This window comes from Cucumis melo, chromosome 6 (genome assembly GCF_025177605.1).
Source record: "Cucumis melo cultivar AY chromosome 6, USDA_Cmelo_AY_1.0, whole genome shotgun sequence".
Classification (NCBI taxonomy): Eukaryota; Viridiplantae; Streptophyta; class Magnoliopsida; order Cucurbitales; family Cucurbitaceae; genus Cucumis; species Cucumis melo.
This window is the reverse complement of record NC_066862.1, coordinates 35,521,112-35,593,200: the sequence shown is the minus strand read 5'-3', so window position 1 is coordinate 35,593,200 and position 72,089 is coordinate 35,521,112. Positions and strand designations below refer to the sequence as shown.

The 72,089-nt window shown below is 36.4% G+C and overlaps 1 protein-coding gene across 1 annotated transcript; it reads left to right on the top strand.

The window, feature by feature from the left end:
• Positions 1–31,619: 31,619 nt before the first annotated feature.
• Positions 31,620–35,466, top strand: LOC127150038 ((+)-gamma-cadinene synthase-like). The gene is made up of 7 exons (XM_051086732.1): positions 31,620–31,878; positions 31,995–32,286; positions 32,759–33,140; positions 33,473–33,691; positions 34,335–34,473; positions 34,583–34,834; positions 34,975–35,466. Exons 1-7 carry the CDS (start codon positions 31,741–31,743, stop codon positions 35,266–35,268), a joined length of 1,716 nt encoding a protein of 571 aa, XP_050942689.1. The 5' UTR covers positions 31,620–31,740; the 3' UTR covers positions 35,269–35,466.
• Positions 35,467–72,089: the final 36,623 nt, after the last annotated feature.

The following is a 72,089-nucleotide window of genomic DNA, read 5'->3' as shown; positions in this document are numbered from 1 at the left end:
ATAGTTTACCAAAGAATTTTTAAAAAAGTCGTTTAGATTTGGCTACCCTGTACAAAAAAATCGTGTAAAAAAAATGATCCTGTAGCCAAATCTAAACGATTGTGTACTAAAAGAATCTTGAAAAAAATCATTTAGTCAAATCTAAACGATCGTGTTGTACAAATCTTAAAAAAAATCTTTTAGATTTAACTATCCAAATATAAACGATCGTCTACTGGATCTAGACGATCGTGTAACCAAATTAAATGATCGTGTAACCAAATTAAACAATCGTGTAAAAAGGATCTTGAAAAAATAATGGTTTAGATTTGGCTATCCAAAAATAAACGATAAAATCTAAACGACCATGTACCGAATAATATCTAAATATAAAGAATCATGTACCAAATATATTACACACGTTGACGGTGCATTTTTGGTATTTTCCATTATGGGCCTATGGTACTTTTTTGTTTTCGGAATTGTTCTATACAATGTAAATATTTTGCCGCTTTGTTATATTTATAAAAAAACCCCTAAAATTAGCTCAATTAATTAAACAATTAATTAATAAATTAGCGTGCATACTATACATCATAACCATTATGGCATACTTTATATGAATGAACATGTTAATCTATGGTGGCATTTTAAATCTATATTGCATACATTATGCACATACAGTTTAATTTAATTAAAACGTACATCACAAGCATAATTAAATAAAAACACCCTAAAATGGATTGATTTCGGCTGCTAAATTAAGCTAAAAACTAAATTATTACAATAATAATTTGGTGGAGTACATAAAACACTCTCGAACAACTCAAACCGATTGAAAAATCATCAAAACATCACTGAATCGACACAAAATTCATCCCGTCCTAAGAATCTTGTGAATCGGTCTAAAATAAAACTAATTGGGCTTGAACTGATCAGCTCATCGAGAAATTATTTCAGGCGCACACAAGTCATGGGTGGTGCATAGAGCTTGGTCGAGACAGGACACGTGGCACACGCAAGTAGAGATGAGAGTCGGTTAGGAACCAAGTTGGACCTCGGGTGTGGAACGCGTGGGTCATTTGGAGAGTGGGCTCACCAGAAAGGTCTGACGTGGATGATGGTTCAGACTGGACACGAAGAGCCTTCCAGGTCACCACTTGGGCATGAAGGCGAGTTAGGTCGGATCTAACCTAGTTTGGTAGGGCCTTCCAGGTTTGTCTTTTTTTTTTTAATCAAATTTTATCTTTTCTCTCTCTCAGTTGATACAATTACAACCTAATAATTACTTTAATAACTCTATTAAAAATGACAGAGCCTTAACAAAATAATTAGGCCACAAATTTAAGGCCAAATACAATAATTAAAAAGGAAAAAACTTAATTTAGGCCAAAACCATAAATCCATTTTAGTTCAACCACACAATTTATCAAATAAATTGAAATATCCATCATATGCAATTGAGTAAAATAATACATGTTCTGATACCACATATTGGAAATCCATACAGGTGAAGCATGGGTTGAAAAATTACTCTAATTGCATCTAACTAGTTAGAGATTAACATGCATAAAAAACCCTAATTAAAATTCAATTAGAGTTAATGAAAAACTTACCCTTGAAGGCTTTCGATTCCTCGATAATCTGCTCGCAAACTCGAACTAGAACCACCACTAGTGTTGACTCGCTATTCTTTGAACTTAGAACTGGATTGTGGGACCCGTTAAATGAAGGAAAATGAGGAAGAGATGGAAAATGGAAGGTGGGATTTTAGAGGAGAATTTTTTGAAATAAAATTTTGTGATTCAAAATTATCAAAAAAATGGCCAAAGTTTTTTGTTTAATTTAAAAAGGGGCCTATTTATAAACAAATTACATGCGAAATGCATGCAATTTGTTTATAAAATCTCAACACCTAATATTCCACTAATAATTAATAGAACTTAGTGGGCTTGGAGTTTACAACTCAAGTATCCACCTATCCAACCAAGTGTTAGTGGAATTATCAAACAAAATATTGGATTTTCCCACTAACTTAGTTCAAGGGAAATATGGTTATTTGACCATTTAAATCAAAGTCAAACTTTGATTTTTTCAAGTCAAAAGTCAACATTTTGACATTTTACCATTTTATCCGTCGTGACTAATTTCGACCTCCCGAGCATGAATCCACATTCATTTTTTCTGAAAATCAAATCACATTTAAATATACAGCTGGTCAAAGTTTGACTTTTCAAAAGTTAAAAGTCAACATTTTGATTTTTTACAATTTAGACCATTTCCATCAATTTCGAGCTCCGAATATGAATTCGTACTCATATTTTTAATATCTAAATCACATTTAAACATAAAACTCTATATCTGATGACTATATCATATATGTTGGTTTCTCTTTTTACCTAATTCGAACAATTCGAATTATTCTGACATATTGTTTTAAGTTAATTCCATATGAGCTAACAGGGGAACTTAATAGACCTATAGATCATGAGCTCCAACGAATCGAGATTAACTTACTAAACCCTTTTAGATCGAGCTAATCAACATTCGTTAACTTACCAATCATTACACTAAAGTTTCATAGTTGCACTCTTCTCATTATAGATATATTTCTATCCATCTGATATAACCATTATCAGTAAGTTAAGCCTTCACATGTTCTTCGTAAGCTCAGCTGGGTCAAAATACCGTTTTACCCTCGAGACTACATCTTTTTCCTTAAGTCCCACTAATCTATTATCGAATAATTGGTTATAGGTCCAACCTATAAACCGAATACCTTTTACGACAATGAGAGGATGGGGCCACTTGCTCAAGATTTGGATTCAGTCCATAAAAGAACAACCTATCTACTAATCCTAAAATAGGTCGAAGTAAATTCTGTCTTGCACTCTATGTTTTTAGCTGTCTGCTCGGTCTTACTCTGAAATGGGTGGCTTATTAGGCCAGCATGATGAGTTGCCCTCACCTATGTAGATCTAAGGATAATTTCGTTTGAACAAAAGTTTATAGTTAGCTCAGGATTAAGATTAAGTTACCTAGGTCATCAATAATCGAAATAATCAATTTTATACAGTCAACGATATTATAACTTAAAAGTGACTATTTTATGGTTTTATTCTTATATAAACTATTTACATAGGATGCCCTCAGTCCCATGTCTCTACATGAATGATTTAGGATCACATCGTTTGTACTAACTATAAAGTGGGCGGCATCCATAGCGTTCCCAGAATAAGTCATCCAAAATAAGGCATCCGACCTTATTCATACACTATAGACCGTTTGGGATATAAACTCAAACTTGATCAATGTTTATATCTCTACATAAACTTAAAGTCTACATTAGATAGCCTCGGAACCTTAGTTTATTGGATTTAAGATTATAGTATTTTATTTTCACTAATAAGTCCTTAATTACTAATTTATTGGATATAATGTAATTTAAATTATAAACTATGAGTTTTAGGACATAAATTCCAACACGAAGATCTATGCATTATCAGGCTATTAAGTAATCAAAGATCATTGAAGCGATATAACTTAGTTAACGTGCTTGTGATTAAGGCGAGCACCTCTTGGTGTCTTTAAATGCCACACTTGCTCACCTCTCGGTATCCAAATGACCAAGTTGCGTTAAGCAAGTTATATTTAGAATACTTCATTTACAAGGCTTATAGAGCTTCAAATTTAAGGGTGACCACCTTTCGGAGCCTAAAACCCACTATTGTTCTTCATTCAGGATACAAATGATGGAAGTTATCTCGCCAAGGTGAAGTTATTCTTCAAACTCCTCCTTGTGCGCATTAGCTATATCTTTGCTACTTGCCCTCTCGCGTAACTGGCGATATACACTGGCCAAGTGAAGAAAATAACTCAGCCAACGCAATAAGAAATATAACCTAACCTTCTTATCAAAAACTTATCATAAATTTTAAACTACTAATAACACAAAGATGGATGAACAGTAAAGAGATGGTAGACTGAAACTGGTATAAGTTTGCAATGTATTAAAGAATATAGGCCTTCGTCCACTGTACAATATGAACAAATACACCACAAGAAATAAAAAGAATGGAAAGAATAGAAATGACATTACAAAATGCGATCAAGTTTTATTTGTTATTCAAAAGTCTACTCTCATTGCATATTTCTCACTATGAAAACATTACTAAGTTCAAAACGGGGCAAGCTTAATACTCAAAACATTTGTTCATTACCCATAAAAATCTTGTTTTTAATTTTGAAAAAATGGCTAAAGTTCCTAAAGAGTTTTGAATCTTTTTATTTGGCTAAAGAATGCTTTTTATTTATTTACTAGAATGTTTAGCATTGAGTGGAAATTATAGGCACTCTAAGAGTCGATTCCTCTCCTTAACTATACGCCTCTTATTACTTAACTCTATATTATCTTTTTTTTTTTTTTTTACTTTTGATGCTTTACTTCTTATCTTTGGTGAGAGGAGGCAACATAGGAGTTGTTATTTTTAATTGAGTAAAAGAATGACAAAAATGTTAAAACTTTACACTTTTTGGCTTTGCTTTAACTTTGTTAAAATGCCTTGATAGGATTTTCAAGAAGTTTCAAAATATTTAGCTTGGGCCTTGCACACTCCCAAATTTAGAGGTTAGCAATGTCCTCATTGCTAAAAATGAATGATATGATTATTTGCAGAAAAATCTTTCAAAAAAGGTTTGAGGTAAAGCTTGCTCGCCTAATAAATTTTAGAATTGTTTCCTAAGAAAGTTTTCTTAACAAGTTAAACGCCTAAATAACAAATGAAACTTTATGCCAAATAGTTTATTCCACTAAAGTTATCATCGAGACATATGAAAAAATTAAAATTTCATAAATACAAGGAAATATAATTTACATAGGAAAATTGAATCAAATAAAAAAAATTAGAAAAACGCTGCTCATAGTACATCTTTTTGTACATTGCAAATATGATAAATATGACAAGTAATTAGATATATCAGAGGGCTATCATAGGGCTATCATAGGGCTATCCACTTTTAAATTTGCTACTTTTGCAATTTAGAAAATGTGGTGGCATGGACCCTATTATCATAAAGTTTTTTGCTAAGTGAAAATAAATTGGAGACAAACTCCAGCTTGCGAGATAACTTCCATCATTTGTAACTCAAAAAGAGGATAAATGAATCCTTCTAGATATATCTCGCCTAACTAGGTTGACTCATTTGTACCCCGAAAGGAGGACAAGTGTGGCACTTAAAGACTCTGGGAGTAGCTCGTCGCCGCTCCACGAAACAGCCAGCTGCGTTCCTCGGGCGTCGTCCGCGAATCGCCGCCGCCATCGCTCGCCGGGGGAAAATCGATCACCGTGGCTGCCGTTTTCATTCAACCCGACCCGGTTCCAAGCTGACCCGACCCAAAACCCGTTTCCAGTCCGAGCCACACACAAATCCGGGTGAGCCGAGCTGAGTAAGCCGAGCCGAGTGAGCCGAGTGAGCCGAGCCACGATCCGAGCCGCGAGCCGAGCCGCGAGCCGAGTCGCGAGCCGAGTGAGCCGAGCCGAGTGAGCCAAGCCGCGAGCCGAGTTGAGCCGAGCCACAAGCCGAGCTGTGAGCCGAGGCCAAGCCGAGCCGAGCCGAGCCGAACGCCTTCAAGCCGAGCCGAGCTCCTTGTTTCACCAAGCCACCTAAGCCTTCCTTCCTCCGCTCCGGATCACGGTGAGTCTTCGGTAAGGATTGTTTTCGATGAATTCCCTAATGTTGCTACATCCGATTAGAGTTTGAATATTGGAATAAGATATGGCCCTACTTTTCTCCTTTGAAGGTAGTACAGAGTTGACGCTTGAGTTCTCGGGTCTCGCGGTAGGCTTGTTTGAAGGTAGTTTTCCTTTCCTTGGGTAAGTCAACGGATGTCGCTTCTGACCTTTTTCAAAACGACTTCTAGTAGAGTCATCAACTAAAACCTTTGTGTTTTCGTTTAGGTTGATCCGTTGAGCGTGGATTCGATCGAGGGGCATAACCGAGTATCAGGTAAGGGTTTTCCTACTACGGGACCCCGAATCCAGGCTGAAAATGTAGTAATCCACAGGGGATTACACGTAAGTGACTGTACTGAATAACTATATGCGTGTTGACTGTTAAGCACTGTTATTATATTTTGTCTGATGTAAAGATACTGTGACTGCTAATTGTAGATTGAGATTTTATGTTGATGGACCTTGAAGTTACGGTTCAGTATGTAGTAAAGCATTGGTCTGGATGTTGATCATGGAGTTTGGACGGGGAAGGACAGTGAGTCCGGTTTTGGTTGGTTAGTTGATTGGGTCTAGGGTTTTCCTAATGGTGTGCGAATTGGTGATGCGTATAGCAACTGAGGGCGTAGTTGTTTAAACCTATACTATCTGACTGACAAAGCCTATGGCGGAACTGTAATATGAATGCCGTTGGGGTATGACTGATGTAGACGGTTTAGTATGGACTGAGGGGTAACGGTTAGCTTCATCTATGGGGTAGTGTGCCTTACGGATAGGTGCATCCTTCGGGAGCACTAGACTGATAGGTGCATCCTTCGGGAGCACTAGACTGATGTGTGCATCCTTCGGGAGCACTAGACTGATACGTGCATCCTTCGGGAGCACTAGACTGATATGTGTATCCTTCGGGAGCACTAGACTGAGGTGTGCATCCTTTGGGATCACTAGACTGATATGTGCATCCTTCGGGAGCACTAGACTGATGTGTGTGTTCTACGGAACCACTAGACTGTTATGTAGGGCACCCCCGAATAGGAAGTTAACTGTTGTCCCCTAACGGGCCCAGTAGTGGGTCCCTTACTGGGTATGTTTATACTCACCCTTTCTCTTCTTTAACTTTTCAGGTAAGGGCACAGCGAGGGGCAGACCGACGAGAGGCAGGAAGGACGCGTGAAGGCCATATGGACGCGTCTGGTTTTCTTATTGCTTCCGCTATGTATTTTGTCAGAATATTTTGACTTGTGATTTTGAACTGGTGACTTGAGTTTTTTTATTTGTGACTTTTTGATTGATTTAAAATAGGGCCCGAAACTGTCTTTTTTTAAGGTTCCTAATGCTTTAATGAATCGTAACTGGTCCGTTTTAAATTTTATGTTGAATGGTCGAGTTTTGGTATTTGGTAGTGACCTCAGCTTAGTCCGGAAAGTTGGGTCGTTACAGTTGGTATCAGAGCCTAAGTTTTAGGTTCTGTAGACTGGCTTATAATGTGAGTCTGTGTTTTGTGTCCTTATGGCTGAAACGATCCTTGCCACTCGTCAGGTACGCTCTCATGAAAGTATATGTATAACTCTACATGCATTACCTTACCTAAGTTAAACTGCAAATTCAATTACCTTTTATGACTAAAGAGATCGTTGGTGGTTGTTAGGGAAATGCCGCCAAGGAGAGGTGCACGTAGGGGTGGCCGAGGAGGCCGAGGAAGGGGAGCAGGACGCGTTCAACCTGAGGTGCAGCCTGTAGCCCAAGCCCCTGACCCGGCTGCGCCAGTTACTCATGCGGACCTAGCCGCCATGGAGCAGAGGTTTAGAGATTTGATTATGCAGATGCGGGAGCAGCAGAAGCCTGCCTCGCCAACTCCGGCGCCAGCTCCAGCACCAGCTCCAGCTCCAGCTCCAGCTCCAGTACCAGTTGCGCCCCAGTTTGTGCCGGATCAGTTGTCAGCAGAGGCTAAGCACCTGAGGGATTTCAGGAAGTATAATCCCACGACGTTCGATGGGTCTTTGGAGGACCCCACCAGGGCTCAGATGTGGTTATCGTCCTTGGAGACCATATTCCGTTACATGAAATGCCCTGAGGATCAGAAAGTTCAGTGTGCTGTTTTTATGTTGACTGACAGAGGTACTGCATGGTGGGAGACTACAGAGAGAATGCTAGGTGGTGATGTGAGTCAGATCACGTGGCAGCAGTTTAAGGAGAGTTTCTATGTGAAATTCTTCTCTGCTAGTTTGAGAGACGCCAAGCGGCAGAAGTTCCTGAACTTAGAGCAGGGTGACATGACAGTGGAGCAGTATGATGCGGAGTTTGACATGTTATCCCGCTTTGCTCCCGAGATGATAGCGACCGAGGCGGCCAGAGCTTATAAGTTTGTTAGAGGCCTCCGACTGGACATTCAGGGTTTGGTCCGAGCTTTCCGACCCGCTACTCATGCCGATGCACTGCGCCTGGCAGTGGATCTCAGTTTACAGGAGAGGGCTAACTCGTCTAAGACCGCTGGTAGAGGTTCGACATCGGGACAGAAGAGGAAGGCTGAGCAGCAGCCTGTTCCAGTGCCACAGCGGAATTTCAGATCAGGTGGTGAGTTTCGCCGCTTCCAGCAGAAACCTTTTGAGGCAGGGGAGGCTGCCAGAGGGAAGCCGTTGTGTACCACTTGTGGGAAGCACCATCTGGGCCGTTGCTTATTCGGGACCAGGACTTGCTTTAAGTGCAGGCAAGAGGGTCATACAGCTGATAGATGCCAGTTGAGACTCACGGGGATCGCGCAGAATCAGGGAGCAGGTGCTCCACATCAGGGTAGAGTCTTTGCTACTAACAAGACTGAGGCTGAGAAGGCAGGCACGGTAGTGACAGGTATGCTCCCAGTGTTGGGGCATTACGCCTTAGTTTTGTTTGATTCGGGTTCGTCACATTCTTTTATCTCCTCCGCATTTGTGTTGCATGCCCGCTTAGAGGTAGAGCCCTTACACCATGTTCTATCAGTATCTACTCCTTCCGGGGAATGTATGTTGTCGAAGGAAAAGGTGAAAGCATGCCAGATTGAGATAGCAGGCCATGTGATTGAAGTAACGCTGATAGTCCTGGATATGCTGGACTTTGATGTAATCCTGGGTATGGATTGGTTGGCCGCTAACCACGCCAGCATAGATTGTTCCCGTAAGGAGGTAACGTTTAACCCTCCTTCGAGGGCCAGTTTTAAATTTAAGGGAGAAGGGTCAAGGTCGTTGCCTCAGGTAATCTCAGCCATCAGGGCCAGTAAACTGCTCAGTCAGGGTACTTGGGGTATCTTAGCGAGCGTGGTGGATACTAGAGAGGCCGATGTATCCCTGTCATCAGAACCAGTAGTGAGGGACTATCCGGATGTCTTTCCTGAGGAACTTCCAGGGTTACCTCCGCACAGAGAGGTTGAATTTGCCATAGAGTTGGAACCGGGCACGGTTCCTATATCCAGAGCCCCTTACAGAATGGCCCCCGCAGAACTGAAAGAACTGAAGGTACAGTTACAGGAATTGCTTGATAAGGGATTCATTCGACCGAGCGTGTCACCTTGGGGTGCGCCAGTTTTATTCGTTAAGAAGAAGGATGGATCGATGCGTCTATGCATTGACTATAGGGAGTTGAACAAGGTAACCGTAAAGAACAGATATCCCTTGCCCAGGATTGACGATCTATTCGACCAGTTACAGGGAGCCACAGTATTCTCTAAGATTGATCTTCGGTCGGGATACCATCAGCTGAGAATTAAGGATGAGGATGTACCAAAGACAGCATTTCGTTCCAGATATGGACACTACGAGTTTATTGTGATGTCTTTTGGTTTGACGAATGCTCCGGCAGTGTTTATGGACTTGATGAACAGAGTGTTTAGGGAGTTCCTAGATACTTTTGTGATTGTGTTTATCGACGATATCTTGATATACTCCAAGACGGAGGCCGAACACGAGGAGCATTTACGTATGGTTTTGCAAACACTTCGGGATAATAAGTTGTACGCAAAGTTCTCGAAATGCGAGTTTTGGCTGAAGCAGGTGTCCTTTCTGGGCCACGTGGTTTCTAAGGCTAGAGTCTCTGTGGATCCAGCTAAGAGAGGCAGTCACCGGTTGGGCCCGACCTTCCACAGTCAGTGAGGTTCGTAGCTTTCTGGGTTTAGCAGGCTATTATCGACGGTTTGTGGAGAACTTTTCTCGTATAGCTACTCCTCTTACTCAGTTGACCAGAAAGGGAACTCCTTTTGTTTGGAGCAAGGCATGTGAGGACAGTTTCCAGAACCTTAAACAGAAGCTAGTTACCGCACCGGTTCTTACTGTACCTGATGGTTCTGGCAGTTTTGTGATTTATAGTGATGCTTCCAAGAAAGGTTTGGGTTGTGTTTTGATGCAGCAGGGTAAGGTGGTCGCTTATGCGTCTCGTCAGTTGAAGAGTCATGAGCAGAACTACCCTACACATGATCTAGAGTTGGCAGCAGTGGTCTTTGCTTTGAAAATATGGAGGCATTACTTATATGGTGAAAAGATACAGATATTCACGGATCATAAGAGCTTGAAATACTTCGTTACTCAGAAAGAATTGAATATGAGACAGCGAAGGTGGCTTGAGTTAGTGAAGGATTACGATTGTGAGATACTGTATCATCCAGGCAAGGAAAATGTGGTAGCTGATGCTCTTAGTAGAAAGGTATCACATTCGGCAGCACTTATTACCCGACAGGCCCCATTGCATCGGGATCTCGAGCGAGCTGAGATTGCAGTGTCAGTGGGGGCAGTCACTATGCAGTTAGCCCAGTTGACGGTACAGCCGACTTTGAGGCAAAGGATCATTGATGCTCAGAGTAACGATCCTTATCTGGTTGAGAAACGTGGCCTAACAGAGGCAGGGCAAGCGGCTGAGTTCTCGTTATCCTCTGATGGTGGACTGTTGTTTGAGAGACGCCTCTGTGTTCCGTCAGATAGTGCGGTTAAGACAGAATTATTATCTGAGGCTCACAGTTCCCCATTTTCTATGCACCCAGGTAGTACGAAGATGTATCAGGACCTGAAGCGGGTTTATTGGTGGCGTAACATGAAGAGGGAAGTAGCAGAATTTGTTAGTAAATGCTTGGTGTGTCAGCAGGTTAAGGCACCAAGGCAGAAACCAGCGGGTTTATTACAACCATTGAGCATACCGGAATGGAAGTGGGAAAACGTGTCCATGGATTTCATTACAGGGCTGCCGAGAACTCTGAGGGGTTTTACAGTGATTTGGGTTGTGGTGGACAGACTTACTAAATCAGCGCACGTCGTTCCGGGTAAATCCACCTATACTGCTAGTAAGTGGGCACAGTTGTACATGTCTGAGATAGTGAGATTGCACGGAGTGCCAGTGTCCATTGTTTATGATAGAGATGCCCGTTTCACTTCCAAATTCTGGAAGGGTTTGCAGACTGCTATGGGCACGAGGTTAGACTTTAGTACAGCTTTCCATCCGCAGACTGACGGTCAGACTGAGCGTCTGAACCAAGTTTTAGAGGATATGTTGCGAGCGTGTGCATTGGAATTTCCAGGTAGCTGGGACTCCCACTTACATTTGATGGAATTTGCTTATAATAACAGTTATCAGGCTACTATTGGCATGACACCGTTTGAGGCCCTGTACGGCAGATGTTGTAGATCCCCGGTTTGCTGGGGTGAGGTGGGTGAGCAGAGATTGATGGGCCCTGAGTTAGTTCAGTCTACTAACGAAGCGATTCAGAAGATTAGATCACGCATGCATACCGCTCAGAGTAGACAGAAGAGTTATGCAGATGTGAGGCGGAAGGATCTTGAGTTTGAGATAGGGGACAAGGTGTTCTTAAAGGTAGCACCTATGAGAGGAGTCTTACGATTTGAAAGGAGGGGAAAGTTGAGTCCCCGTTTTGTTGGGCCGTTTGAGATTCTGGAGCGGATTGGCCCTGTAGCTTATCGCTTGGCGTTGCCACCATCACTCTCGACAGTTCATGATGTTTTCCATGTCTCCATGTTGAGGAAGTACGTGCCAGATCCATCCCATGTAGTGGATTACGAGCCACTGGAAATTGATGAAAACTTGAGCTATACCGAACAACCCGTTGAGGTACTGGCTAGAGAGGTGAAAACGTTGAGGAATAAAGAGATTCCTTTGGTTAAAGTCTTATGGCGGAATCACCGAGTGGAAGAGGCTACATGGGAGCGAGAAGATGACATGAGATCCCGTTATCCCGAGCTGTTCGAGGAATAAAACTTTCGAGGACGAAAGTTCCCTAAGGAGGGAAGAATGTAACGCCCCGAAGTTCGAAGTAAAAATTTTAGCATTTTAAATGAATTGTTCGGAAATTTGAGTTTTGGTAAAACGATAAAATAATAATATAATATTGATTAGATTATTATTATCGGGAATTATTATTACAATTTTTAATGTTAATATTTTCTTTTTATTTATTTAAAATAAATATTAATATTCTTATTTAATATTATTATAATTAATTAATATTAATATTCTATTATAAATTTATATTAATTTTATTCAATATATATATATATATATATATCATTATTTATTTTTATTATATTTAATATTATTATTATTATTATTATTATTATTTATTTTTATTACATATATATTTATTAATATTATTTATATATATATATATATATTTAAAAAAAAAAAAAGGAAAGAAACCCTAACTACGCGCGCCGCCCCCCCCCCCCCCCCCCCATGAAATCTCTTCTCCTTCTTCTTCTTCTCCCTTCCTCGCCCGACAGCCGCCAGCCGTCTCTCCCTTCGTTTTCTCCTTCTCCTTCGTTCTCTTCTTCGTCTCCGCCACCATCACCCATCCTCTCCGTCTCCGTCCTCTGTCCCTATCTCCATCTCCGTCGGCGTGTGTAGCTTCACCGGTCGTCGTCCGCCGCGGCTCCCCACCCATTTCTGATTCCTTCTCGGCCTCACACAACAGCAGATCTGCCGCCGCTCGTCGCCGCTCCACGAAACAGCCAGCTGCGTTCCTCGGGCGTCGTCCGCGAATCGCCGCCGCCATCGCTCGCCGGGGGAAAATCGATCACCGTGGCTGCCGTTTTCATCCAACCCGACCCGGTTCCAAGCTGACCCGACCCAAAACCCGTTTCCAGTCCGAGCCACACACAAATCCGGGTGAGCCGAGCTGAGTAAGCCGAGCCGAGTGAGCCGAGTGAGCCGAGCCACGATCCGAGCCGCGAGCCGAGTGAGCCGAGCCGCGAGCCGAGTTGTGAGCCGAGCCACAAGCCGAGTCGAGCCGAGGCCAAGCCGAGCCGAGCCGAGGCCAAGCCGAGCCGAGCCGAGCCGAATGCCTTCAAGCCGAGCCGAGCTCCTTGTTTCACCAAGCCACCTAAGCCTTCCTTCCTCCGCTCCGGGTCACGGTGAGTCTTCGGTAAGGATTGTTTTCGATGAATTCCCTAATGTTGCTACATCCGATTAGAGTTTGAATATTGGAATAAGATATGGCCCTACTTTTCTCCTTTGAAGGTAGTACAGAGTTGACGCTTGAGTTCTCGGGTCTCGCGGTAGGCTTGTTTGAAGGTAGTTTTCCTTTCCTTGGGTAAGTCAACGGATGTCACTTCTGACCTTTTTCAAAACGACTTCTAGTAGAGTCATCAACTAAAACCTTTGTGTTTTCGTTTAGGTTGATCCGTTGAGCGTGGATTCGATCGAGGGGCATAACCGAGTATCAGGTAAGGGTTTTCCTACTACGGGACCCCGAATCCAGGCTGAAAATGTAGTAATCCACAGGGGATTACACGTTAGTGGCTGTACTGAATAACTATATGCGTGTTGACTGTTAAGCACTGTTATTATATTTTGTCTGATGTAAAGATACTGTGACTGCTAATTGTAGATTGAGATTTTATGTTGATGGACCTTGAAGTTACGGTTCAGTATGTAGTAAAGCATTGGTCTGGATGTTGATCATGGAGTTTGGACGGGGAAGGACAGTGAGTCCGGTTTTGGTTGGTTAGTTGATTGGGTCTAGGGTTTTCCCTAATGGTGTGCGAATTGGTGATGCGTATAGCAACTGAAGGCGTAGTTGTTTAAACCTATACTATCTGACTGACAAAGCCTATGGCGGAACTGTAATATGAATGTCGTTGGGGTATGACTGATGTAGACGGTTTAGTATGGACTGAGGGGTAGCGGTTAGCTTCATCTATGGGGTAGTGTGCCTTACGGATAGGTGCATCCTTCGGGAGCACTAGACTGATAGGTGCATCCTTCGGGAGCACTAGACTGATGTGTGCATCCTTCGGGAGCACTAGACTGATACGTGCATCCTTCGGGAGCACTAGACTGATATGTGTATCCTTCGGGAGCACTAGACTGATATGTGCATCCTTCGGGAGCACTAGACTGAGGTGTGCATCCTTCGGGAGCACTAGACTGATATGTGCGTTCTACGGAACCACTAGACTGTTATGTAGGGCACCCCCGAATAGGAAGTTAACTGTTGTCCCCTAACGGGCCCAGTAGTGGGTCCCTTATTGGGTATGTTTATACTCACCCTTTCTCTTCTTTAACTTTTCAGGTAAGGGCACAGCGAGGGGCAGACCGACGAGAGCCAGGAAGGACGCGTGAAGGCCATATGGACGCGTCTGGTTTTCTTATCGCTTCCGCTATGTATTTTGTCAGAATATTTTGACTTGTGATTTTGAACTGGTGACTTGAGTTTTTTTATTTGTGACTTTTTGATTGATTTAAAATAGGGCCCGAAACTGTCTTTTTGTAAGGTTCCTAATGCTTTAATGAATCGTAACTGGTCCGTTTTAAATTTTATGTTGAATGGTCGAGTTTTGGTATTTGGTAGTGACCTCAGCTTAGTCCGGAAAGTTGGGTCGTTACAAGTCAGTCCCTTGGGTCTAGCAAGGTCTGACAACCTAACTTGCCACCAAACTACGGTAAAAAATAAGAGTAAATCTTTTTTTTGTAAGTTAAATTGGTGAGTTCCTTATCCTTTTGCTTGGTTATTGGCTTGCAACTAGTATATTACATTTTTCAATTAGTAAAAAAAAATTAATTTTTCCTTACTTAGATGATTTTTTTTTTTTAATTTTCAAACTTGTGCTAATCTATGAAGTATCATGCTATGTAAGTTTCATTATCATCTAATTTTAACATTTATGAATAGTGATAGACTAAATTAAAAACTACACGAGGATAAGATACAAAACCATGACTTCTCAATTTAGGCCATTAAAGATTTTCTTATGCGTTGTATGTGAATGATGTGTTTTCTTGTGCTATGGTTCCCAGGAAAAAACAAGGATTATTTGGATCAATGTATTGTCTACTCGATTTTTTGGGTTGAATTTGATAGAAGAGGAACTACAAGAGATCTTTGATAACAACACTTCCCAATCCTCATGGTAAGAAAGTTTTGAAACATTGTTTATATATTATTTGGATTTTTGGAGTCATCTTCTGATGTAAATTTTTAGAGTGTTTGTTATTTGTTACATTGTTTGTTGTGTTTCTCATAACATTGGTTGCAACTTTTATTCTTGGAATAACTTTGATAATGATGTTAATTTAATTTATTAGAAGCCTCTGTGGAGGGTAATCAAGATATGGGGGTAGGGATTTAGTAAGCGTGCTTTATGTTTTGCAACCATATCTTAACTATTTTGTTTTAGGAATCATGTTGACATGTACTTAGGAATGTTGCTTTGATTATCCTACAGTGGTAGTCATTGAAAAGCTATTTTGTGTAATCCACTTAGATATATGTTTTAGGTATCGTGTTAACATGTACTTAGGAACTAGATACTTTGTTACGTTGACTATCCTGCAGTTATGGTAGTCATTGAAAAGTTATTTTGTTCGATCCGCTTAGACATATGTTCTAGGAATCGTGTTGTTTTGTAATGACTTTGGAGGAGGGGGGCCTAAGGGTAAATTTATGCTAAGTTTCAACTTGATGCAAACTAGAACATTGCTTGGAATCTAAAAATTGAATTGAAACTTACATTTGCAACATTTATATACTATGCTTATGCTTATGCTTATGTAGTCAGCGTTTGTTTTTTATCTTTTGTGTTCCTTATGCGTCTTTTATTAAAAACCTTAGTTGTATGAACTTTTGGCGCTTATTTTGAAAAGTTTATTAGTCTGCTTATTAAGAAGGTGATTTCTATTTAACATGTACTTAATGTTTATGCTTATGCTTATACTTATGCATTTTTCGTAATAAATGTTGACTAAGGTTCATTTTTTTTCAAATTTGCAGGTAATTGAAAAATCCATGGACTATGGTATCAATCAAGTTCATTTATGCATCAATTTGATTAGATTAGGTCACACATACATGTAACATTACAATTAATTGATCTTTTGGATTATTGTAAAACCTTTACAGACAATGTAATTTATATTTTTTATTATCAATATAAATATCTTTCCAAACATATGTGGGTAATGTTGAAATTTAGTATTTAATTTTTTTGAAATAAGAAATATATGACAATATATTCGTGCCGAGTGATTGGTTATGATGACACATTTAAAGTGTCAATGTAAGGGTATTGATGACAATATATTCGTGTCAAGGTATAGATAACGATTACACATTTAAAGCGTCAATATAAGGTTATTAATGACAATAAATTCATGTCGAGTAATAGATAACGGTGACACATTTAAAGCGTCAATCTAAAAGTATTAAGACAATATATTAGTGTTAAGATATAGATAACTGTGACATATGATTTGCGTCAATATAAGGGTATTGATAACAATATATTCGTGTCTAGTTATAGATAACGGTGACATATTCATTGAGTCAAGGTAAAGGTATTAATGACACAATTTTTGTGTCATCTAAGCATATTTAATGACACATTTTCCAGAGTGTCGTTAAATAGTCTTTCTTGACAGTGGCTTCAATGACGCAAAAGTTGTGTCGTCAAAAGTCTTTATGATCCAAAACTTGCGTTGTTAAAACCCAATTTTGTAGTAGTGATTATTTTAATATCATTTTTTCCAGACGTGTCTTGAAAAATGTAGGGAAAAAAGAAGCCAATCTCGACAGTTATTAAACGATGTCAAAAATACGAAAACAATTCCCGACAGGTTACACAGGATGTTGGGATAAACTCAAACATTTATTATGTGTTAGAGTAAGATCTCTGACGCTCTATGCATGGCATCGGAAATAGAAATATAATTTTCGACGGGATTACACGAGACGTCGGGATAAATTTAAACATTAATTATGTGTCAAAGCAAGATCCTGGATGCCATCCATGGAGCATCGAGAATGGTTCACCGACGAATAGATAACGAGGTCGGGAGTTTCCTTATATATTTCGTGTCAGTTCTTTAAAAGACAGAATTGAAATTTTGAAGATTCGATCCACGTCTTCTTCGTTCTTCTCTATTCTTCCATCTTCTCTATTCTTTTTTGTTCATGATTTGCGTCAAAAATTTCATCGTTTCCATCGTACATATTCATTGTTGGAGATCTGCGTCTTGATCAGTCTTCAACGCATGTCATCTATCCACCGTTCGTCATGCATCTCCCTTGCTGCTGTTCTTCCATTTTCGGTAAATTTCGAACTATTCCAATTAATTTCTTTTAGATGGTTGAACTGGTGATTTTCTTATTCATTTTAGGCATATAAATTTTATCTCTATTTTTATTCTTACCAAAACCTAAGGATTAGATCATTATGTTCATATCAGTTTAATAAACATATATATTGGCATTGCCCCATCATTCTTTACTTCTTTAGCATGCTTTTAAGGATATTTGTTTTACTGTCTGAATGAGGATAATAAGAGTTAGACATATGTAACATAGAACACCACAAAGTCACACACTCTGTCATAACAAGATAAATAACAACACTAGAATAAACAACACAAGAGTATGAGAGAGACAAAAATGAGATTCTTTTGTATGGACATTTCAAATCTAAACATTGATTGCAAATTTGAACATTGGGTTCTATTGTATGTATGTTGATATTGTTGTATGTATGTTGATGCTGTTGTATGTATGTTGATGCTGTTGAATGTATATTGATGCTTTTGAATGTATGTTAATGGTTGTTCAGTTGTATGTATGCTAATGCTTTTGTATATATGTTGATGGTTGTTCTGTTATATGTATGTTGATGCTTTTGAATGTCTAGTGATGGTTGTTCATTTGTTTCCTACAAATATATGTTCTATTATATGTACATTATATCTATTTTTGATTTCGAACTTGTTGTGTATTTCAACATTATGTGCAATGGAGGAACTCAAATAGAGAAAGGGAAGTTGAAGATTATTTTATCTAGTTTGATCATAGAGACATGAGTAGCATGTGTACAGAGGGTAGTTGGACATTATTATGAGCCGCGTCCAAAGAAATACAAGCTTGCTTGAAACAGAAAGAATCCTAACGCTGGTAGTTTAGAAAATTGATTTAGAAGAGAGGAGCAAAAAATGACAAGATTGAGAACCGCACAGGTAAGTCGTAGAAAGTTCTTTACTTGCATATTAGGTAATATTAGGTAATATGCTAGTGAGAAACTTTCTATCGGTTACCTGTTCGGTTGTCGATCTTATCATTTTCTGCTCCTATCTTCCAAATCAATTTTTTGGAACCATCAGAGTAAGGGTTCTTTCTTTTTGAATCAACCTCGTGTTTTTCTCGACGCAACTCGTAATAATGTTCGATTTTCCTCTTTGCACATCCTGCCCATGTTCTTATGGTTATACTAGCTACAGTGATGTTGAGACAATGTGCAGAACTTGAGAAAACTAGTGTGGGCACTTTGAATTATTCTTAAGTTTTCATTTTTACTTTGTATTATTGATGTAATTTATATTTAAACTACCTAGAATGTGAACTTTTTAATATTTTAATTAATAATAAATGTGACTTGGTATTTTTGTAATTTTTTTTAATTTTATGTTAATTTTAATTCAATTTATAATTTTAATATTTTTTATTAAGTTTACATTAATTAATAAAGGTTAAGTAAATTAACTTTTGTATTAATTTTATGTTAATTAATAAAAAATTAAATCTTAAATCTGATTGCACTATAGACGTCGCGTAGTAGATAACGCAAACTCACGTGGCGAAGTCAGCAGTGAGGTATTTGCGATGCTGTTAACACGCGTCCGTAGTTCTGCACTCTCGATGTATTGACCATGTTGTCGAAGAGTGCGTTGGTAGTAATCTTAGCCGACACCGTCCTATTCTCACGTCGAGAGAGGCGATATCGGCACATTTCTCATAGCGTCCTTGCTGACGTTGAACGTAACTTCTACTGACGCATTGCGAGATTATGTCGACGTGGAGTTGCGTCGGTATACTCCATCCTTCTTGTAGCGAAAACTTAAAGAGTGGCGAAAAGGAGTAGCCTTTTCGCCGTTTGTAAAAGTCATCTTCTTCTTCTCCGACCAAGCTGTAAGTGAGAACTTAGAGTTTGAAGGAAAGGAAATCCATTTACTACTTCCCCTAACTTGTAAACATTTTCTACTATCTTTTCTTTCCATTTTTGTATTTTTTGCAATGTATGTTGTTCATATTGTAGAATGGCCGAAGGCCTACATTCTTTAATATATATTACATGTTTGTATCCCTTCAATCCATCCATCTCTTAACTGTTCATCTGTCAATGTGTTATTTGTAGTTTAGTATTGTGATAAGTTCTTAATAAGTTGCTTTACTTATAACTCTTATCACATTAGTTGAGCTATTTTCATCACCTGGCTAGTGCTTATCGTCAACTGTCTGAGAGGGAAAGTAGAAAGGATATGCTAACATGCATCAGGAGGAGTTTGGAGACAAACTCCACCTTGGCAAGATAACTTCCATCATTTGTACCTAAAAAGGAGGATAAGTGTGGGCAATAGGCATCAAGAGGTTGCCCTTAATCGCGAACCTCTATACGTTTTATAAGAAAATCCTTCTACATATATCTTGCCTAACTAGGTCGAGTCATTTGTAATCTGAAAGGAGGACAAGTATGACGTTTAAAGACTCTAAGAGGAGCTCGCCTTAGTCATCGACTAGTTATGAGAGCCATATTGCATCAAGGCTTTCATGGTCTAATTGCCTAGTCATGCAAAGACATTTCTTCACTCATTCTTCATACAAGTTAGTTCGCATCTTCATTTCACATCCATCTAATTCCCATTTACAGAATTTCTAGAGTACATAAGTAGTTTAGTTTCAAGTACATTCCTTTATTCATTATTCATTATTCTTTTATACCACTCGATTGATAAGTAAATCTTAAAACTAGTCTTTGATATCAGTTCCCTGTGTTCGACTTCATATCATCCAGATAAACCTATTTTTTGATATACTTAAGTAAGCAATATGAAAACTTATGGATGACAAGGACTTAGCTGTAATATGATGAATAAAGACATTGGGAGCATTTTGCATGCAATTATCATGTCTGAACACATAATGAAGAGATTCAAAAGGAGCATTTTGTATGCAATGATCTAGAATCAATGACACGTTATGAAATATAATTCACTTCATTAAGTTCGCAAGAACCAAACAAGCAAAGTATCTCTCTCAACTAGCTGTCAGCGGTCATTCATTGGAAAAATCTCTTCCATCTGAAGGCTTGAATGTGTGTCGCGAGGAACCCCTGGCATGGTTCCTTGGTATGTATAAAGCCCTTTCTTTATCATGAACTGCTTACTAACTTTGGAAGAGGAGAATGATCCTTCTAATTCACTTTCCTCGCCCTCTTCCCTTTCATTTTCTTGAGGCTTTTTTTTTTTTTTTTTTTTTCAGCTCGCCTTTTCTCAAATTGTGCTCTCAAGACCTTCTTCTTCATTGTAACTTTTCTGTTTTTCTTAGGTCTTGATTCATTTTCCTCCAAAGGACTTAAAATTTCGATCTCCTTTTCAAACTCCTTGAATTGCTTCTCTAATGTCATCTTTTTGCCCTTTCCTTCTCTGTAGACTGGGCTACTTTTTCCGCCTTGGCAAGGAGCTCTTCTCACCCCTTATTATTTGTTTCCAGTTTTTCTTCAGCTAAGGCCTTCAAGACTTGCTCTTTTATTTTTATCTTAAATGATCAAGACTTCACTTTTTCAGTCTTCTCCTGGGTTTTCTTCACCAACCACTCTAACTCAATCTCTACGATAGGCGAGGAGGTGTTATCTGTTGCGTCTTGTGTTTCTCTCATCCTCTCGCCTTGCTTTTTGCCTTTTCCTCTTTCTTTTTCTTCTCATCTTCTTTCTTCTTCATTTAACGTCTTCCTTTTTCTTCTTCTTAACTTCTTTCTTCTTCTTTTCAGCTTCTTTCTTCTTCTTTTCAGCTTCTTTCTTCTTCTTTTCGTCTTCTTTCTTCTTCTTTTCGTCTTCTTTCTTCTTCTTTTCATCTTCTTTCGTCTTCATTTCTTCCTTCTCATTTTCTAAATTTTCTCTCTCAACCCTTTCCTTTCTTTCCTTATTTTCCTTTTCATCTTTTTCTTTCTGTACTTTCTCAACCCTCTTCTTCTCAACTTTTTCTTTTTCTAATCTTTCTCACTTTTCTTATTCTTTTCTTTCTTCTTCTTTCCTTGAAGTCTCCCCAAAGACGATGGCGAGTAGATCTCCTAACTTATCCTCTGGTAATTGAATTTTCACTCCATTAATCACAACAGTTTTAAGTTGTATTTCTCATTTCCCTCCATCATAGGACTGCCGACTGAAGAATACTCAACTACTTCATTGTACTAGCATGCTCTGCCAAGAGTTGCTTGGTATTTCTTGAGGGCTTTGGTAAGGGATTGCTCTCCAGACATGGTTGGTAAGAGTTAACAGAGAAATGAACGTAAGGTACAATTTGAGGAAGGAAAACTTACATGTTTTCACCAGAAGGGATGATCAGAAAAGTTGGAGAAGCTTGAAGGTAAATTTGGAATTCATTAGAAGGTCTTGATCGTTCGACTATAGGTTTAGATTAAGGGTTTAGGATGGGCTTATATAGATGTGGTTAACCTAAGGGGTAGGTTATCACCTAGTTAGCGTCATGCATTTTAAATGTGAAGTGACATCTAACACGACAGTTTGTTTCTCTAGGACGATGTAATCATGACTTTTCAAATTTGAATTTTAAAAGACATGAGACGTCTAAGATTCCCCAAAACCTTAATCATTCCAAATGAAACCCTAGGCTCAATCACCTTGTGAGAAGATCAGAACGCCTAATGCATTTTGACGCGAACCCTTCTCGCAGGGTGGCTTCATTGTGAAAAGCCCTAATTAGCCAAAAAACTTTGTGTGACAAATCACGCTCCCTACTTGCCAAAACTACTAAACTAATCTATACTACAGAAGTAATTACAAGTATAAAATAATTACAAGTATAATATGCATAAAGTATTATACAAAATTTATGGATGTAAGTTGTAATAAGGTTAGGGAAAGTTTATACATTGCAAATACATCCTTGCGTTCAGGCTTTTCGGCAGAAACAACTATGGTCTCATCGCATAATGCTATGCATAGTCTCCTTGACCGCATTGCCTTTCCCTGAACTTCCTTGATTATTTGCTACACGAATCTCTGCATCACAATCGTTCATCGCAATAAGCCTTTACTCCCAATCATTAATCACAATGTTCAAATGATCTTTCTTGGTCCCTTATAATGTAGTTAGTAATGATACAAATATTACTAATCTTATCGCATGGAAACTTTCTTTAACGCCTTATTTTGGGTTCTTAAATCTTAATAGATTATACATTTAAGATCTCAAGCGTTTGACAATCTCAACAGCATGCATGAATTTAATTTATTATGATTTTTCTCAGCGGCATGCACGAATTTAATTTATTTTGACTTTTCTGTTGAATCACTCATTGACTAAAAGATGCATTTAATCCTGGGGCTGGTTCAAGCAATCACAAATTACTCTAGTACCTTGAACCTCTTCACACGATCTTCAACTGAATGTGTGATTCACCAAAATCAAGTGTTTTGCTCAAAGTCAAAGTAAAACCCTACTCTAGTGTTTGAAAAATCAATTTCCCCATAAGGGCGCTAAAAACTTGCTTGAATGAGGGATGCTGGAGTTTAAGTTTGTTTCGAGACAACGCTTGTTGGGAGTTAATCCCACTCAGTCGTGCCTACAACTTGATCTAGTTGGTTAACTCCACTAACTTAGTGAGGTAAAATGCAGCGTCATGCATGCATTATCTTAATTCTAAGCAATTGTTATGATGTGGCTTGAAAGTAGTGTTATTGCTTATGTTGGTGTATTATATGTGTATGTTTCATTCCTCATAATGTGTTATTGATTCAAGATCATTGCATGCAAAATGCTCCTTGTGAATCTTTTTATTATGCATTTAGACATGATCATTGCATACAAAATGCTCCCAACATCTCTATTCATCACATACTTCTAAGTCCTCATCATGTACAAGTTTTTCTATTGCTTTCCCAAGTGTAAGCAAAACAATAAGTTTATCTAAGTGATCCAGAGTCGAATACAGGGAATTAATATCAAAGCTTAGTTATTGGATTCACTACGCATTTAGGCACTATAAAAGAATAAACTATATAGTGTAAATGAATGTAAGTTTAAACTATATCTACTAATCTACACTAGAGAATCTATAAAGGAAAATCAAGATGGATGTGAGATGGGATTGTGAACTAACTTTAGAAAAGAAGGGGGTGAAGGAAGATCTATGCATTACCAGGTGATTAAGCAATCAAAGATTCTTGAAGCGATATAACTTAGTTAACGTGCTTGTGATTAAGGTGAGTACCTCTCGGTGTCATTAAACGCCACGCACTTGCTCACCTCTTGGGATCCAAATGGTCAAGTTGCGCTAAGGAAGTTATATCTAGAACGCTTTACTTACAAGACTTATAGAGCTTTGTATTTAAGGGTGACAACCTCTTGGTGCCTAATACCCCACACTTGTTCTCGTTTCAGGATACAAATGATGGAAGTTATCTCGGCATGGTGGAGTTTGTCTCTGAACTCCTCCTTACGCGTGTCAGCTATATCTTTGTTATTTACCCTCTCGGGTAGTTGGCGGTATACATTGGCCAAGTGATGAAAATAGCTCAGCTAACATGATAAGAAATATAAGTTAACATTCTTATCAAGAACTTATCATAAATATTAAACTATAAATAACACAAAGATGGATGAACAGTAAAGAGATAGAGGACTGAAACTGGTATAAATATGCAATGTCTTAAAGAATATATGTTTTCGACTATTGTACAATACAAAAAATACATTATAAAGAAATACAAAGAAGGTAAAGAATATAAATGACATTACAAGTTAGGGGAAGTGGAAAATGGGATCCTCTTCACTTAAACCTCAAGCTATCACTCTTAGACTTACTGGAGAAGATGAAGAAAAACTTTACAGACAGTGAAAAGGCTACTTCTTTCCACCAATCTCTAGGGTCGGGCCCCTTCAGGCTCGGACTGTTCAAACCCAGACCGATCGCTTTTCTCGATTGTGATGGAGTCCTTTATATATAGACAGATTTCGACAGGAAATCTAATATTTTGAACATGTAATCGTTGAAAGTTGCTTCCGTGTTAAGTCACATGAACTCCATCTACCACTTTTTTCTTATAGCGAACCTCTTATCGTGTTTTGATGTGGCTTTCTCACCTAGTCTTTGCAGGAGTTCCTGTACGATTCGCTATTTTCTTCTTTTGTTCAGAATCCTGTGTTTAGACATTAAAAATAGGGTGAAATAGGCATGAAAGCTAATTATGTAAAGTGTATTTCCAAATATTTATGAATTTACAACATAAGCTACACGTTATGACACATTTCTTATGCATTTTAGTCATATTATTCTATCTAAAAGGCTATAATAACTTGTATTTCTACAAGTTTTCACCTATCACGTAAAGTCAGATAGCGATCGGGTCTCACATTCTTGGTTGTGTACCATGTCCTTTGCCACCTACCACAATGTCTTCATGGTTATTTTGTAACCTTTGACTGCCCCACCTTTGCTCAAAATGTCTTGCTCGACCTATTAAGGTTTGCAAGAAAATTTTTGCCGCTTAGACCATTCTTAGCGTAGAGTTCCTTTCCCACGTTTACGATGACACATATTTGCGTTACCTCAATCATTGCGCTCTTACCATGTCACTTATGTTTCAAGAAAATTCCTTGTTAACCTTACCTCTTCAATTTTTGGTTAACCTAAATTTTCCAAATTCTGGCCTTCCCTCCCTCTTTTAGCCTTAGAGCTAAGTTTGGGTTTTCACAAAAAATGTCATTCACAACATCCAACCTTAAGAAAATAGTTAAACTTTTCACAACTTTTCTCAAATAGTTAACAGTTCTAACTTCAGCAACTTATCACTTACTCAATTCTTTAACCAAATTAATTGCAATTTATATAAAACTCTTTACTTTCAAATACTCTTCAATTTACATGAAGACATAAAGACCCAAATCTCAAAAGATTGGCCCAGAATGCCCTAGAAATATAGATTACTTTAATTCCCATTTTTAAAACAACCTTTAGTTTCCTCTTGCAATTTTACCTTCATCCAATCACTTTTCGCTTCCATGTTCTTCATAGAAATTGAACAAGCTTTCTAAGATGACCAATTAGAGCTTCTAGTTCTACTTTTATACTTCAGGCTACTGAAAACATTAGTACCTTCCTAGATTCGCACACAAAGCCTGTAGTCTATCTTTGCTTTAAATTTTCATAAACTTTTCATCAGAATCAGCTCAAACAAATACTTAACTAAAACTCTTTTCCTCTTAAATATTTATTTTTATTTAAATAAATATTTATCTCACTTCACTTTTTCTTCTTTATAACCCTACAAAACAAACTTTAACATGCTTTTTAAATAAGGAGCAAAAGAATGAGAAGTGTAGGGTTTACATAACCTCAATTAAGTTTCCTATGTCATTCCTACTGAGAAGGTTATCATCCATATAAATTTCTAATAACACTACTTTAGATTTGATGATTACAAGACTCTTTAACATTTTTGTCAAAATCATAAGATTTGACCGTAGTATCAAATCAAATGTTCCAAACATTGTGCCATGATATTAGTACTCATTTAACATTGTGGCATTGTAAAGTAGAAAAGGTAGTAGGCCTTAAACACCTACGGCATCATGGCGCCCAAACTCCTTTTGCGTGACAACATCTATTGGTGTCGTGATACTGTGCCAATTTTAGAAAAGAGTTTTTCCCCCGGGGTCTAACCTACCTCGGATTCCAGTTGTTCCTTTATAGTTTTCACCCAATTTTCTAATTTTTTAAGTATGTTTTGGTTCCTGAACACTCCCTCATCATCCGAAATGTGGATGAGAGGTTAGGGTACCATTATCTAGTATGGGTTGCTTAGGATTTTTTTTTTTTAATTTATTTTATGTATTCTTGACGTTTTGGCTGAATTATCTTGTCGTGGCTTTTGAATTCTGATTATTATGATTTAAATTCATATAGTGGATGCTTGAGACTATATGATGTTTGCATAACTGTGATGTAATTCCTCTTGATTGCATGATAATTGAATGAAGCAATAGGTTAGATTGGCTTGCAAACAAATTTGTGTGTGCACTATTCTAATCAACCTAGGATTAAAGTATCAAATAATTGGTTAGACGTATGGAAGTTAATTATTCACCCTAACTTTCCCTTTAACATAACGTAACATATTGATCTGAATTTTGTATGTCTTTCATTGGTTCAATTCGAATTAATTAGTTGCTTATGACAGTTCTATTGGCATTTGCAATTGAATTTGTTAGGAGTAATCAATCTACAAATTTGTTAATGATAAAAGCATGATCAAAGGCATTGAATGAGGAAATCTGTTAGATTCAAGCAACATTCTTTTAACGTTAAATTTCTACAATTTACTATTTCTTTGCAATTTACTTTCTCATGATTGAAAACAATTTCAAACCCTCCTTCGGTTACCTCGGTTGGAACTACTTTATTTGAGAAATAGTGTGCTAGCTTCTTGAGTTCAACCAAGATATACCACTAAGACTAGGACTTGATGAGTGAGTAGATAATTTATTTGACATGGATTTAAGCGAAGAAATTCGTTTTTCAAGCATCTGAAGAAGTTTCATTTTGTGTGCAACGATATGAGACCACGTGATGTGATAAAGAAGCAAATGAATCTGAGGGTCTTGCCATTCTCCCTCAAGGATGATGCCAAGGATTAACTTTACTAGCTTTCGGTGATCACATATGGTCTAAAATGAAATAGTTCCTAGAGAGATATTGCATAAATATGTGTAATGCTTTGAACGCCTTTGATATAGTATTTCTATGAAGAGCTTGTCTCTAATGATACTAATACAATGGATGTAATTGTAGAAGGAGCCTTAGTGAACAAGACTCCAATAGGGGATAGGATACTTGTCTCCAACGTGACAGCGAACACCCATTAGTTCGTAACCAAAAATCGCATCAACTCATCTTTTACATCTTGAAGAGGTAGGTGAACTTAGAGTTGATTTTGTTAAATTAACTACTCTTGTGAACAGGTCTTCTTTACACAAGGGCAACAATCCCATAAGCTTGTAGCTGAGGTGAATTATGCTAGTAACCCAAAAGGTGGGCAAATGTACAACTAGTATCGTTGAAGGAGTCAAGGAAGCCAAGGTCAAAGTAGCTTAGGGAGACCTCTTAAGAATGTGATCAAATGCTTTGTTAACACCTATACGTAGCTCATGTTAAACTAGAAGCAATCCTTTCTCACATGCAGAGTATGACCACTCAGCTTTTTTAGTTGGCTACCACTATCAATAGGCTTAACGCTCAACATGGAAAGCTTCCTTCCTACCTAGTGTTTTGACGAAATGTCTGTGTCTGCTCCACTGTTTGGTAGCTTGAAAGCTCATGTTCATCTATTGATTAGCCTACACCAAGCCAGTTGCGGATGCTAAGGAGGAGACCTGCAATCCACCAAGAAGAAGCGTGGTAACTTTTTATCCTTCTTCGAAATTTAACTTTTATAAACCTCATGCTACCTTTCCTAGCAGTTTGGCTATTACTCAGGAACTGAAAGTGAGTATACAAATAGTTTAGTCTGAATTCTCACAAAGACAATGAAAACAAAGGAAAATTACTTGAAACCAAAGCTAGAAGATGATACCTTAGCCCATTATCGACATGTCAATCGATGGGTAAAATTTTGAAATTAAAAACAAACCAAAACATATAAGATACAGAGAGAAATTAAGGTTGGAACGACTGAAATCAGAGTTTCTAAATGCTATGTGGCTTGGATCTTATATATTTATAAGTATCGTGATAGTGTCACGACACAGACAAAAGGTCTCATGCGTACAAAGTGCCACAACGCTCAAAGGCAGCATCACACATATGTTGTTTTTCTTGATCACTGTCCTTGTGGAAATTTGTAATCTTTGTCCCTGTCCCATTTTTCGTTTTGGAGAGTCAGAGATTGAGGTAAGGGATCAGGTCCCATGTTAAAAAATCTGAGTGACTTACTTTTTATTTAGAACAATTAAATTTTGGTACTTGGATTGAAATTTTAAATATTTTAGGTAAGAAGTTAAAGTTAATTAAATCAAATTAATAATAGTTTTTAATATTTATTTATTGTAAAGTTAATAAAAAGAAAAAAGTGTGAAAATTTGTGAAATGTTTACAAACTGTTGTACTTACATTGAAATTCTAAATATTGTAGGTAACAAGTTAAAATTAATAATAATAATAAACAAGCACTAAGAATGTAGAATAACATAATCTACAAATATTTCCTTGAATGGGTATTTGAGATGCCCTTATGAACATTCTCTTTATATGAAGACTAATGGTTAAAAACATATTTTAGTGGTTTGTTCATAGGTGGACTTAATTTTTACAGAAAATTGTGCAAGTATGTTTGACGATCTCAAGGAGGCAATGACCCAAGAATTTGAAATGATAGATATAGGGCTGATGTCAAGTTATCTTGACATTGAGGTGAAACTGTCAGAGGAAGGTATTTTCATCTATCTTGAATGATATGCTAGAGAAATCCTAGAAAAGTTCAATATGATCAATTCTAAGTTTCTCACAACTCTTGTTCTAATGGATAGTCCGGAGGACTCTTAAGGCTTAATGCAATATGAGTGATACCTTTTTGAGGAAATTGAAATTGGAATCAAATTGTCCAAATATTAATGACTTCCATAGTACTCGATACGTTTTTGTAGATCCATCACTTATTTTATATCAAGCTCATCGATACGTTTTTGTAGATCCATCTCTTATTTCAGCTGGCCATAGTACTAGAGAAATTAGAGCTCGAAACCTTTGTAGTAGATTAATGACTTCCAAACAAGATCAATTGGTTGTTGCTCCTTATAATCCTGGGTAAGTATAATTTTTATCAATTTAAACTTGCATTAGTATGAAAATACTAATTACTTGCATATTTATTTCATTTAGGGATCATTGGTCATTAGTAATTATTAATCCATATGATGATGTGGTGTACCATCTTGATTCCTTGAGAACAAGCTCCCGAGATGATATTAAATACGTAACGAATATGTAAGCTAACTATATTTATGTTTCTTTATTTTTAATCGCTAAAGAAATTAGTTCATTTTAATTAATACTATACTTTGGGAAATGTAGGGCCTTGACGATTTTTCAATCTCAGAAGAATTTGAAAAAGACTAGAAAAACAACATTCTGGAAAGCGGTAAAGGTAAATATATTTATAAATTTATTTACAATTTAATTTAGCACATAATCTAATATGCATTGTTATTTGGTTTTGTGTTATAGTGTCTTTTACTTGTAAGAACTGTTGAATGTTGATATTGTGTCATGAGATACATGCACGAAATGGTAAGGACACAAGCATTATTACTGATGTGGTATGTTTTTAAACTACTTACATTGTAACGTTATAAATACTATAATACGACTATATATTTTTTTAACAAAGTGTCTACTTGACTTTTTATGTTTTATAGATTGATACAAGAAACTCGTACTCGCAGCTTGAATTGGATGAAGTACGAGTGGAGTGGGCTGAATTTTTATCTCGGTACATATGATAGATACACCTAGATATGATCTTCTTCTTAATTTTGTAAATGGCTAACATAGTAGAATGGCCATAACATTTTTTGTGTAAATGTTTTGTTCATAGTCATTATACTTATAGATGATGCAATAGATGCAAGGGGATAGAGACTTTAGTTTTGGTATACAAGATAGCTATTATTATTGGTTATATAAGAGGTAGCTATTATTATTGTTGATTTTGGAATAGGCCACATATAGAAAATTTTAGTTGGCTATATCTGGATTGGAATTGTGTAATCGATGATGACATTGGTGAGAACAAATGAAATTATTGTTAGTTTACTTAATTATTTTGTCATTTTCTTGTTGCGTAACTATACTGGTTCTGAAAAGTTTATTTTGTTGATGAATATGTTTTATTGAAACAAATGTACCTAATGCAAGAACCAGAAAATGAAAAATTTGTATATTTAATATATATTAATAAACAGTACTATACATAACGTTTAAATATATGTCAAGTATATGATATTCCTTTACATGTAAAAACGTCAAGTATATGTTTACTTGACACGTAGAAGGCGTTAACTATATAACATTACTTGACACATAAAAGGTGAACTTTGATGGATTACTTGACGTTAATACAGTGTCAAGTAAACGTATACTTGATGGTTTTTTAGTGTCAAGTAAACAGATACTTGACGGTGTTTTAGTGTCAAGTAAACGTATACTTGATTGTGTTTTAGTGTCACGTAAACGTATACTTGATGGTGTTTAAGTGTCAAGTATACTTATACTTGACGGTGTTGTAATGTCAAGTATATGTATACTTGACGGTTTTTTAGTGTCAAGTAATCAAACTATACTTGACAGTCGATTACTTGACGCTTTTAAAAACGTCAAGTAAACGTTTACTTGACACTGTCTTAACGTCAAGTAATCCGATTTTTGTAGTAGTGTGAAGTCGTTTTTCTATCGTTTAAAAAGAACTACATGATCATGTGGATATGATGTAATTGATCACTTTACCATAGTCAACACATTCGTCTAGATACTACGTACACGATCATTTTTCTCAGACGACCGCATAACATGATCGTTTAGAAGAAGAACTACACGCGTGTGTGTGGACAATTAATTGCGTGTTAACTGAGGCATTTTTAGTATTCCCACTTTGGGTATGTGGACTTTTTTCCTTTTTAAATTTAATTAAAATTATTGTTTTATTCAGTGTAAATATTTTATCGACTTGTTATATTTTTTAAACAAAACCTTTTTTTTTTTATTAATCTCTCAAATATTCGATTTTGAGATTATTTATTTGGGGTGTTAATCAAACGCTCCCATCAAATATTTTAATATCGGAGATGGAGGAGAGGTCGCAACTTGAGGTTTCCATTGTGATTGGTTGATATTTTTTAAAATATGGTAATAAAAATGGAAGAAAGACAGAGAGAAAGAAGAAAGACAGAGAAAAATTATTTCTTTCCTTCATAATGCCACAGTAATATTTATAATTTTTTTTATATTAAATCTAAAAGTTTTTCTCTAGTTAAGGAAGTTTTAAACTAATTCCCTACGACTCAAACGCTAAAATGGCCAATTTGAAACATCAGCACCTATTGTCTAAAACTCTTGGATTAATTAAAGTGGTATTTTTTTTTATAAAAAAAGTATTGATAAAAATATCAATAAAATACCATTTATATCATCATAATAAGAATGGTTGAGTGGCCAATATTAATTTCCTTATTCACACAAAATCTTTGTACATAAAAATAAATCATAAGATAGATATAACTCATCAACAAAAAATGTGTGGCAGCTAATGCAAATTCTTTAATTTGAATTGTAGTGATAAGAATCTGAACCAACCAAAATATATATGAAAGGTAGCCTATAAATAAGCATGCAACTTTTGTCTCATCCATAGTTCAAACTCTCACGTCAATAATATATTACACATCTTTCCCTTTACCAAGAGGATTATCAAATACCTCTTTTTTATTATTTTTTTTCCACTTTGAGAAATTAGGAACAATGTCTTCTCAAGTTTCAAATTTTCCTCCTTCTCTTATGAAAACTAATGATATTCTTGATGTTAAGCGTTCTCTTGCAAATTTTCATCCTAATATTTGGAAAGAACATTTCCTTTCATTTACATTTGATGATGAATTGGTAATTTAAAGTTTTTTTCTTGCCTTTTTTTTATATAATTACTGGTCATTTATTTGTTAATTTAATACTTTTATATTTTTAATAAACTTAATTCTTTTGTTTTTTCTTAATTTCAGAAATGCAATGATGGCATGAAAGAAAGAACTGAAAAGTTGAAAGAAGAAATAAGAATGATGGTGATTACTTGTGTTAAAAATCCATTGGTTAAGCTAAATTTGGTTGATTCAATTCAACGGCTGGGAGTATCATATCATTTTGAAGATGAGATTGATGAATTCTTAGAACATATATATGTATCTTATAATAATTCCCTTTTATTGAGTAACAAAGATAGTGAAGGTGAAGATTTTCATATTACTGCTCTTCTATTTCGACTTCTGAGGCAACAAGGTTATAGGATTTCATGTGGTAAGTTAAATACACACAAATAATTGTTTTTTTTATTATTTTTAGTTCTTAAAAAACAATGTTTTTTTAAAAACTAAATTAGTCATTACTTCCTAATCTATTTATTAATTTATTAGGTTATCTACTTGGTTTCATTTTATTCTTTTTTTAGCTATAACGTCGATCAGAAAATATTCACAATTCTTTAAAAATTTAAAAAGAATCAAAGAGTAGTAATTAGGTGCATGCATGCACAATCCTTCTGAAAGAAAATGAAAACAATTCCATCTTTTAAAAAATTGTTAGATGACAAACTTTTTCTAGGTGCTCACTTAATTTGTTTCTCAAACTACATGGTAATGAAACAGGATGTTAAACATCATTCAAGGTCTAATTAAGGGCAAAAAGTTAGAAACATCCAAAATTAAGCATTTTTCAATTAACTTAAGAACTAATCATGCATTCTTTTTCACTCTTAATTTAAATTAAACAGATATATTTTTGAAGTTCATGGACAACAATGGAAAATTCAAAGAGTCACTGGTTGAGGATGAAAGAGGAATATTGAGCTTATATGAAGCATCACATTTGAGGGGACATGGAGAAGCTTTGCTTGAGGAAGCTCTTGAATTTACAACCACACATCTTCAAACATATATTCATCGTTACTCAAATATTAATCCAAGTTTTGCATCTGAAGTTAGTAATGCATTGAAATTGCCTATTAGAAAAAGTGTTCCAAGAATCAAGGCAAGAGAGTATTTGGAAATTTACCAACAACATCCTTCTCACAATGAGACTTTGCTTGAATTCTCAAAACTAGACTTCAACATATTACAAAAACTTCATCAAAAGGAGCTAAGTGAAATCTGCAGGTACTCCTATACCATAACTATATGCTTCCATTTTGGGTAAAAGCCTGCTTTGACTTTTCTTTTACTAGTAGTGAGGCATGAAGTTTTCAACCTCCAAATATGGTGTATTACATGTTAATTGTTTTTTTAGTTATTCTTAGACCGATCATTATAATTAACCATTCTTCATTATAATTAACCATTCTTCATATATATTAATTAGAGCACCCTACAAACATAATGCAAAAGAATTTGCAAATATAGAAGAATTTAGATTAGTTGATACCAATTGATTTTGAAAATATCTAACAATTGATCTATCCATTGGTTTATTATTTAATTTTTTTTTGTAGGTGGTGGAAGGATTTGGATGTCCCAACAAAGTTTCCTTTTGCAAGAGATAGAATTGTGGAGTGTTATTTTTGGACGTTGGGAGCATACTTTGAACCTCAATACAGTGTTGGGAGGAAAATGTTAACAAAAGTAATTGCAATTGCTTCAATTTTAGATGATATTTATGATGCCTATGGAACATTTGAAAAACTCCAAGTGCTCACTCAAGCAATTCAAAGGTTATTTTGTTTAATTATTTCCATGATGAATACTAATAAAATTTTCTGCTTCTGGTCTTTCAATTTTTCATAGAAGTAATGATATATCTTAGTCCCGAACTTTAATTATTTTAGTTTGTAATCATTTAGGCCGTGGTAAAAGTGTTCCAATTATTTGCAACAATTTAGTACCTAAATCTTAGCTTACCACAATCCTCAACTTTCAAATTTCAAATTTATAATCATTAATAATTATTCTCTATCTTAAAACAAACTATCAAACCTAAGTACCATATTTTTATTATATATCGACTTAATCTATTTAGATTATATTATGAACAACTTTGCAATCGATTAGTTTTGTCGACCAAACTTAGGTAAAGGATTGATATTTGGTTTTTATTTGCAACATAATTCAAAAGAAAAAACTGTAATATATATAGTTATGGTCTAACTTGTTACAAAATTGAAATTAGAAAACTAAATCTAACCGAATCGTTAAAAAATTTAGATATCAAAAACGAATTTTTCTAATCCGATTTTATTTTAAATAAATGTGAAATTGGCTGCTCATTAAAAAACATGATTAAAAGAAAAATGAAAGAAAAAAGTAAAAGAAAAATTACTTTTTATATTAAATAAAATGTGAAAGTGAAAATTTCAGGTGGGATAGAAGCATGGTGCATACACTTCCTCTGTACATGAAACCTTTTTATGTAGCAATGTTAGAACTTTATGAGGAAATTGGCAAAGAGATTGACAAGGATCAAAATTCTATCCACCTTCAAGTTGCCATAAGAGGAGTAAAGTTTTCTTCTTTTTGTTATTTATTTCTTTTCCCTTCCCTTTTTTTTTTTTTTTTGTTTTTAAATTCATGTGCTCTAACTTATTATATATAATCTATTTTAACAGATAAAAAAGCTATCTGAATCCTATTTTGAAGAAGCTAAATGGTTAAATAAAAAGTATAAACCAAGTTTCAAGGAGTACATGGAACTGGCATTAAAGACCACAGGTTATACCATGCTTATATCCATTTCTATTCTTGGATTGGGTGATCACATTGTAACGAACGAGGTTCTTCAATGGCTTTCCAATGGACCTCAAATTATTAAAGCCTCAACTATCATTTGTAGACTCATGGACGACATCGCTTCCCACAAGGTCAGTCACTCTTTACATTGTCAGTTATATTTTAAGATGAAACTTTATATGTATTTAATATAATATCAAAACCCATTAAACCAGCCAAACGAATATTCCTATTCAATTCCTAAATTTATTATTATTATTATTATTTTCAGTTTGAACAAGAAAGGGAGCATGTAGCTTCTGCTGTTGAATGTTACATGAAGCAATATGATTGTTCAGAAGAAGAAGCTTGCATTGAACTTCATAAGGAAGTGGTTGATGCATGGAAGGATACAAACGAAGCATTTTATCGTCCATTTAATGTTCCAGTTCCAGTTCTAATGCGCGTACTTAATTTTTCAAGAGTTATGAACTTGCTTTATTTGGATGAAGATGGATACACAAATGCAATGAGTGGAACAAAGTTTCTTATTAAATCTCTTCTTGTTGACCCACTGCCTTGTTAAATGAACTTGAAGCCCATCTTGGTTGAAATTAAATGGCAAGAACTCTCTTTTGACCAATGAATGAATATAGATCACTAATAGAGAAATTAAAATAAGCTAGTTTTCTTGCCATTTTCATCGACGCGGTTTATCGTCTGTATTCTTATGAATTGTATAAATATTGGTGAAGAGTATTTTGTACCATTTGTTTTCCTTCTATAACATTTGTTCTGTACTTACCTCTTGCATTGGAAAAAACCTCCCACTTTTATGTTATGAATATGTAGAAAAATGACCGAGAAATTAAAAGACAACAACAAAACCGAAAAACTCACATTATTAGAAAAATGGTCTACGATGACAGTTAAATGCTGTCATTAAAAGCTTTCGTGACAGTTTTTTAGAGTCATTGATGCGGCAGTCATGGAAAGTATTTCATGACAGTTGTAAAAAAATGTCACGAAAAGTGGTTTTTCATGACATAGAATAAATTGTCACGAATGAAACATTTTATGACAGATTATAACTGTCATTATTTAGTTACGATAAACAGTTATTATATGTCATAAAATCTAAATGATGACAGTTATTATCTGTCATAAAATAAGAAATTCGTGACATTTATTTTCTATCATGAAAAATGTCCTTCATGATAGTTTTTTTGAATTGTCATAAAATACTTTTCAGGACTGCCGCATCAATGACTGCAAATAACTGTCACGAAATCTTTTTATGACAGCATTTAACTGTCATCGTAGGTCATTTTTCTACTAGTGCATCAACCAAAATATGAAGAATACATAAATTATAAACTAAAACATGAAGAATACATAAATTATAAACCAAAACATGAAGAATACATAAATTATAAACCAAAACATGAAGAATACATAAATTATAAACCAAAACATGAAGAATACATGGAAGTGGCTTTAGCTAGTTCAGGTTATGAACTACTTCCAACTATTTCATTTGTTTGCATGGGTGACATTGCAACAAAGGAAGTATTTGATTGGCTCTTTGATTGTCCCGAAATTCTTAAAGCCTCAACCACCATTTCTAGACTCATGGATGATGTTGTCTCCTATAAGGTATGCGTGTCCCTCTCTCTACGTCAAATAATAAGTCAATTATTTTTAAATCAATGTACTATTTACTTCTTTTCCTTTTTATTTTTAATTTGAGAATGAAACAGCACATGTTTCTTCGGTTGAATGTTACATGATTGTCATGGACGCTTAAAAATCTAAGCTTGTACTAAGTTACTTAAGCAAGAAGAAGAGATGCATGGAAGGCTAAAAATGAATGTTTCTTTCATCAAAGGACTGTTTCAATATCATTTTTAACTTTTGTATATTAAATCTCACAAGAATTATAACTCTACTTATTGATCCATTGCTAATTATTAATTGGAGTCTATCAATAATGCACCGAGTCGTTAGTAATGATAGGTCTATCATAAATATATGAGGCGTTTGTAAAATAGCAAAAAAACATTATGATAATGAAGCTCATGTCACTACATTTTTCAAATTACAAAAGTAATAAATTTAAAAGTAGATAATACTCTAATAGCTTTCTAATAACCCTTTGATAGTCGTCCGATATATCTATTTATTTGTCATATTTGTCATATTATCATATTTGTAATATGAAAAATAAGGTCATATAAGCTATTTTTTTTTAAAAAAAAAATTCATCTAATGCAATTTTCTTAAATAGATTTTACTATATTTTTAGTTATTTAAAAATATTGCAATATACTCTTAATTATTAATGCTCCAAAATGTTTTTCATTCTAAAGTGTAATATCCTGACTGCTCTTTTCTTTACATCAAGAAGTTATTTTTTTTTTCTTTTCTGAATAATTAAATGTTAGGAATTGTGGAGTACAAGACTCCAAATTATTTATTTATTTATTTATTTATTTATTTATTTATTTATTATTATTATTATTATTTTTTTTTTTTTTTTTGCTTAATCCTTAAGCAAGCTTTTAAATAAACAGTTTGAAGGTGGGTTTATGAAAATAAGAAAGCATTATGCTGGATTTTTTTTCTTTTTAAGATAATGGGTTTTTTTTTTTTTTTTTTTTGGTAATTTAGGTGTCCACACGTTAGTTGGTGAATTATTTCCAAAGGAAGGAATTTAATTTGTAAAACTTGAGGTTTGTAATAATGGAAGAAATTGTGTGGCTGTGGGACTCGTCTTAAAAAAAAAAAAGAAGAAGAAGGTAAGAAATGAAAATTAAAATAAAGAAAGACAAAGGACAAAGAAGAGTGGAAAATAAATAGATTGAAGACAGACATGAATCTCTTCATGATAAAGATGGATGAGGAGGAAGAAAGATAGTGAAGAGGAAAAAAAAATAAATATATATTTTATTGTTTTAATTATAAGTCAAGAACAAAAAATAATAATTGGTTCAACGTAAGTTATAGTATGTCCATCCATCCTTTTAATCATCTAAAACAGTTACTTAAAAATATAAGTATGTCATGTGATAACTTGCGATCAAATGCATATAGGTAACATTTAAGCTCTTTATATGATAAAATTATTTTTTTTGTTTAGCATCAACAACTTTGAAACTAAAAAAATAACTATATTTTAGCCACACCCAACTTAAAATTAATAAAAATCTATCCAAATAACATTATGTTAGCAAGAAACTCAACATGTTAATGAAAGAAACTTAAAATGAGATCATCCTAGAATTTGAAGACCAATTTTAAAAACTACTCAAGCACTAACTCAGATAAAACTAAAGCGAAAGCTCAACGTCAAGAAATGTATTGATTAGAAAAAAACAAATTCGACAAAGTTGGGACCTTATAGGGAATCTTTTGGTCCATCCAAATAAGACATAGAATAATATGATGCTTTAAAAGATATATATCACGTTTAAAATGAAAGATAGGGCTGAGTCGCGTTCTTCAAAATGGTTGGCTAAGAGTGCTTATCTCTCCGTGTGTTTTCTATTATGTTTTTTATAATGACTTGATTAATGTTATATGCGGTTTATAACAATATGGAAATGTTTGGTGATGGTTTTTTCCACATGCTCAGCCACCAAGGATTATGTATATTCTTTTCCTTTTTGTTTTTTTTTTTTATAGCTTTTGAACCATGTTTTGGTGCAGTGAACCATTGTTTTAATCTTTAATAAACATATTAACGGACGCCTGTGGTTGTATCACTATTAGAAAAAATGAGATTTAACGACGCATAATGTGTCAAAAAACGATGTAAAATATGTGTCCAAAAACAACGCAAAATATGTGTTAGAACGAGTTTCCATGACACATATTTTGCAGTCCTTGAAGCCCCTATCAAGATAGGTTATTTAATGACACTTTGGAAAAAGTATCATTAAATTTGCATAGACGACACCAATATATTGTCAATATTATAATATCCTTATTGAAGCTCTAAATGAGTCACTGCTATCTATAACTCGACAAATAAATGTTGTTGTTCATGTGGTAATTGGTTTATTTATGCCACTTTTTCGTTATTGACGACATTTAATTTATGTCATATGTTACCTTTTCGTTACACAATTCTTGTCTAGAAATATATTCTCATGACATTGTTTCTTGTGTAATAAATGGTTATATGTCCAACATTCTTAAGTGCTATTATTTTTTCAGTTCACAACACATATTTTGCTGTCATATAATAAGGTATTTTGACATTTTTCTTCTAAAAAATTAACGTTACATTCAGAATATAACATTACCTACATATGTTTAGAAAGATCTTTATATTGATAATAAAAATTTAAATTACATTGTCGTCGGTAAAAGTTTTACAAGAATACAATACATAACTTAACTATATTACAATTAAATACATGTATGGGTCACTTAATCTAATCAAACTAATTCATAAATTGACTTGATCTCATGGACCACAAATTCTTTAAATACCTACAAAATTTTCACAAATAATGAACCTTAATTATCATTCATTGAGTACATGCCAAACACTACAGGAAATAAGGCTTTTAATAGTTGTTGAAGATAACCCATTTTAAATTGGACTATTAAAAAGAAAAAAGTGGAAAATAAAAAAAATAATTAGCCCGCCAAAATTTTGAAGCCTTTTTCCCCTTTTTTTTTCATGACTCTCCCTCTCCTTTTTCACGATACCCACACTCACGACATACTCTCTGTTCAAAATATGTAACCCAAAAAAACCTTTTTCACAGTTGCCGTTCACAACTCTCTGTCCATTGTTCTATAATCGGACATTGTTTCCGTCCACCGTCACTCTCCCATCTTCTCCACTCTCAAAACACGATCCTGCCCCCTATAAAAACAAAGGAGGATTTTTGTTTTAGAGGATATGTTAGATTGAGATCTATTGGAAGGGTTGAAAAAAAGCTAAGGAAACTATTCTGTCAAATCGGTCTTCAAAGGTAACTTTTTTTTTTCTCTCTTTCCTTTTCCTTTTGAGACGTGAACGGTGTATTTTTTTCAAATTTATTTTTGTTGGAATTTTATTAATTGATTTTATGGTGACTTTAATTTTGTTATGGGTTAGGGTTAGGCCACTTAGTTTATTGTGCTTTTATTGTTGCTTCAAATTTAGCACCAATTAATTTCGATGTGCTTCAAATTGGTTACATTTAACTCATTTGAGTATACTCTGCTTTAATTTTGTTAGATTTAGGCGAATTGAATTTATTGTTGCTTCAAATTTAGCAGGCCAATTGATTTCAATGCGTTTAAATTTATCATTGCTTCAAATCTAGCAGATTTAGGTCATTTGAGTGTATTCTACTTCTTTAAATTTGTTAGGTTTAAGCCAATTGATTTAAATTTGTTAGATTTAATTAAATTTGATTTAAATTGGTTAGATTTAGGGTTTAATTTGAATTTGTTAGATTTATGGTTTAATTTGGTTGTTGTTAATTTTTTTGTTTAGTGTTTATTAAATATGTTACATGTTTGAAATTAATTGATTAGACTTGTGAAGGACAGAATAGTTTGTTAGGTTTGATATTTATTTCACAATATGCATATTACATTTTGTATTTATTTGCCAAACCTATATTATTTCTCAATGTATATATTAATTCAAATATATTTATTCTCAACCTGTAAATTATTTTCCAACTTGTATATTATCTCCAACATGTATTATTTGTCTTGTTGTATCATTGTGAAATCATTTGTCAACTGTTTTATATGTCAACTTGTACTTGTCATATTTCACATTGTTTTGATATTATTATTATTATTATTATTATTATTATTATTATTTATTTTTCAATTTCTATAATTGCAAAATGTATGAAAAAATTCATATTTCTTTTTTGCCACATGGATATAAAAATTTGAGACAGGAAAAAACTAATGTTCATTTATGGATTTTATGATTTAAATTCCATAAATACATGAAATTAATTCATAAATTGTTTATAAACAAAATATATCAATTCTTCCCTATCCATTCGGTCATTTTTCTCCCGAAAACTCGAACAATCTTTTTTGATCCAATGGAGGGATAATCGTCTAAGATGTCATAGATATAACATTTTGTCCTTTATTTATTATTATTTATTTTTTTATTTTATTTATCTACTTTATTTTACTTTATTTTTATTTTATCTTGAAAGTTGGATATGAATTTGAATTTAACCATTTGTTTAAAAAAAAAAACCAAAAAATGAATATCACATCTCCTTCCTGCTTATTTTCCCTCAACTCACCAATTTTCTCTCCTAAGATTTTTTCCCTCTCCCTCTTCAAACTCACTTATGTAGTTTGCTATTCATTATTAGGACTTCCGAACTTGCAAGAAAGTAGAATCCTCTGTGGAGGGTAATCAACATATGGGGATGGGGATTTATTGAAAGAAAGAGGTAAACGTGTTTTATGTTTTGTAACCGTGACTTAACTATTTTGTTCTTTTACCTGATTGATAATGTTCGAAGCAAGGCGATATTGTAAGCAAAACATATGAGGGGTGGGGATTTAGTAGAAGAAAAAGGTAAGTGTGCTTTACGTTGTGCAACCGTAACTTAACTATTTTGTTTTAGAAATCATGTTGACATGTACTTAGGAATGTTGCTTTGATTATCCTACAGCGGTAACCATTGAAAAGCTATTTTGTGCAATCCACTTAGACATATGTTTTAGGAATCGTGTTGACATGTACTTAGGAAATTGGTACTTTGTTACGTTGACTATCTTGCAGTTATGGTAGTCATTGAAAAGTTATTTTGTTTGATCCGCTTAGACATATGTAACGAAATATTTTGAAAAGTTTATTAGTTTGCTTATTAAGAAGGCAACTTCTGTTTGGCATGTACTTAATGTTTATGCTTATGCTTATGCATTTTCCGCAATGAATGTTGAATAAGTTAATTTTCTTCAAATTTGTAGGTAGTTGAAGAATCCATGGACTATGGTATCAATCAAGTTCATTTATGCGTCAATTTGATTAGATTAGGTCACACATACATGTAACATTACAGTTAATTTATCTTTTGGATTATTGTAAAACCTTTACCGACAATGTAATTTATATTTTTTATTATCAATATAAATATCTTTTTCAAGCATATTTGGGTAATGTTGAAATTTAGTATTTAATTTTTTTGAAAGAAGAAATATATGACAGAAAAATATGTGTTGCGAAAATGAAGAATAACGACACCAAACCTGTGCCGATATATAAGCCTTTATTAAATAGAAAAAGTATTGTCAAATCACATTTCTTGACAACAATTGTGTAACGAAACATTTACAATGACAATATATTAGTGTCAAGTTAAATTGAAAGGTGACATACTTAAAGCGTTGTTATAAGAGTATTAATGACAATATATTTGTGTCGAGCGATAGATAACGGTGACACATTTAAATTGTCAATGAACAGTATTAATGACAATATATTCGTGTCAAGGTATAGATAACGATTACACATTTAAAGCATCAATATAAGGTTATTGATGGCAGTAAATTCGTGTCGAGTAATAGATAACGGTGACACTTTTAAAGCGTCAATCTAAGAGTATTAATGACAATATATTAATGTCAAGGTATAGATAACGGTGACACATGATTGTGTCAATATAAGGGTATCGATGGAAATATATTGGTGTTCAGTTATAGATAACAGTGACATAATTGTTGAGTCAAGGTAAAGGTATTAATGACACAATTTTGGTGTCATCTAAGCATATTTAATGACACATTTTCCAAAGTGTCGCTAAATAGCCTTTCTTGACAGTGGCTTCAATGACACGAAAATTGTGTCGTTGAAAGACTTTATGATGCACCAAAATTTGTAGTAGTGGTGATTTCTCCTACATGAAAACAATTATATTGTTTAGTTCTTATACATATTAAAAGTAGAAATCATAATTAATCATGACAAATGGTTCAATTGTACAGCTAAAATGCACGACTCATGTAGTGGTCGCAGAGGAAGTGCCAATCCTTATCACGTCCCTAATTAGCTCCAATTTAAATTCATACATCTCTTGCATGGAAACCTTAATTGTCCATAGACATCAACGTGAAACTTGGCAAATTCTAAAAATTGGGTCACTCCCTCTCTATACTCAAGGGAGAACTTATTCCTAAGTTTCATCCAACCCTTGTCCATCGTTTAAGTCCCTAAAACATAAATAGGTTTAATTAGAAACATATCTCTCTCCTCTCACATCCATAACTTACTCCTATGAATTTTCACTATATTTCACTAATATACAATCTCTAAAAATTTTCACTAAAACTAACTTCAAACTACAGAAGCTACCATAACTGTAGGATAGCCAACACAACCTAATTATTAACAACAAAATACTTCAATTTTCATCCTACCCACCGCTTCCAACAATGCTACCTTACAAGCTAACCTACTACCACCCCTTGAAACCATCCCAAATAGAAACAAATTCAAAACAAAAAATGCTAAGATAACTGCAGAATAGTCATCCCAAATCAACAACAAAGTTATTCAACACAAACATGCTACCATAATAGCAAGATAGCTAAAACAAATCTTAACACATATTATAGAATTTTTTACGCAAACAAATTTGAGTGCCCCTCTCAAATTTTAAATTCAAACCCCCCACCTCTTCAAAATTTCAATACAACCCTCCTCCATTTCAAATTTTCAATTCATCCTCCGCCCCCTTCAAAATTTCAATTAACCCCCCTTCAAATTTTTGAAATAAACCCTAAACTCCCCCTTTATAATTTAAATTCAAGTAAACCCACTTCAAATTTTTAATTCATTGTCCACCACTTCAAAATTCAAATTAAACCAACCCTGTAACGACCCAACTTTTTGTACTAAGCTGAGGTCATTACTACTTAAAGAAAAATAAATTTCTTTTATTAATTTGGAAGAGAAAACAAATCTTCATGATCGAAACGTCAAATACTCATTTAAAATCATAAATAAATAGAAATAAATGTCAAAATAACAAAATCCTAGTTTGGGCCCTATCTAGTTTTAAAAAGTAATAATGAAAGTACAAGAGATACTAAAATCAAACTAAAATCACATTGGCGGAAGCATAACGTTTCCTATTGCATGCCATGGTCACTTTTTGTCATTTGCCAGTTTTTCTCTACTTTTACCTTTACCTCTGCCTGAAAAATTAAACATAAGAGAGTGAGTATAAAAAAATATACTCAGTAAGGGACCTACTATTAACTTCCTATTAGAGTCTTGTAAAGTGGTGGCCCTAACTGGCACGTTTTCGAACACGCACAATCTGTGATCCCGTGGAACATCTTTGGTTTTCGGTGAACTCAAAGGAACACCTAGAACAAAATTGGTCTTCGGTGAACATAAGGAACATCAGAACGAAATGGTCTTTAGTGAATCTCGAGAGAAACACTAAGACAATTGAGCTGTGAGTGAACCCGTCGAGTCACTCGTAACATCTCATCTCATACTGGACTAGTGATCCCGTCGGACTACACAATCATAAAAAGTGGTGATCCTCAGGGACACCCATGTGGGTATGACTCTAATAGACAAAATTAATAGTATGACCTAACCATAGCATGTAGTATAATATAACATCATAAACATGACATGAATATTAACCATAACATTTTTAATCATGGGGTTTATAATTCATGTATATCATCAACATAACTTAGTCAGAACTAACCATCATCATAAGCATTGACTAGCCACGACTACCAATCATCATAGATCATAATCACATTATGCATATTAGCTACGTTAATGCATAATGGATAAAGTTACATGCAAGCTCATACTTCAATTCGAAGGTCTAATAAGAGAATCTCTTACCTGGAGATTAACTTAAACCAAAATTAATCCTGACACAGCAAGGTCAATCTTTCCAAGAAAATCCTAGATAATAAGGGTTAAATACCAAGATAATAAATTTAATGGTTGTTTAAAAACCCAAAAATCCATTTATTTCAACTTACACAAAGTTGAAGTCGAATCCAACTTATCCTGAGTTGGAAAAATTACATAGCTCAAACTTCCAGTTAAAATCTAACTAAATAAATCCAAATTAAATTAATTAGAGTCCAAAAATGAATATTTATTGGGTATGCCAAAAACTTAATCAAACTTACCAAAACTAGGTTAAATAGGATTAAAATTGGTTGGCGGCTTGGCTTAAGAAAAATGGCTCGGATTGTGGCTTGAAGGGGTGCACGCGGCTCACAGTTGAAGGAGGAGAAGGCTTGGCTGGCTGCTTATGCGTACGGCTCGAATGCTGGCTCGGGTTCACGTAGATGGCTCAGTGCTCGCACAGGCGCGCGTGGCTTAGACTTTGAGTGCGTGGATCAGATTCACTTCGACGGTTAGGTGGCTTACATAGGTGCATGCGGCTCAGACTTCGCGTGCATGGGTCGGTGAGTTCAAGGTAAACTCTTAATCATCAATTCTTCTTTCATATTACTCATAATCAATCTCATCACAGATCAACATTTTGAAACCAAAGTTAATCGTACTACCTTCTTTTGTTCACAGCTCTGTAACTCTTTTCAATTACAAGCACGAAGACTTGTCTTCGTCAGTCAATCTTAGGCTCAAGCTCCATAATATATATATCTTCAAACAAAATCTCTATCTTTTTGAATTAAAATATCTAATTAAATAATAAAAGAATCTCATTAATTCTTTTTGACAAAATATCATACTGTATTTTTTATTGCGTCACTGCTTCCTTTTTTTTTTTTTTTGCTTGTATGTGTTTCGTTGTGAATCTTGGTAAGAGTAAAGTGGTGGGTTTCGTAAGGTCTTCCTTGGTCGATTTAAGTTTAATGTTGGAATAAAATGTTGAACTAACTAGGGTCGTTACTATTCACTACTACAAATTTGGGTTTTAACAACGCAAGTTTTGCGTCCTAAAGACTTTCAAGGACACAATTTTTGCGTCATTGAAGCCACTGTCAAGAAAGGCTATTTAACGACACTTTGAAAAACGTGTCATTAAATATGCTTACATGACACCAAAATTGTGTCATTAATACCTTTACCTTGACGCAATAAATATGTCACCGTTATCTATAACTCGACACCAATATATTGTCATCAATACCCTTATATTGACGCAAATCATGTGTCACCGTTATCTATACCTTGACACTAATATATTGTCATTAATACTCTTAGATTGACATTTTAAATGTGTCACCGTTATCTATTACTCGACATGAACTTATTGTCATTAATAACCTTATATTGATGCTTTAAATATGTCATCGTTATCTATACCTTGACACAAATATATTGTCATTAATACCCTTACATTGATACTTTAAATGTGTCACCGTAATCTGTCACTCGACACAAATATATTGTCATTAATACTATTACATTGACAATTTAAATATGTCACCGTTATCTATCACTCGACACCAATATATTGCCATTAATACTTTTATAACGATGTTTTAAGTGTGTCACTGTAACGCCCCAAATTTTTGAGGTAAATTTTATCATTTTGTGTGATTTTTCGGAAATTTAAAATGTTGGTGTAAATTCTCGATTTCCTTCGAAGAGGGTAGAAAAAGAAATTTAGGAATACGAAACTCTTTAAATTTAATATTTTGTAAATTGGTATAATAATAATATAATTATGATTTATTATTATCATTATTATTAATATTATTTATTATTATTATAATTTAATATTAATATAAGTATTATTATTTAATATTAATAATATTATTATTATTTAATATTATATGTATTATTTAATATTATATTTATTATTCAATATTAATATTATTTTATATTATTATTATTTTATATTATTATTATTTTATATTATTATTATTTTATATTATTATTATTATTATTATATATTTATATATATTTTTAAAAAAAAAACCCTAAAGGAGCGCGCCCCCCCGATCCACTTCTTCTTCTTCTTCATCGTCTCTCACACGCGAAGCCGCCGCCGCCTCGCAACCATCCCCCCTTCCGTTCGCGCACGTCTCCACCTCCGTCCCTGTCTCCGACCTCCTCTCCGTCACCAGCTCAGTAGTACTTCACTGTCCGCACGAACGCTTCCTCCTTCATCCAACCGGCCGCACATCACCGACGGAAAACCACCTAACTGCAGCCGTCTCCGACTGTCTTCTTCTGGGTTCCGCGTGCACGGCCAGCCATCGGCCGTCTCTGCCTCGGTTGTGCAGCGTCGGCCGTCGTATATCTAGCATCGACGTAAGTAACCGGGCAAACCTTCTCTGCCATCGCCGCCGTGTGTTTCGCCGCCGTGTGGTGTGGAATTTAAATCGGCTTCAAGTGGGCTGAGTGGAGCCGCCATCCTTGCCTGAGCCGAACTGAGCCGCGAGTCGGGAGTTGAGCCAAGCCGAGCCGTAAATCCCAGCCAAGCCAAACCAAACTGCGAGCCGAGCCGCGAGCCAAGTTGAGCTGAGCCGCGAGCCGAGTCAAGCTGAGCCTCGAGCCGAGCCGCGAGCCGAGTCAAGCCGAGTCAAGTTGAGCCGCGAGCCGAGCCGCGAGCCGAATCAAGCCGAGTTCAGCCGAGCCGCGAGCCGTGAGTCGTGACCGTGAACCGTGAGCCGCGATCCAAGAGTCAAGCTGAGTTGAGCGGCGAGTCGAGGGTGAGCCAAGCCGAGCCGAGCCACTTAAGCCATTTTCTCCCTCCACTTCGGGTCACGGTGAGTCTTCGGTAAGGATTATTTTGGCAATTTACCCAATGTTGCTATAACCGTTTTGAGTTTGAATATTGGAGTAAGACTGGGTCCTATCTTTCGTTCCTTGAAGGTAATAGGGGTTTGACGCTCAAGTTCACTGTCCCACGGCAAGTTCATTCGGGAATAGCTCCCTTTACTCGGGTAACCCGACGTTGTTGTTTCGAATGATTTAAAAAGGTGACTTTTACTGGTGTCATCGTTTAAACCCTTGTGTTTTCGTTTAGGTGGATCTGTTGAGCGTGGACTCGATCGAGGGGCATAACCAAGTTTCAGATAAGCGTTTTCCTACTACTGGACCTCGGATCGAGGCTGGAAACGTAGTAATCCACAGGGGATTACACGTTAGTAACTGTACTGAGTAAATGGATGTATGTTTGACTTTTAAGTATCGTTGCTATGCTCTTGTCTGATGTAAAGGTAACATGACCGCTAGTTGTAGCTTGTGTGCCATCGGGTGTAAGGAGTTGTTTACGGATAGACACCGATGCCCGGATGTTCGGTATATTGTAGTTATGTTAATGGGCTACGTTGTGGATTAGAATTGTATGTCGATGGACTTTAAAGTTTTACGGTAAGGTATGTGGTAGTCTTTTGTCTGGACATTGATCATGGAGTTTGGTCGTGGAAGGATGGTGAGTTCGATTTTGATTGACTAGTTGACTGGATTTAGGGATATCACAATGGTGTGTGAATTGGAAACGTATATAGCAACTGAGGATGTAGTTGTTTAAACCTATACTATCTGACTGGCGAAGCCTATGGCGAAATTGTAATATGAATGTTGTTGGGGTATGACTGTTGTAGACGGTTCAGTATGGACTGAGGGGTAACGGTTAGCTTCATCTATGGGGTAGTGTACCTTACTGATACGTGCATCGTTCGGGATCACTAGACTGATATATGCATCCTTCGGGAGCACTAGACTGATACGTGCATCCTTCGGGATCGCTAGACTGATATGTGCATCCTTCGGGATCACTAGACTGATATGTGCATCCTTCGGGATCACTAGACTGATACGTGCATCTTTCGGAATCACGAGACTGATGTGTGCGTTTTACGGAACCACTAGACTGTTTACGTAGGGTACCCCTGAATAGGAAGTTAACTGTTGTCCCCTGACGGGCCCAGTAGTGGGTCCCTTACGGGGTATATTTTATACTCACCCTTTCTCTTCTTTAACTTTTTAGGTAAGCGTACAGCGAGGGGTAGACCGACGAGAGGCAGGAAGGATACGTGAAGGCCATATGGACGCGTCTGGTTTTCTTTATGCTTCCGCTGATGTATTTTGTTAGAATATTTGGTTTTGTGATTTTGAGTTTGATGACTTGAATACTGTATTTGAAACTCTCATGACTGTGATTTAAATAGGGCCCGAAACTGTTTTTGTAATATCTCTAACGTTTTTAATGAAACGTAACCGGTCCTTTATGAGTTTTTATGTTTTGTGGTCGAGTCTTAGTACTGAGTAGTGACCTCAGCTTAGTCCGGAAAGTTGGGTCGTTACAGTTGGTATCAGAGCCTAAGTTTTAGGTTCTGTAGACTGACTTATGATGTGAGTTGGTGTTTGTGTCCTTATGGCTAAAACGATCCTTGCCACTCGTCATGTACGCGCTCATGAAATTATATGTATAACTTTATATGCATTACCTTACCAAAGTTAAACTGCGAAGTTAATTATCACATATGACTAAAGGGATCATTGGTGGTTGTTAGGGAAATGCCGCCAAGGAAAGGTGCACGTAGGGGTGGAGGAGGAGGTCGAGGAAGGGAAGCAGGACGTGTTCAACCTGAGGTGCAGTCTGTAGCCAAGCCACTGACCCGACTGCGCCAGTTACTCATGTAGACCTAGCTGCTGTGGAGCAGAGGTTCAGGGATTTGATTATGCAGATGCGGGAGCAGCAGCAGCAGCCTGCCGCGCTTGCTCCTGCTCCAGCTCCGGCTCCAGTTCCAGTTGTGCCCCAGGTCGTGCCAGATCAGTTGTCGGCAGAGGCCAAACACCTGAGGGATTTCAGGAAGTATAACCCCACGACACTCGATGGGTCTTTGGAGGACCCCACCAGGGCTCAGCTGTGGTTATCGTCTTTGGAGACCATATTTCGGTATATGAAGTGCCTTGAGGATCAGAAAGTTCAGTGTGCTGTTTTCATGTTGACAGATAGAGGTACTGCATGGTGGGAGACTACAGAGAGAATGCTAGGGGGTGACGTGGGTCAGATTACGTGGCAACAGTTCAAGGAGAGTTTCTATGCGAAATTCTTCTCTGCCAGTTTGAGAGATGCCAAGCGGTAGGAGTTCCTGAACTTAGAGCAGGGTGACATGACAGTGGAGCAGTATGATGCGGAGTTTGACATGTTATCCCGCTTCGCTCCCGAAATGATAGCGACTGAGGCGGCCAGAGCTGATAAGTTTGTTAGAGGCCTCAGACTGGACATCCAGAGTTTGGTTCGAGCTTTGCGACCCGCCACTCATGCCGATGCACTGCACCTAGCAGTGGATCTGAGTTTACAGGAGAGGGCTAACTCGTCTAAGGTCGCAGGTAGAGGTTCGACCTCGGGACAGAAAAGAGGGGCATACAGCTGACAGATGCCCGATGAGGATTACCGAGAATGCACAGAATCAGGGAGCAGGTGCTCCACATTAGGGTAAAGTCTTTGCTACCAACAAGACTGAGGCTGAGAGGGCAGGCATGGTGGTGACAGGTACGCTTCCAATATTGGGGCATTACGCCCTAGTTTTGTTTGATTCGGGTTCGTCACATTCTTTTATCTCTTCTGCCTTTGTGTTGCATGCCTGCTTAGAGGTAGAGCCCCTACACAATGTTCTATCAGTATCGACTTCTTCTGGGGAGTGTATGTTGTCGAAGGAAAAGGTGAAAGCATGCCAGATTGAGATAGCAGACCATGTGATTGAAGTAACGCTGTTAGTCCTGGACATGCTCGACTTTGATGTAATTCTGGGTATGGATTGGTTGGCCGCTAACCATGCCAGCATAGATTGTTCCCCTAAGGAGGTAGCGTTTAACCCTAAGGTCATGGTCGTTACCTCAGGTAATCTCAGCCATGAGGGCCAGCAAACTACTCAGTCAGGGTACTTGGAGTATCTTAGCGAGCATGGTGGATACTAGAGAGGTCGATGTATCCCTGTCATCAGAACCAGTGGTGAGGGACTATCCGGATGTCTTTCCTGAAGAACTTCCAGGGTTACCTCCTCACAGAGAGGTTGAGATTGCCATAGAGCTGGAGCCGGGCACGGTTCCTATATCCAGAGCCCCATACAGAATGGCCCCAGCAGAGTTGAAAGAACTGAAGGTGCAGTTACAGGAATTGCTTGATAAGGGCTTCATTCGACCGAGTGTGTCACCTTGGGGTGCGCCAGTTTTATTTGTTAAGAAGAAGGATGGATCAATGCGCCTATGCATTGACTATAGGGAGTTGAACAAAGTAACCGTTAAGAACAGATATCCCTTGCCCAGGATCGACGATCTGTTTGACCAGTTACAGGGAGCTACAGTGTTCTCTAAGATTGATCTTCAGTCGGGATATCATCAGCTTAGGATTAAGGATGGTGATGTACCGAAGACGGCCTTTCGTTCCAGATACGGACACTATGAGTTTATTGTGATGTCTTTTGGGTTGACTAATGCTCCGGCAGTGTTTATGGACTTGATGAACAGAGTGTTTAGGGAGTTCCTAGACACTTTTGTGATCGTGTTTATTGATGATATCTTGATATATTCCAAGACGGAGGCCGAGCATGAGGAGCATTTACGTATGGTTTTGCAAACACTTCGGGATAATAAACTGTATGCAAAGTTCTCGAAATGCGAGTTTTGGCTGAAGCAGTTGTCCTTTCTAGGCCATGTGGTTTCTAAGGCTGAAGTTTCTGTGGATCCAGCTAAGATAGAGGTAGTCACCAGTTGGACCCGACCTTCCACAGTCAGTGAGGTTCGTAGCTTTCTGGGTCTAGCAGGTTATTATCGACGGTTTGTGGAGAACTTTTCTCGTATAGCTACTCCTCTTACTCAGTTGACCAGGAAGGGAGCTCCTTTTGTTTGGAGCAAGGCATGTGAGGAATGTTTCCAGAACCTTAAACAGAAGCTAGTTACCGCACCGGTTCTTACTGTACCTGATGGTTCTAGCAGTTTTGTGATTTATAGTTATGCTTCCAAGAAAGGTTTGGGTTGTGTATTGATGCAGCAAGGTAAGGTAGTAGCTTATGCTTCGCGTCAGTTGAAGAGTCATGAGCAGAATTACCCTACACACGATTTAGAGTTTGCAGCAGTGGTTTTTGCATTGAAAATATGGAGGCATTACTTGTATGGTGAAAAGATACAGATCTTCACGGATCATAAGAGCTTCAAATATTTCTTTGCTCAGAAGGAATTGAATATGAGACAACGAAGATGGCTTGAGTTAGTGAAGGATTACGACTGTGAGATACTGTATCATTCAGGCAAGGCAAATGTGGTAGCTGATGCTCTTAGTAGAAAGGTATCACATTTAGCAGCACTTATTACCCGACAGGCCCCATTGCATCGAGATCTTAAGCGGGCTGAGATTGCAGTGTTAGTGGGGGCAGTCACTATCCAGTTAGCCCAGTTAACGGTACAGCCGACTTTGAGGCAAAGGATCATTGATGCTCAGAGTAACGATCCTTATTTGGTTAAGAAGCGTGGTCTAGCAGAGGAAGGGCAAGCGGTTGAGTTCTCCATATCCTCTGATGGTGGAGTTTTGTTTGAGAGGCGCCTCTATGTGCCATCAGATAGTGCGATTAAAACAGAATTATTATTTGAGGCTCACAGTTCCCCATTTTCCATGCACCCAGGTAATACGAAGATGTATCAGGACCTGAAGCAGGTTTATTGGTGGCGTAACATGAAGAGAGAGGTAGTAGAATTTGTTAGTAAATGCTTGGTGTGTCAGCAGGTTAAGGCACCAAGGCAGAAACCAACGGGTTTATTACAACCCTTGAGCATACGGGAATGGAAGTGGGAAAACGTATCCATGGATTTCATTACAGGACTGCCAAGAAATCTGAGGGGTTTTATAGTGATTTGGGTTGTGGTTGACAGACTTACCAAATCAGCGCACTTCGTTCCGGGTAAATCCACCTATACCGCTAGTAAGTGGGCACAGCTGTACATGTCTGAGATAGTGAGATTACATGAAGTGCCAGTGTCGATTGTTTCTGATAGGGATGCCCGTTTCACTTCCAAATTCTGGAAGGGTTTGCAAACTGCTATGGGCACGAGGTTAGACTTTAGTACAACTTTCCATCAACAGACCGACGGTCAGATTGAGCGTCTGAACCAAGTTTTAGAAGATATGTTGCGAGCTTGTGCATTGGAATTTCCAGGTAGCTGGGACTCCCACTTGCATTTGATGGAATTTGCTTATAATAACAGTTTTCAGGCTACTATTGGCATGACACCATTTGAGGCCTTGTACGGAAAATGTTGTAGATCCCTTGTTTGCTGGGGTGAGGTGGGTGAGCAGAGATTGATGGGTCCTGAGTTAGTTCAGTCTACTAACAAAGCAATACAGAGAATTAGATCACGTATGCAGACCGCACAGAGTAGACAGAAGAGTTATGCTGATGTTAGACGGAAGGATGTTGAGTTTGATGTGGGGGACAAGGTGTTCTTGAAGGTAGCACCTATGAAAGGTGTCTTACGATTTGAAAAGAGAGGAAAGCTGAGTCCCCGTTTTGTTGGGCCGTTTGAGATTCTCGAGCGGATTGGCCCTGTAGCTTATCGCTTGGCGTTGCCACCATCACTCTCGACAGTTAATGATGTGTTCCATGTTTCTATGTTGAGGAAGTACGTGCCAGATCCATCCCATGTAGTGGATTACGAGCCACTAGAGATTGATGAAAACTTGAGCTATACTGAACAACCCGTTGAGGTGCTGGCTAGACAGGTGAAAATGTTGAGGAATAGAGAAATTCCTTTGGTTAAAGTCTTATGGCGGAATCACCGGATGGAAGAGGCTACGTGGGAGCGAGAAGATGACATGAGGTCTCGTTATCCCGAACTGTTCGAGGAATAAAACTTTCGAGGACGAAAGTTCCCTAAGAAGGGAAGAATGTAACGCCCCGAATGTTTTAGGTAAATTTTATCATTTTGTGTGATTTTTCGGAAATTTAAAATGTTGGTGTAAATTCTCGATTTCCTTCGAAGAGGGTAGAAAAAGAAATTTAGGAATACGAATCTCTTTAAATTTAATATTTTGTAAATTGGTATAATAATAATATAATTATGATTTATTATTATCATTATTATTAATATTATTTATTATTATTATAATTTAATATTAATATAAGTATTATTATTTAATATTAATAATATTATTATTATTTAATATTATATGTATTATTTAATATTATATTTATTATTTAATATTATATTTATTATTCAATATTAATATTATTTTATATTATTATTAATTTATATTATTATTATTATTATTATTATTATTATTATTATTATTATTATTATTATATATTTATATATTTTTTTTAAAAAAAAAAACCCTAAAGGAGCGCGCCCCCCCCCCATCCACTTCTTCTTCTTCTTCATCATCTCTCACACGCGAAGCCGCCGCCGCCTCGCAACCATCCCCCCTTCCGTTCGCGCACGTCTCCACCTCCGTCCCTGTCTCCGACCTTCTCTCCGTCACCAACTCAGTAGTACTTCACCGTCCGCACGAACGCTGCCTCCTTCATCCAACCGGCCGCACATCACCGACGGAAAACCACCCAACTGCAGCCGTCTCCGACCGTCTTCTTTTGGGTTCCGCGTGCACGGCCAGCCATCGGCCGTCTCTACCTCGGTTGTGCAGCGTCGGTCGTCGTATATCTAGCATCGACGTAAGTAACCGGGCAAACCTTCTCTGCCATCGCCGCCGTGTGTTTCGCCGTCGTGTGTTTCGCCGCCGTGTGGTGTGGAATTTAAATCGGCTCTAAGTCGGTTGATTGGAGCCGAGCTAGCCGAGCCGCCATCTTTGCCTGAGTCGAACCGAGCCGCGAGTCGGGAGTTGAGGCAAGCCGAGCCGCGAGCCTGGAGTCAAGACAAGCCGAGCCGTAAATCCCAGCCAAGCTGAACCAAACTGCGAGCCGAGCCGCGAGCCGAGTCAAGCTGAGCCGCGAGCCAAGCCGCGAGCCGAGTCAAGCCGAGTTAAGCTGAGCCGCGAGCCGAGTCAAGCCGAGTCAAGCTGAGCCGTGAATCGAGCCGCGAGCCAAATCAAGCCGAGTTGAGCCGAGCCGCGAGCCGCGAGCCGTGAGCCTGAGCCATGAGCCGCGATCCAAGAGTCAAGCTGAGTTGAGCCGCGAGCCGAGGGTGAGCCGAGCCACCTAAGCCATTTTCTCCTTCCACTTCGGGTCACGGTGAGTCTTCGGTAAGGATTATTTTGGTAATTTACCCAATGTTGCTATAATCGTTTCGAGTTTGAATATTGGAGTAAGACTGGGTCTTATCTTTCATTCCTTGAAGGTAATAGGGGTTTGATGCTCAAGTTCACGGTCCCACAGTAAGTTCATTTGGGAATAGCTCCTTTTACTCGGGTAAGCCGACGTTGTTGTCGCGAATGATTTAAAAAGGTGATTTTTACTGGTGTCATCGTTTAAACCCTTGTGTTTTCGTTTAGGTGGATCTGTTGAGCGTGGACTCGATCGAGGGGCATAACCAAGTTTCAGGTAAGGGTTTTCCTACTACTGGACCTCGGATCGAGGCTGGAAACGTAGTAATCCACAGGGGATTACACGTTAGTAACTGTACTGAATAAATGGATGTATGTTTGACTTTTAGTATCGTTGCTATGCTCTTGTCTGATGTAAAGGTAACGTGACCGCTAGTTGTAGCTTGTGTGCCATCGGGTGTAAGGAGTTGTTTACGGATAGACACCGATGCCCGGATGTTCGGTATATTGTAGTTATGTTAATGGGCTATGTTGTGGATTGGAATTGTATGTCGATGGACTTTAAAGTTTTACGGTTAGGTATGTGGTAGTCTTTTGTCTGGACATTGATCATGGAGTTTGGTCGTGGAAGGACGGTGAGTCCGATTTTGATTGACTAGTTGACTGGATCTAGGGATATCACAATGGTGTGTGAATTGGATACGTATATAGCAACTGAGGATGTAGTTGTTTAAACCTATACTATCTGACTGGCGAAGTCTATGGCGAAATTGTAATATGAATGTTGTTGGGGTATGACTGTTGTAGACGGTTCAGTATGGACTGAGGGGTAACGGTTAGCTTCATCTATGGGGTAGTGTACCTTACTGATATGTGCATCCTTCGGGATCACTAGACTGATATGTGCATCCTTCGGGAGCACTAGACTGATATGTGCATCCTTCGGGAGCACTAGACTGATATGTGCATCCTTCGGGACCACTAGACTGATACGTGCATCTTTCGAGATCACCAGACTGATGTGTGCGTTCTACGGAACCATTAGACTGTTTACGTAGGGTACCCCTGAATAGGAAGTTAACTATTGTCCCCTGACGGGCCCAGTAGTGGGTCCCTTACTGGGTATATTTTATACTCACCCTTTCTCTTCTTTAACTTTTTAGGTAAGGGTACAGCGAGGGGCAGACCGACGAGAGGCAGGAAGGATGCGTGAAGGCCATATGGACGCGTCTGGTTTTCTTTATGCTTCCGCTGATGTATTTTGTTAGAATATTTTGTTTTGTGATTTTGAGTTTGATGACTTGAGTACTGTATTTGAAACTCTCATGACTGTGATTTAAATAGGGCCCGAAACTGTTTTTGTAACATCTCTAACGTTTTTAATGAAACGTAACCGGTCCTTTATGAGTTTTTGTGTTTTGTGGTCGAGTCTTAGTACTGAGTAGTGACCTCAGCTTAGTCTGGAAAGTTGGGTCGTTACAGTCACCTTTTAATATAACACGACACTAATATATTGTCGTTGTAAATATTTCGTTACACAAAATTATTGTCAAGAAATGTGCTTTAACGACACTGTTTCTGTTTAATAAAGGCTTATATGTCGACATATATTTGGTGTCGTTATTCTTTATTTTTGCAACACATATATTTCTATTATATATTTCTTCTTTAAAAAAAAAATTAGATACTAAATTTCAGCATTACCCACATATGTTTAGAAAGATATTTATATTGATAATAAAAAATATAACTTACATTATTGGTAAAGATTTTACAATAATCCAAAAGATAAATTTACTGTAATATTACATGTATGTGTGACCTAATCTAATCAAACTGATGCATAAATAAGAACTTGATGGATACCATGGTCCGTGGATTCTTCAACTACTTGCAAATTTGAAAAAAATGAACCTTAGCCAACATTCATTACGGAAAATGCATAAACATAAGCTTAAGCATAAACATTATGTACATGCTAAACAAAAATCACCTTCTTAATAAGCACATCAATAAACTTTTCAAAATAAGCATCCAAAGTTCATACAACCAAGGTTTTTAATAAAAGACCCATAAGGAATGTAAAAGATTAAAAAAAAAAAACACTGACTACATAATCATAGGCATAAGCATAGTATATCAATGTTTCAAATGTAAGTTTCGATTCAATCTTTACAGACCAAGCAATGTTCTAGTTTGCATCAAATTGAAACTTAGCATAAACTTACCCTTAGCCCACCTCCTCCAAAGTAAATACAAAACAATATGATTCCTATAACATATGTCTAAGCGAATTGAACAAAATAGTTTTTCAATGACTACCCTAACTGTAGAATAGTCAACACAACAAAGTATCAAGTTCCTAAATACATGTCAACATGATTCCTAAAACATATGTCTAAGCGGATCGCACAAAATAGATTTTCAATGGCTACCACTGCAAGATAGTCAGAGCAGCATTTCTAAGTACATGTTAACATGGTTCCTAAAATAAAATAGTTAAGTTACGTTACAAAACATAAAACACGCTTACCTCTTTCTTTTACAAAATCCCCAATCCCATATCTTGATTACTCTCCAAAAAGGCTTCTTCTTTCTTTCAAATTCGGAAGCCATAGTAATGAATACCAAACTACGTAAATTATACAATTATTGTTTCATATGCAATATATTAACTTTCATTATTTGATCTCTAACGGAGTTCATGATAAATTAAGTTAACATCATTCTCAAAGTTATTCCAAGAACAAAAGTTGCAACTAATGTTATGAGAAAACAACAAACAATATAACAAATAACAAACACTTTAAAATTTTACATACTCCAAAAATCTAAATAATATATAAAATCCAGTTGCAAAATAAGTAAGTTTTAAAACTTTCTTACCATAAGGATTGGGAAGTGTTGCTATCAAAGATCTCTTATAGTTCCTCTTCTATCAAATTCAACCCAAAAAATCGACTAGACAATATACTGATCTAAATAATCCTTGTTTTTTTCCCGAAAACCATAGCACAAGAAAACATCATCATTGACATACAACACATAAGCAAATCTTTAATGGCTTAAATTGAGAAGTCCTAGTTTTGTATCTTATCCTCTTATAGTTTTTAATTTAGTCTATCACTATTCGTAAATGTTAAAATTAGATGATAATGAAACTTACATAGCATGATGCTTCATATATTGGCAGAAGTTCGAAAAAGAAAAAAAAAGTCATTTAAGTGAGGAAAAATGAATTTTTTTTACTAATTGAAACAATATTCTTGATAAATAATAGGTTGAGAAATACTATATTGGAAATAATATATACATTGAGAATAAATATATTGAAAATAATATAAAATAATATAAAATAATATAAAATAATATATTGGAAATAATATAAAATAATATATCGGATATAATATAAAATAATATATCAAATATAATATACAAGTTAAGAAATAATACAGGTTTGTGAAATGAATATCAAACGTAACAAACTATTATGTCTTTTACAAGTCTAATCAATTAATAAACAGTAAACCAAGAAATTAACAACAGTCAAATTAAATCAATTGGAACATAACAAATTTAAAGAATATAGAATAAAATGGCCTAAATCTAACAAATTTGAATCAATTGGCCTAAATCAGCTAAATTCAAATGACCTAAATCTAACAAATTCGAAGCACATTGAAATTAATTGGCCTAAATCTGCAACAATAAATTTAATTGACCTAAACAACAATGAATTCAAGTGACCTAAATTTGAAGTAACAATAAAAGCACATTAAACCCAATTGGCCTAAGCTAACAGGCCTAACCATAACAAAATTAAAGTCACCTTAAAATTAATTAACAAAATTACAACAAAAACAAATTTGAAAAACTACATCGTTATAATTGATCACACTCTTAAAAGGGAAGGGAAAGAGAGTAAGTTAAAAAAAAAAAAGTTACATTTGATAGAATAGTTTCCTTAGCTTTTTTTCGACCCTTCCAATTGATCTCAAACTTACACTCTCAAAAGAATTCTCCTTTGTTTTTATAGTGAAGAAGGTGCGTGTGAGAGAGAAAATAGGGTTAGTTGAGGGAAAATAGAGAGGAGAGTGGAGAAGGTGGAAGTGGAGAGAAAATTGGGTTAGTTAAGTGAAAATAGAGAGGAGAGTGGAGAAGGTGGGAGTGGGAAAGAAAATTGGGTGAGTCGAGGAAAAATAGAGAGATTGATATTCATTTTTTTTTTTTGTTTTTAAAAAGAAAAAGTTAAATTCAAATTCAAATCCAACTTTCAAAATAAAATAAATAAAATAAAATAAAATAATAAATAAAGGACAAAATGTTGTATCTACAACTTCTTAGAAGATTACCCCTTCATTGGATAAAAAAATATTTCTTGTAGACAAACATAATCAATAGAATTTTGCACCTTAATTTTCTAAACAAAGTGTATCTTGCATACTAATTAAACAATCAAGAACAAATTAAAAGATTGTTTCATAGATATCACATGGAATTGAATTTGTTCTTGAACAAAAATTAAAGAATCAACATGCTAAATTAGAAGAGAAATGGAAGAAACTCGCAAATAAATTGAATATCCATGATCCTCTTACCTCTTAGAAGATTACCCCTCTATTGGAATAAAAGATTGATCGAATATCTTGCTGGAATTTTTTCTCCATTGAAATAAAAGATTGTCAGAATATTTTTTAGAGAAAAAAATGACAGAATAAGAGATGGGAGAGTTCTGAAAAAATGATATTTAAAGAGAATTTGGGTAAAAATTGGAGTTGGATTTATGAATAGATCAAATATAACTGAAAATTGATTAAGATTTACGGAAAAATGAGTTACATATAGACAAGAAATGAAAATAATTGCTTCAAGGGTTTCAAACTCATAGCTTCAGGGCCAGGTGCACACTCAATTTGAAGGAAAGGAGAGGATTTTCAGAAAGTTGTTATACATATACCAGATTGCCATTGAAAATATGTGAGAAAATGATTTGCAGGCTACGAGATTCGAACACAGGACATCAAAGGTGGGCGCGTGAGGAGAATACGACACATGGCATGTGTAGATTGGCTGGAGAGTGGAGAAGGTGCGCACGTGAAGTCTTTCGAAAATGGGGAATAAAGGATTACGCTCGGTTGGGATTCGAACTCGTGACCTTGAAGTGTTTTATGCGCGTGGACGTATTGAATCTTTTTGGTTATTTACCAATTGGTCTCTGATCTTTGATTTACCCGTTTTTATTTGTTCGGACTTCGTTTGATGTGTTTTTCATTGCATTGAGTTCGTAATAGAGTCTAGATTCTAATTATGTATAAAATTATAAAAATAAGGAATATATGCATGATATAGGTAGAGATAGCCTAAGCTTTCGCGCTTTTGGTACAGTGAGAAAATGTTAAGAGAAAAATATGCTATTGTCATATAATTTTAATTGCGTTAGAGAGGGAATTAACAAATTGTGAAATTTGAGGTTTTTTTATTTTGAAATTTTTTAAATGACACAAAAAAAATTGTTGAAAATTAACGATGCTTTAAATGTGTTGAGAAAAATTAAATCGTGTCAATAGAATTGTGTCAATAAATAATTTTCAACGACACAGTTGTACCTTACCCCATCTTTCTTATTTTCAATGACACAATATCTTGATTAATTGTGTCATTAAAACCCACTTTTCTAGTAGTCGGGGGAATAGAGAAATCGAAGCGGCCAAGATTCTTCGATGGCAGTCTCTTAGATTGGTGGGTTCGACGGCAGTCCCTTAGACAATGTTTGCTTGTTCGACGGGGTTTGCTTGTTCGACGGTGTGAGATTAATGAGTTTGACGACAGACTCTTAGATTTGGAGATGAGTTACATTGTTTCTCATTTTTTGGTAGGGAGAGAGGGAAAATGTTGAGCAAATTGTAAAACTCTTTTTGAATGTCCCGAAGAGGGAATTGGAAAATTTTTAATTTTTAGTTTTTTTGTTTCAAAATTTATTTAATGACATAAAGAATTTTTCGTTAATTAATGACACTTTAAATGTGTCAAGAAAAATTAAATTGTAACAATAGAATTGTGTCAAGAAATAGTGTCACTTCTATTTTCAACGACACATTTTACTCCCACCCTACCTGTTTTTTATTTTTAACGACACAATGTTTTGATTTGTAGTGTCGTTAAAACCCAAATTTGTACTAGTGATTGAATTCTTGAAGGTGGTGGAGTTGAATTCTTAGACTCTACGATGAGTTAGTTTGGAGTGTGATTTTTCCTCTTGCTTGAGTAAGTGGTAGAACCTAAAGTTGTGCGTTTTGGTTAAATGACCTTACTTAGTATGGCACTTGAACCATTCATTTTTTTTTCATTAGGTGGATTTCTTGTGCGTCATTTAGGCAAGGACTTTCATTATTTCAAGGTAAGGGTTCCTACTACTAGACTCAAATTTGAGGCTTAAACGTAATACATTATGCAAAAGTATATTTTAGAAGTTGCATTAAATTGATGTTTGTCTGCTCACATATAAAAGTAGTATTGATACATTAATGACACAATTTCTAAGTGTAGTTTGATTAACATTGATGAGTCGTGTTGTTGGCTTATTATTGATGATGAGGAATTGATTGTTATTCGTAACTTGAGTTATTGTTGGTTTGTGCTGTCATTGGACTAGTGTTACCTGGATGTTCTGCGTAACTTATGCATGTTGTCAAGTTGTATGGATTTGGGACCGTAATGTGTAGATTGTATATTTAGTGATAAACGATGCTACAGACTGAATATAGACTTTATGTGTCCTACAAATCCTGCTGCACTGGTCGCTCATGCGGACCTCGTTGCTATGAAGTATAGGTTCAGGGACTTGATTATGCAGATGTGGACATCGCAACAACTTGCCCCGCCAGCCCCTGCTCAGACTCCAATCGAACTCTAGAGCATGCTGGACCAGCTGTCGGCAGAGGCTAAACATTTGTGGGATTTCAGAAAATACAATCTTAAGTTGTTCGACGGGTCTTTGGAGGATACCTCAAGAATCAGATGTGGTTGTCTTCTGTGGAGACCATATTTCGGTATATGAATTGTCCTGACAATCAAAAGGTGCAGTGTGCCGTATTTATGTTGATCGGCAGAGGCACTGCCTGGTAGGAGATGGCAGAGAGGATGTTAAAGGGTGATATGAATTGGATCACCTAGGAGTGGTTCAACGAGAGTTTCTATACGAAATTCTTCTCTGCCAGCGTGAAGTATGCCAAACAGCAAGAGTTTCTAAACCTGGAGCAAGGTGATATGACGATAGAGTAGTACGGTATAAAGTTTGATATGTTGTCTTGTTTCACCCCTGATGTGATAAGAGATGAGGTTGCTAGGACTGAAAAGTTTGTCAGAGGCCTCAGGGTTGATATCCAGGGTCTCGTTCGAGCCTTCCGACCAACCACCCACGTTGATGCACTGCGCCTGGCAGTAGATATCAGTTTATAGGAGAGGGTTAATTCGTCCAAGTTAGTAGGCAAAGGGTTGACTTCAGGATAGAAGAGGAAGATTGAGCAGCAGCCTATTACAGGGCTACAGAGGAATTTAAGATCAGGTTGCGATTGTTGTCATTTTCAATAGAAACCTTTTGAGGTAGTGGAAGTTGCCAGAGAGAAGCCTTTATGTACCACTTATGAGAAGCACCATCTAGGTCGTTGTTTGTTTGGCACCAGGACTTGCTTCAAATGTAGACAAGAGGGGCATATAGTTGATAAATGGCCTATGAGGTTTACTAGGGTTGCACAGAACTAGGGAACGGGTGTACCATAGCAAGGTAAGGTCTTTGCTACGAATAAGTCTGAGGCTGAGAAAGAAGCCACTGTTGTGACAGGTACGCTTCCAATGTTAGGGCATTATGCCTTAGTTCTGTTTGATTCTAGTTCAACATATTCCTTTATCTCTTATGTATTTGTATCACATGCATGCTTAGAAGTAGAACCTCTAGATCATGTTTAATCAATGTTCACTCCGTCTAGGGAGAGTATGTTGTCGAAAGAAAAGTTAAAAGCCTTTCAGATTGAGATAGCGAGTCACGTGATAGATGTAACCTTGTTAGTCTAGGATATGCATGATTTTGATGTGATTCTAGGCATGGATTGGCTAGCTGCTAATCATGCTAGATTGATTGTTTCCGTAGAGAGGTGGTGTTTAATCCTCCTACAAGAACTAGTTTTAAGTTTAGAAGGGTAAGAACAGTAGTATTACCCAAAGTGATCTCAGCTATGAAAGCCAGCAAACTACTTAACCAAGGTACTTGAAGTATCTTGGCCAATGTGGTGGATACTAGAGAGGCTAATGTTTCCCTGTCATTAGAACTTGTAGTGAGGGATTATGTAGATAGTTTTCCTAACGAACTTCCAGGATTAACCCGTCACAGGAAGATTGATTTCGCTATTGAGCTGGAACCTGGTGCTGTTCCTATATCTAAAGCTCCATATAGATTGGCCCCAACAGAGTTGAAAGAGCTGAAAGTGCAGTTACAGGAGTTGCTTGACAAAGGCTTCATTCGATCGAGCATGTTACCTTGGGGTGTACCAGTCTTGTTTGTTAAAAAGAAGGATGGGTTGATGCACTTGTGTATTGAGTACAGAGAGTTGAATACGGTAACTGCTAAGAACAAGTATCCTTTGCTCAGGATTGATGATCTATTTGACCAGTTGCAGGGAGCTACATTGTTCTCTAAGATTGACCTTCGATAAAGATACCATCAGTTGAGGATTAAGGATAGTGATATATCGAAGACAACCTTTCGTTCGAGAGATGGGCATTATGTGTTAATTGTGATGTCTTTTGGATTGAGGAATGCTCCAACAATGTTTATGGATTTGATGAACATAGTGTTTAAGGATTTCTTAGACACTTTTGTAATTGTGTTTATTGATGATATCTTGTTGTATTCCAAGAAAGAGGCAGAACATGAAGAGCATTTATGCATGGTTCTAGAGACCCTTAGAACCAATAAACTATGTGCCAAGTTGTCAAATTTTGAGTTTTTGTTGAAGCAGGTATCTTTTCTAGGCCATGTGGTTTTTAAAGAAGGTGTTTCTGTGGATCCAGCTAAGATAGAAGCTGTTACCAGTTGGTCCCAACCTTCCACAGTTAGTGAAGTTTGTAGCTTTCTTGGTTTAGCAGGCTATTATCGACGGTTTGTGGAAGACTTCTCCCATATAGCTACTCCCTTTACTCAGTTGACTAGGATAGGAGGTCCATTTGTTTGGAGCTGTAACCCCCCAAAATTTAAGGCAATTTAGTTGTAATTATCTTAGGTTAAAATTTTGATTTTCGGGTGCTATTTAATTGTTGAAATATTTTATTGGTAGAAATTGAGACTTATTAGATCTTATTTAATTGTTTTTATTTGAGAAAAATTGATTAATTATATATTTGATTGTGTAATTAATTGATTTTGGAAGTTAAAATAATTATATTATGTGGATAATATAATTAGGTAAGAATTTTCTTTTGAAAGATAAAGGTGACTGGATTGGAGAGAGGGAAATTTGAATTTAAAGAAAAGATTTGGTGGGTTTTAAACGAAGAGAGAGAGTGTGAAGATTTTTGGAGAAGAGAAAAAGATAAAAGAAAAATAAAAGGAGTTATTATTATTAAATAGGGCATTGGATGTGTGGAAACCCTATTCATCTTCTTCTTCCTCATCACAAGAAAACCTTACAGAAACCCTAGCCATCTTTTGTGCCACCGCCTAGCCCCACCGTCAAAAGCGACACTCGAGTCGACCGTCTTCATGAAACGTCAACCATTGTCCGCCCTCTGTCGAGTCGTTCAAGTCGTCTGTCCGGTCGCTCCACCTAGCAATCGTCGACGAGCTTCACCAGTTGCGGGTCGTTAGTTTCGCACTTGTCCGAGTCATCTCATGGCCGAGTTGAACATCTGAGTGAGGCACGCTATGCATTATCTAGAAGTCGAGCCGTCCCCAGCCGAGTCGCACGTGACTTCAACCAAGCTGCCTCTACGCGTGCGAGTCACCTTGCACGTTTGAAGCTACCTACTCGAGCAATTTCTGCCTTCTAGTCGAGCCACCCAGTCTTCTAACTGAGCCGCCTAGCCGTTTTTCCTTAGCCAAGCCATTTTTTAGCCACCTAGCTTATTCTTTGGCTTTTTCACCTATCTTAGTAGGTTTTGATTGAGTTTTTAGCATACCCATCAAAGATTAATTTTTGGACCCTAATTGAATTAATTTTGGATTGTTTAGTTAGACTTTATCCAGAAGTTTGAGCTGTGGGTTTTTCCAACCAAGGATAAGTCGGGTTCTACCTCAACTTTGGGTAAGTTGAAGTAAAGAGATTTTTGTATCCTAATTTAATAGCAAATTGAGTTATTTACTTAGTATTTTACCCTTACTTTTTAGGATTATTCCTTGGAGGATTGACGGTGCTGTTAGGATTACTTTTGGTTAAGCTAATCTTGAGGTAAGAGATTCTCCTAATAAACCTTCGTATTGAAGTGAGAGCTTGCATGAAATTTTTCTATTTTGCTTTGATGTAGATGGTATGCATAATATGATCATGTGTATGGTGGTTGGTAGTCAGGAATATTCCATGATTGTGATGACTGATAGATCCATTTGAGATATGTTATAATGATAATATTTGCACACGAATGCTATGATTGATTTTTATGCCACGTTTATGATGATGTAATGATATGTTCATGCTATGGTTAGGTTGAGCTGTTAGCCTTAACTATTAGAGTCGTACTCACATGGGTGTCCCTCGGGATCACCACCTTTTATGGCTGTGTAGTTCGACGAGATCACTAGTCCAGTATGACATATACATGATTATGAGTGATTCGACGGAGTCACTCACAGCTCGATTGTCTTAGTGTTTCCTTCAGGTACACTAAAGACCAGTTTGTCCTAGGTGTTCCTTTGGGTTCACCGAAGACAAGATATGTTCCTATGGGATCACATATCTGCACGTGTTTGGGAATGTGCCAGTTTAGGGATACCACGTTACAAGACTCTAATAGAAAGTTAACAGGCACCTAGCGGGACTAGTAATGGGTCCCGTACTTAGTATATTTTTATAGTAACTCTTTCTTGTTTAATTTTTCAGGCAAAGGTAGAGGTAAGGGCAGAGGAAAGTTGGCGAATGACAAGAAGTAATGGGTCCCATACTTAGTAATATTTTTATAGTAACTCTTTCTTGTTTAATTTCAAGCATAGGTAGAGGTAATGGCAGAGGAAAGCTGGCGAATGACAAGAAGTGACCGTGGCAAGCCATAGGGATCATTTTGCTTCCACCTTATGTCATTGATCAGATGCATTTATTTTATTTTATTTCATTTTTATTTTATTTTATTTTATTTATTTATCTTTAAAATTAGATAGGGCCCGAGTTAGGATTTTATTTAATCTTTACGTACATTTTTTATGATTTTTTTAATGAGTATTTGAGGTTTCGTCTTATTTTCTATTTTTAATTTAAGAAATTTTATTTAACTTTTAATTAGTAATGACTTCGGCTTAGTATAAGGAGTTGGGTCGTTACAGGAGTAAGGCATGTGAGAATAATTTTCAGAACCTTAAACAGAAGCTCGTTACTGCATCAACTCTTACTGTACCTGATGGTTCAAGGAGTTTTATGATTTACAGTGATGCTTCCAAGAAGAGTTTGAGTTGTGTTCTGATGCAGCAAGGTAAGGTAGTTGCTTATGCTTTTTGCCAGTTGAAGAGCCATGAGAATAATTACCCTACTCATGATTGAGAGTTTGCAGCGATAGTTTTTGCACTGAAGATCTGGAGACACTATTTGTATGGTGAGAAGATACAGATTTTCACTGACCACAAGAGCTTGAAATACTTCTTCACTCAGAATAAGTTGAATATGAGATAGCGGAGATGGCTTCAATTAGTGAAACATTATGATTGTGAGATATTGTATCATTCAGGTAAGGCGAATGTGGTAGCAGATGCCTTTAGTAGGAAGGCATCACATTTGGCAGCACTCATCACCAGATAGGCCCTTTTGCATCGAGATGTTGAGAGAGTTGAGATTGCAGTATCAATAGGTGCAGTCACCTCACAGTTAGCTATGTTGTCAATGCAACTGACCTTGAGACAAAAGATTATTGTTGCTCAACGTAATGATTCTTATTTAGTTGAGAAGCATCGCATAGTTGAAATAGGGCAAGCTGATGAGTTCTCCATATCCTTTGACGATGGGCTTTTGTTTCAAAGTCATTTATGTGTGCCAGAAGACAGTGCAGTTAAAACAGAATTATTAACTGAGGCTCATGGTTCCCCATTTTCTATGCACCCAGGTAGTACAAAGATGTATCAGGATCTAGAAGGAGTTTATTGGTGGCGTAATGCGAAGAGAGAGGTGGCAGAATTTGTTAGTAAATGCTTGGTGTGCCAATAGGTTAAAGTATCACGATAGAAACTAGCAAGTTTATTATAACCTTTGAGCGTGCCCGAATGGAACTAGGAGAATGTGTCTATGGATTTCATTACAAGGTTACCTAGGACTCTACAGGGTTTTACTGTGATTTGGGTTGTGGTCGACATACTTACGAAATCATCACACTTCATTTTAGAGAAATCCACTTATTTTGCTAGTAATTGAGCACAGTTATACTTGACTGAGATTGTGGGGATGCATAGGGTGCCAGTATCGATTGTTTCTTACCGAGATGTCTATTTCACTTCCAAGTTCTGGAAGAGACTCTAGACTGCCATTGACACGAGATTAGATTTTAGTACAGCTTTTCACCCTTAGAGTAATGGTCAAACTGAGCATTTGAACCAAGTTTTAGAGGATATGTTGCGAGCTTGTGCATTATAGTTTCCAAGTAGCTGGGATTCTCACTTGCATTTGATGGAGTTCTTTTATAACAATAGTTTTCAGACTACCATTGGCATGGCACCGTTTGAGGCTTTGTATGGCAAATGTTGCAGATCCCTTGTTTGTTGGGATGTGGTTGGTGAGCAGAGACTGATGGGTCCTGAGTTAGTTCAGTATACTAATGAAACGATAAAAAAAATAAGAGCACGTATGCAAGAAACAAATAGTAGGCAGAAAAGTTATGTTGATGTGAAACGAAAAGATCTCAAGTTTGAGGTGGGAGATAAAGTGTTCTTGAAAGTGGCACCTATGAAAGGTGTTTTACGATTTGAAAAGAAAGGAAAGTTGAGTCCTCATTTTATTGGACCGTTTGAGATTCTGGAACGAATTGGCCCTGTGGCATATCGATTAGCATGGCTATCATCCCTCTCTACAATTCATGACGTGTTCCATGTTTCGATGTTAAGAAAGTATATGGAAGATCCATCTCATGTAGTGGAGTACGAGCCATTAGCATTGATGAAAATTTGAGCTATACAAAACAACCAGTTGAGATTTTGGCTAGAGAGGTAAAGATGCTAAGAAAAAGAGGGATTCCTTTAGTTAAAGTCTTATGGTAGAATCACAAGTTGAAGAGGCTACGTGGGAAAGAGAAGACGAATGAGGGCTCGCTACCTAGAGTTGTTTGAGGAATAAAACTTTCGAGGAGGAAAGTTCTTTATGGAGGGAAGAATGTAACGCCTCGAAAATGTTAAAGTAAATTTCTTAACACTTTTATCATAAATTTTGAAGATTTCATTTTGTTGAGTGTTGAATTATATTGGATAGGTGAGAAAAAGGAAAAGAAAAGGCAAAAGAAAATATTTTGCATGATAAAATAAAATAATAATGAAATAAAATAAAATAATAAAAATATATTTATTATTATTATTATTATTATTAATTATTAATTTTATAAAAACAAACCTAAAAACCTTCTTCTTCCTCATCTAGTTGCGACAGCCACCTCCCCTCACATTTTTCTTCCCCTTCCTCAGCTAATAGCAACTGACCCAGCCCCATCTCCTCTGTTCTTCTCCATTCGAGCACACCGGCGACCTCCTTGCGTCCTTCATCCCAAGTTACCCAGTCGCTGACTACCCCTGCTTCAGCCGATGCTGATCGCCCCTGCTCCATCCGATGCCTTTAGCTGAACGTCGTGAGCCACTCCGTGCGGTGTCGTCCGGTTTTGGAGCATCTGCGTAACTCCAACGTTGTTGCATCTTAGGTAATCGCCCGATTTCTTTCTTATTTTCCAATCCGTCAAATCATAGCTAACTTTATCTTCTCTTTGTGCGCTGTCGCACTTGGTCATTGGTGTTCAAAGTTCAATCGTTTCGTCGTCGATTCCTGTTCGTGCATCGCTGCTTCCTTTCTCTTTTTTTTTTGTGTGTTTCACTGTGAATCTTGGTAAGAGTAAAGCAGTGGATTTCGTAGTGTTTTCCCTAGTCGATTTATGTTTAATGTTGGAAGAAAATGTTGAATTACCTAGGGTCGTTACTATTGAATTCTTGAAGGTGATGGAGTTGAATTCTTTGATTCTACAACGAGTTCGTTTGGAGCGTGATTTTTCCTTGTTAGGGCTATTTTAGACCTAACATTTTTCCCAACCTTTATCTATTTACTCACTAAAATGTCATTTTTATGCAGAATATGAAACTTCACCCCGATACGAGTCCAACGCCACTGCAATTACTTAAATCGGAGTTATAACGAAGAAGAACAGTGAAAAACAAGTTCAAGGGCAAAACTGGGAAATTGGACGAACCAGATCGCACCACATGGCATCACCAGAAATTAACTGCAAAATGACAAATTTTTAAAACTAATTCCACTTTTTTCTCCCATTTTCCCTTCTATAAAATCCCTCATATTTTTTGAAAGAGAGATAAGAAATTCCAAGTAAAGAAAAAAAAAAACTCTCTTTCTCATTAAATTCTTGTAGCAAATTCTTGAAACTCTATCAATAAAGATTACTTTTGTTAAATAAATGGTTAGATTACTTTTATTAAATAAATGGTTACTTTCTTTTTGTAAAAATTCCATTCTTGTAAATTCAAGAAAAGATTAATTAGTCTTTTTTCTTTTTCAATGATAAGAAACATGGTAATTACCCAAGAAAAAATTCCTCTACTAAACTTGACAGAAAAACTTTACTTGAATTACTTGTTGTCACTAATCCTCCCTTAATGCTTGTTCTTTACTATAGTTCAAAATTACTTCCACAAACCCCCCCCTCCCCCTTTTTTGTGTTTCTAATTTTCTTTTAAATCTTTAAGCTACTAATTGACCTTGTTTGTGAATCTTGAAGTTTTGAATCTTAAGTGTCTCTAGGGTTCGACACCCTTCTTCCCCATACTACTCTCAATTTCCACAAAGGTAAGAAGGGTTAAAATGATAACTTTGAAAGGTAATTGAGGTAATCCCTAACCCTCATATTTCATCTAGTCTTTCTCTATTCTTGTATTCTTTTATTTTAGACTATGAATAAATTCTTGTTTTGCACACTTACATCTATAACAACCTATCATTTTGATAACAACTTACCTCAAATAACTTTCTTCCATTCCTCTTGCTTGAGTAAGTGGTAGAACCTAAAGTTGTGCGTTGTGGATAAATGACCGTACTTAGTATGACACTTGAACCATTAATTTTTTTTTTTTGTCATTAGGTGGATTCCTTCGGTGTTGTTTAGGCAAGGACTTTAATTTTTTCGAGGTAAGGGTTCCTATTACTGGACTCAAATTTGAGGCTTAAACATAATACATTATGTGAAAGTATATTTTAGAAGTTGCATTAAATTTATGTTTGTGTGCTTACATAAAAGTAGTACTGATACATTCTTGATTGGTTTTGAATGACACAATTGCTAAGTGTAGTTTGATTTGCATTGATGGGTCATGCTGTTGGCTTATTATTGATGAAGAGGAATTGATTGTTATTCGTAACTTGGGTTATTGTTGGTTTGTGCTGTCATTGGACTAGTGTTACCTGGATGTTTTGCATAACTTATGCATGTTGTCGAGTTGTATGGATTTAGGACTGTCATGTGTAGGTTGTATATTTATTGATAAACGGTGCTGCAGACTGAATATAGACTTTACATATGGTTTCAATCACTTCTAGTTTATGTTGTTGTTTGGGCAAAGATGATGGATTGATAGGTGTAAATTGCATAGTGGCGTTGTGTTTTGTTGATTGGATTTGGGTAGCATGACTGTTGAGCGTGATTTGAATATATGTAGGTTGACCGAGAACACTGTTGACTAACCTAGACCGTTTGACCGATTATGCTTAGAGACAAAACTGTTAATTGAGCTATATTATGATGGGACTGTTGTAGACTGTTGAGACTGAATTTAGGGAATAACTGTTAGCCTTATCTATAAAGTAGTGTATTTTGCTGGCATGGTGTCCTATGGGATTACCCCATGTTGTATATCCTATGGGAGCACTAGACTGATAAGTTTATCCTTCGGAAACACTAGACTGATATGTGGGTTCGACGGGACCACTAGATCGATATGTGAACCCAACGAGATCACAAGACTGTTATGTTGCAGGGTACCCCTTAATAGGAAGTTAACCGTTGTTTCCCTTAGTGAGACCAGTAGTGGGTCCCTTACAGGATATATTTGTATACTCACCCTTTTTGTTTTATTTTTTTTTTCAGGCAAATGTAATGTATGAGGCAGATCGACAAGGGGCAAGAAGCTAGGGATGCATGAAGGCCATACAGGAATGTCAAGTTTTATTGCTTCCGCTAAATGTCTTTGTTATTTTCGTTTTAAGGATTTTAAATTTAAGTCTTGGTTAGAACATTTATTCATTTGTTTCGTTTCAAATTTCGTACACTATGTTTTGAAACTTTTGAAATTGATTTGAAATAGGGCCTGAAAAAGATTTTATTATATCTTGAGTTTTAATGAATTTTTAAATAGGGTCTTTATTGAGTTTAGTTTTTGATTGGATGTCGACTCTTAGTAGTAAGTAACCACTTCAGCTTAGATTGAAAAGTTGGGTCGTTACAAATTAACTCCAAAATTATCTTAATTTTTGGGGCGTTAAACTTTTTTTACTTTGTTTCTCAACATTTTCTTAATTGCCACAAACCTGTATCAAGATCAGGTTTGCTAAACTATTTCGGTAACATGGCCATTATCCCATTCTCAAAATGGACATCATTGTTGCTCCTAAATTTTCTTCTTTTTGCTCACTTTTTCTTAGCCTTTTCTTTTCCATATGAGAATTTCTTTTTCTTTAAGATTTTTCAAAATTATTTTATTGATTGTAGTAGTAAAGTAATTGGTTGTTTGACTGTAAAATGAAGAAATGGTTGAAAAACAGCAGAGGTTGAGTAGGGAGGATGTTGACCTTCA

What these genes read in the sequence shown, in the direction of transcription:
- LOC127150038 (XM_051086732.1), top strand. Translation starts at nt 31,741, where the DNA reads ATGTCTTCTCAAGTTTCAAATTTTCCTCCTTCTCTTATGAAAACTAAT. An exon ending in TTACATTTGATGATGAATTG is followed by an intron (nt 31,879 to 31,994) that starts GTAATTTAAAGT and finishes TCTTAATTTCAG; the next exon opens with AAATGCAATGATGGCATGAA. An exon ending in GAGCTAAGTGAAATCTGCAG is followed by an intron (nt 33,141 to 33,472) that starts GTACTCCTATAC and finishes TTTTTTTTGTAG; the next exon opens with GTGGTGGAAGGATTTGGATG.